At 40.6% G+C, this 72,089-nt stretch overlaps 1 long non-coding RNA gene across 1 annotated transcript; it reads right to left on the bottom strand.

Annotated features, from left to right (window-relative positions):
- Nucleotides 1-30,949: 30,949 nt before the first annotated feature.
- On the bottom strand, nucleotides 30,950-66,016 carry LOC125094749 (uncharacterized). Its single transcript, XR_007125677.1, has 3 exons — nucleotides 65,790-66,016; nucleotides 51,895-52,093; nucleotides 30,950-30,978 (listed from the first exon to the last, which is right to left on the bottom strand). It is a non-coding gene; the product is annotated as an uncharacterized LOC125094749 (long non-coding RNA).
- Nucleotides 66,017-72,089: the final 6,073 nt, after the last annotated feature.

Below are 72,089 nucleotides of genomic sequence, written 5' to 3'. Positions count from 1 at the left end.
CCCTAAAAATCCTCTGTGTTCTATCTATTCATTCATCATATTCCCCTTAAACCCTTGGCAACCATTGCTCTTTTTTTTTTTTTTTTTTGACTCCATGATTTTTCCTTTTCCAAGATATATAGTTGAAATTATATAGTATGTTGTCTTTTTTTTTTTTTAATTTTTTTATTTTTTTTCAGCATAACAGTATTCATTATTTTTGCACCACACCCAGTGCTCCATGCAATCCGTGCCCTCTACAATACCCACCACCTGGTGCCCCCAACCTCCCACCCCCCACCCCTTCAAAATTCTCAGATCGTTTTTCAGAGTCCATAGTCTCTCATGGTTCACCTCCCCTTCCAATTTCCCTCAACTCCCTTCTCCTCTCCATCTCCCCTTGTCCTCCATGCTATTTGTTATGCTCCACAAATAAGTGAAACCATATGATAATTGACTCTCTCTGCTTGACTTATTTCACTCAGCATAATCTCTTCCAGTCCCGTCCATGTTGCTACAAAACTTGGGGATTCATCCTTTCTTTCTTTTTTTTTTTTTTTTTTTTTTACAGCTTTATAAACATATATTTTTATCCCCAGGGGTACAGGTCTGCGAATCGCCAGGTTTACACACTTCACAACACTCACCATAGCACATACCCTCCCCAATATCCATAACCCCACCCCCTCTCACAACCCCCTCCCCCCATCAAACCTCAGTTTGTTTTGTGAGATTAAGAGTCACTTATGGTTTGTCTCCCTCCCAATCCCATCTTGTTTCATTTACTCTTCTCCTACCCCCTCGACCCCCCATGTTGCATCTCCTCTCCCTCATATCAGGGAGATCATATGATAGTTGTCTTTCTCCGATTGACTTATTTCGCTAAGCATGATACCCTCTAGTTCCATCCACGTCGTCGCAAATGGCAAGATTTCATTTCTTTTGATGGCTGCATAGTATTCCATTGTGTATATATACCACATCTTCTTTATCCATTCGTCTGTAGATGGACATCTAGGTTCTTTCCATAGTTTGGCTATTGTAGACATTGCTGCTATAAACATTCGGGTGCACGTGCCCCTTCGGATCACTATGTTTGTATCTTTAGGGTAAATACCCAGCAGTGCAATTGCAGGGTCATAGGGTAGTTCTATTTTCAACATTTTGAGGAACCTCCATGCTGTTTTCCAGAGTGGTTGCACCAGCTTGCATTCCCACCAACAGTGTAGGAGGGTTCCCCTTTCTCCGCATCCTCGCCAGCATCTGTCATTTCCTGACTTGTTAATTTTAGCCATTCTGACTGGTGTGAGGTGATATCTCATTGTGGTTTTGATTTGTATTTCCCTAATGCCGAGTGATATGGAGCACTTTTTCATGTGTCTGTTGGCCATCTGGATGTCTTCTTTGCAGAAATGTCTGTTCATGTCCTCTGCCCATTTCTTGATTGGATTATTTGTTCTTTGGGTGTTGAGTTTGCTAAGTTCTTTATAGATTTTGGACACTAGCCCTTTATCTGATATGTCATTTGCAAATATCTTCTCCCATTCTGTCAGTTGTCTTTTGGTTTTGTTAACTGTTTCCTTTGCTGTGCAAAAGCTTTTGATCTTGATAAAATCCCAAAAGTTCATTTTTGCCCTTGCTTCCCTTGCCTTTGGTGATGTTCCTAGGAAGATGTTGCTGCGGCTGACGTCGAAGAGGTTGCTGCCTGTGTTCTCCTCGAGGATTTTGATGGATTCCTTTCTCACATTGAGATCCTTCATCCATTTTGAATCTATTTTCGTGTGTGGTGTAAGGAAATGATCCAATTTCATTTTTCTGCATGTGGCTGTCCAATTTTCCCAACACCATTTATTGAAGAGGCTGTCTTTGTTCCATTGGACATTCTTTCCTGCTTTGTCGAAGATGAGTTGACCATAGAGTTGAGGGTCCATTTCTGGGCTCTCTATTCTGTTCCATTGATCTATGTGTCTGTTTTTGTGCCAGTACCATGCTGTCTTGATGATGACAGCTTTGTAATAGAGCTTGAAGTCCGGAATTGTGATGCCACCAACTTTGGCTTTCTTTTTCAATATTCCTTTGGCTATTCGAGGTCTTTTCTGGTTCCATATAAATTTTAGGATTATTTGTTCCATTTCTTTGAAAAAAATGGATGGTACTTTGATAGGAATTGCATTAAATGTGTAGATTGCTTTAGGTAGCATAGACATTTTCACAATGTTTATTCTTCCAATCCAGGAGCATGGAACATTTTTCCATTTCTTTGTGTCTTCCTCAATTTCTTTCATGAGTACTTTATAGTTTTCTGAGTATAGATTCTTAGTCTCTTTGGTTAGGTTTATTCCTAGGTATCTTATAGTTTTGGGTGCAATTGTAAATGGGATGGACTCCTTAATTTCTCTTTCTTCTGTCTTGTTGTTGGTGTAGAGAAATGCAACTGATTTCTGTGCATTGATTTTATATCCTGACACTTGACTGAATTCCTGTACAAGTTCTAGCAGTTTTGGAGTGGAGTCTTTTGGGTTTTCCACATAGAGAATCATATCATCTGCGAAGAGTGATAGTTTGACTTCTTCTTTGCCGATTTGGATGCCTTTAATTTCCTTTTGTTGTCTGATTGCTGAGGCTAGGACTTCTAGTACTATGTTGAATAGCAGTGGTGATAACGGACATCCCTGCCGTGTTCCTGACCTTAGCGGAAAAGCTTTCAGTTTTTCTCCATTGAGAATGATATTTGCGGTGGGTTTTTCATAGATGGCTTTGATAATATTGAGGTATGTGCCCTCTATCCCTACACTTTGAAGAGTTTTGATCAGGAAGGGATGCTGTACTTTGTCAAATGCTTTTTCAGCATCTATGGAGAGTATCATATGGTTCTTGTTCTTTCTTTTATTAATGTGTTGTATCACATTGATTGATTTCCGGATGTTGAACCAACCTTGCAGCCCTGGAATAAATCCCACTTGGTCATGGTGAATAATCCCTTTAACGTACTGTTGAATCCTATTGGCTAGTATTTTGGTGAGAATTTTTGCATCTGTGTTCATCAAGGATATTGGTCTGTAGTTCTCTTTTTTGTTGGGATCCTTGTCTGGTTTTGGGATCAAGGTGATGCTGGCCTCATAAAATGAGTTTGGAAGTTTTCCTTCTATTGCTATTTTTTGGAACAGTTTCAGGAGAATAGGAATTAGTTCTTCTTTAAATGTTTGGTAGAATTCCCCCGGGAAGCCGTCTGGCCCTGGGCTTTTGTTTGTTTGGAGATTTTTGATGACTGTTTCAATCTCCTTACTGGTTATGGGTCTGTTCAGGCTTTCTATTTCTTCCTGGTTCAGTTGTGGTAGTTTATATGTCTCTAGGAATGCATCCATTTCTTCCAGATTGTCAAATTTGTTGGCGTAGAGTTGCTCATAGTATGTTCTTATAATTGTCTGTATTTCTTTGGTGTTCGTTGTGATCTCTCCTCTTTCATTCATGATTTTATTTATTTGGGTCCTCTCTCTTTTCTTTTTGATAAGTCTGGCCAGGGATTTATCAATCTTATTAATTCTTTCAAAGAACCACCTCCTAGTTTCGTTGATTTGTTCTATTGTTTTTTTTGGTTTCTATTTCATTGATTTCTGCTCTGATCTTTTTGATTTCTCTTCTCCTGCTGGGTTTAGGGTTTCTTTCTTGTTCTTTCTCCAGCTCCTTTAGGTGTAGGGTTAGGTTGTGTACCTGAGACCTTTCTTGTTTCTTGAGAAAGGCTTGTACCGCTATATATTTTCCTCTCAGGACTGCCTTTGTTGTGTCCCACAGATTCTGAACTGTTGTGTTTTCATTATCATTTGTTTCCATAAATTTTTTCAATTCTTCTTTGATTTCCTGGTTGACCCATTCATTCTTTAGAAGGATGCTGTTTAGTCTCCATGTATTTGGGTTCTTTCCAAATTTCCTCTTGTTATTGAGTTCTAGCTTTAGAGCATTGTGGTCTGAAAATATGCAGGGAATGATCCCAATCTTTTGATACCGGTTGAGACTTGATTTAGGACCAAGAATGTGATCTATTCTGGAGAATGTTCCATGTGCACTAGAGAAGAATGTGTATTCTGTTGCTTTGGGATGAAATGTTCTGAATATATCTGTGATGTCCATCTGGTCCAGTGTGTCATTTAAGGCCTTGATTTCCTTGTTGATCTTTTGCTTGGATGATCTGTCCATTTCAGTGAGGGGAGTATTAAAATCCCCTACTATTATTGTATTCTTGTCGATGTGTTTCTTTGATTTTGTTATTAATTGGTTTATATAGTTGGCTGCTCCCACGTTAGGGGCATAGATATTTAAAATTGTTAGATCTTCTTGTTGGACAGTTCCTTTGAGTATGATATAGTGTCCTTCCTCATCTCTTATTATAATCTTTGGCTTAAAATCTAATTGATCTGATATAAGGATTGCCACTCCTGCTTTCTTCTGATGTCCATTAGCATGGTAAATTCTTTTCCACCCCCTCACTTTAAACCTGGAGGTGTCTTCGGGTGTAAGATGAGTTTCTTGTAGGCAACATATAGATGGTTTTTGTTTTTTTATCCATTCTGATACCCTGTGTCTTTTGATTGGGGCATTTAGCCCATTAACATTCAGGGTAAGTATTGAGAGATATGAATTTAGTGCCATTGTATTGCCTGTAAGGTGACTGTTATTGTATATTGTCTCTGTTTCTTTCTGATCTACTACTTTGAGGGTCTCTCTTTGCTTAGAGGACCCCTTTCAATATTTCCTGTAGAGCTGGTTTGGTATTTGCAAATTCTTTCAGTTTTTGTTTGTCCTGGAAGCTTTTAATCTCTCCGTCTATTTTCAATGATAGCCTAGCTGGATATAGTATTCTTGGCTGCATGTTTTTCTCATTTAGTACTCTGAATATATCATGCCAGTTCTTTCTGGCCTGCCAGGTCTCTGTGGATAAGTCTGCTGCCAATCTAATATTTTTACCATTGTACGTTACAGACTTCTTTTCCCGGGCTGCTTTCAGGATCTTTTCTTTGTCACTAAGACTTGTAAATTTTACTATTAGGTGACGGGGTGTGGACCTATTCTTATTGATTTTGAGGGGGGTTCTCTGAACCTCCTGGATTTTGATGCTTGTTCCCTTTGCCATATTGGGGAAATTCTCTCCAATAATTCTCTCCAATATACCTTCTGCTCCCCTCTCTGTTTCCTCTTCTTCTGGAATCCCAATTATTCTAATGTTGTTTCATCTTATGGTGTCACTTATCTCTCGAATTCTCCCCTCGTGGTCCAGTAGCTGTTTGTCCCTCTTTTGCTCAGCTCCTTTATTCTCTGTCATTTGGTCTTCTATATCGCTAATTCTTTCTTCTGCCTCATTTATCCTAGCAGTGAGAGCTTCCATTTTTGATTGCACCTCATTAATAGCTTTTTTGATTTCAACTTGGTTAGATTTTAGTTCTTTTATTTCTCCAGAAAGGGCTTTTATATCTCCCGAGAGGGTTGCTTTAATATCTTCCATGCCTTTTTCAAGCCCGGCTAGAACCTTGAGAATCATCATCCTGAACTCTATATCTGACATATTACCAATGTCTGTATTGATTAGGTCCCTAGCCTTTGGTATTTCCTCTTGTTCTTTTTTTTGTTGTGAATTTTTCCGCCTTGTCATTTTGTCCAGATAAGAGTTTATGAAGGAGCAAGTAAAATACTAAAAGGGTGGCAACAACCCCAGGAAAATATGCTTTAGCCAAATCAGAAGAGATCCTGAATTGTGAGGGGGGAGAAAGGGGATTAAAAAGGGGTTCAGAAAGAAAGAAAAAAAAAATTTTAAAAAAAGAAAGCCGATAAAGAAAAAATATAAAAAGAGGAAAAAATATATATATATTAGATAAACTATTTAAAAAACGTTAAAAAAAGAAAACGGTAAAAGTTAAAAAAAAATTAGCAGAAGAAGAGAAAAAGAAAAAAAAATTGAAAAAGAAAGAAAAAAAAATTAAATTAACTGCAAGGCTAAAATATCATGGGGAGAAAGCCATGAGTTCCGTGCTTTGCTTTCTTCTCCTCTGGAATTCCGCCGCTCTCCTTGGTAGGTGAACTTGGTCCTGGCTGGGTTTCCCGTTGATCTTCTGGGGGAGGGGCCTGTTGTAGTGATTCTCAAGAGTCTTTGCCCCAGGCGGAGTTGCACCGCCCTTACCCGGGGCCGCGCTGAGTCATCCGCTCGGGTTCGCTTTCGGGAGCTTTTGTTCCCTGAGCGCTTTCCTTAGAGTCCGGAGGACGGGAATAAAGATGGCGGCCTCCCGGTCTCCGGCCCGGAGGAGCCGAGAGCCCGGGGCCCCACTCCTCAGTGCGCCCTCAGAGAACAGCGCCAAATGACTCCCGTCACCCTGGCCTCCGGCCGCGCTCCGAGCTGACCGAGCCTGCGACCGGTTCAAGGCAACCCCGAGCTGAGAGTCACTCCTCGGCTCTGTCTCTGCAGCCGGCTTCCCCGTTCTAATACCGGTAAGCTCTGCGACACTGAGACACCCCCGATCCTTCTGCGACCCTGCGGGAGCTGAGGCCGCGCTGACCCCGCCTGGGCTTCACCCCAGTTAAGCCTCTGGAGCGATGTCCCTCAGCGGAACAGACTTTTAAAAGTCCTGATTTTGCTCCGTTGCTCTTCCGCTCGCCGGGAGCCGGCCCCTCCCCCCGCGGTCTATCCTCCCGTCACTTTGGATTCACTTCTCCGCCAGTCCTACCTTGCAGAAAGTGGTTGATTTTCTGTTTCTGGAATTGCTGTTCTTCTTCTCTTCAATCTCCCGTTGGATTTGTAGGTGTTTGCAATCTTTAGATAAGCTATTTAGCTGATCTCCCGCTACCCGAAGTAGTCTCAGCCTGCTACTTCTCCGCCATCTTGGCTCAGGCCTAGTATGTTGTCTTTTCAGGCTAACTTCCTTCACTTAATATATGCATTGAATGTTTTTCCATGTGTTTTTATAGCTTAAGAATTCATTTCTTATTAGTACTGAATAATATTCCATTGTCTGGATGTCCCACAGGTTATGTATCCATTCACATACTGAGAACACCTTAGTGGCATATAAGTTTTGGCAATAATGAAGAAAAATGGTATAATCATCCAGAGATTTTTATAGGTACATAAGTTTTCCACTAATTTGGGTGAATACCAAGAAACAATTCCTGTATCGTATGGTAAGAGTATGTTTAGTTTTGTAAGAAACCACCAATGTGTCTTCCAAAGTGCCTGTACCTTTTGCTTTAACATCAGTAATGAATGAGTGTTCCTGTTGTTTCACATTTTCATCGGCATTTGGTGTTGTCAGTGTTTTGGATTTTCGTTCTGATTTTTGTGAAGAGAGCAATATCTTTGTCTAGGTTCATTTTTTTTTTTTTTTACATGTCCATGTCCAGTTGCTCTAGCATCATGTGTTGAAAAGAAGTGTAGGCATTGAGTGATAGATTGGGTAGTTTGGGCTTCTTTGTAGACAACACTCCATCCCTTGTAATTTCCAGACCCAGGGTTTTTTTTTTTTTTTTTTTTTTTTTTGTATTGTTTTCATTTTTAGCCTTGAAGTTCCCCTAGCTGCAAGGTGAAAATTTTATGCAGCTTTTGCCCAAAGAGGCTCTTTCACCTACTGGCCTCTCCTTTCCTCCTTATTGGTAATTAACCCTTAGGGTCCCATTGCCTAGAAATAAAGCAGCACCAAGATCATTATGTGCAGGGTTCAGGACAGCCAGCACATACCTGGTAGAAATTGTTGGCATAAATTAAAGGAGAAAATAAGATGGTTTTATGATTAGCAAATTAAAAAATTGAAGCCCCTCCCAGGTACCCCTGCCACAAAGATGATGGGGGCTAAATGTGAATAATCATCATAGAAAACAATGAGCAAGGGAAATATAGGATCCAAAACCAAACCAAACCAAAACAAAACAAAACAACAAAAACAAAAACATTATCCCTCCTAGATTTTTCATAAATTTACTTGGGATAGTTGTTCACAGGGGACCTCAGAAGGGGTTCGCATACTTCCTAGTCATGGTGTGAGCCTCACACCCCTCTTATGAATGACATGTAAGAAGATCCAGATCTCTAGTGAGTAGAGATGGCAGAGTAGAGGGGGAGGGGGTGGGAGAGGCGAGAGAGTAGGTGGTAAATGGACTCTTGGACTGCCTGTGTCTGAACACTGATTCTACTGCATACTAGGACAAATCTTTAAATTCTCTGTGCCTGAGTTTTTTCATGTAGTCACTGAGGATATAATAGTATATCAGAATATAGTATGGGTTACATGAAATAGCTGGTATGAATAGCCCAGCACAAAGAGTTCAGTTAATGTCAGATGATGGTGAAGTTATTATTTTCCTTCATATGCCAACATTCCAATCACTGAGTTGGCTCAAAATAAAATAAAATAAAATAAAAAACTGGTTGGGATTTGGATGTACCTACTTTAGATCTCAGGAGTGAATAGCTTATTCTGTCTCAGATATTAATTCCTCCCACACTATGCAAGTCAATTCTTTTCTACTCGCTCTCAGTTCCATCTATATGGAAGGGGGACTAACCTCTGAGGCTGGTGCCCCAGGATCCCATGTCTGCTAACTTATTTTTCATTTAGTGAGAATCACTGGAAAAAGATTGGAGGGTGGGAGGAAGGCAAGCCAGGGTATTTCCCACTCCCTATCAGCCTCAGAGAGTGTCTCCAGCAATTGCTCACTCTCTTCTTTGGCTTCAGTTCCTGTTGTACAAGTCATCATGGTTCCAACTTCCCTTGAGCTCTGATAAGTCTCCCTTCGCCATCACCCTTCTACTTCTAATGGCTTCCTATTCTGGCTCCGCTCTGGTTTGTCTTACTGTCTCCTGTTTGATTTTTAGTTCTTTCATCACCTGAGTAACCAATCACTTCTACTAAATGCCCTCTTTTTTACAAAATAAACAGTGGTTTCTCTTTTCTGGTCTTGATTCTGACCAATAACCTCCACATTCCTTTTTTTTTTTTTTTTAAGATTTTATTTATTTATTTGTCAGAGAGAGAGAGGGAGAGAGAGCAAGCACAGGCAGACAGAATGGCAGGCAGAGGCAGAGGGAGAAGCAGGCTCCCTGATGAGCAAGGAGCCCGATGTGGGACTCGATCCCAGGACGCTGGGATCATGACCTGAGCCGAAGGCAGCTGCTTAACCAACTGAGCCACCCAGGCGTCCCAACCTCCACATTCCTATCTCAGTCTTCCTACCACTGTCTGTGGGCTGTTTGAAGTTAAGAGACATTGCCTGTAGCTGTGGCTTTAAGAGATGGACACTGACTGACCCCACCTCCCACCACCTCTGAAAATCCTCGGAAAGTTCTCAGGGACAGGAAGTCCCTCAGCTATGCACAAAGGCTGTTAGGCAGCAATATTCCCCAACCCTAGCTGTGTGGGATGATTCCCCAACAGTCCCAAACACTGCTGCTCTCTATATGACAGCAAAGAAATGTTTTGGCAGAAGCCAGTCTGGGCATCAAAATGCTGAGGCCCATATGTTCCTGCTAACTTCCTGCCAAAATGTTGTTGTTTGAATTATGAAGAGTATAACTTTTTAATCTGGAACAAAAAGGGAACTCTAACCCATGGATACATTTTAAGCTGAAAAATAAGAGAATTAGAGTACAAAAATGACTTAAAATATTTATCAATGGGAATAATTTAGACTGGGGGATTAGAGAGGCAAAATCTAGGAAATGTATAAAAGTCTAGAGGTTCCTACTGTCTGCCTCATCTTGCACTTGAAAAGTTAAGGGCTCACCCATACACAGAGATCCCACTGATTTCTAAAATGAAATTGAAAACAATGAAGCATTTCCGTGTAATGGTCTCTTCCCACTTATATCCAAGCAATCCTTATTTACTTTCTGGTTTCCCCGATGTTTGAATTCTAGACTCTACCTCAGAGTAGATGCTGGCTTCCGCCCCCTCTCGCTTTTGTGATTTACCAATCCCCCTTCCTCTCTTTCTCTCAGGTTTAACACTCTGTTTCCAGTCTTGCTTGGTGCTTTGGTTGTAGCCACCTCTTCAGCTTCAATAAAATTCCCTTCACTCCTCAAGAATTCTCCCAGCTTGGCAGGCCTGAGCCCTCCAGCATCTTCCTGCCAAAGAAGGGAATCTGGCACTATATACAACAAGAAGATTGACAAAATCTAGTGCAGAGAGATAAGACATCATGGACTGGAAAATAAGCACATTTTCCAATGTATAACCTTTTCAGTCCTTGTCAGAAATCATAATTTGCAGGTTTTATAATACATTTAAGAGTTAGCAATAATAAAGGGGGTAAGGAGAGAGAGAGAGAGAGAGAGACAGAAATGGAAAGAGAGAGAGAAGGGAGGGAGGTGCTGGGAAGGAATTGTGGCTACCTGGTCCAGTGATTCAGAAATTCCAAGGAAAGCTATTTTAAACATAGGCTCCATGACATTTGTGCCCCACCCATATGTAAAGGCCCACTCTAGAAGTCACCTGCAGAAAGTTCCCAGATATGCCAAGGGTGTTTTGCCTCTCTCTGCCTGTGGCAGTTCTGTCATGGAGGTGCATGCTTATTTGTGCCTAAAGCAGGCTGGAAGCGCTAGAGAGTAACACCCCAGGAAGGAAATTCAATCACTGACAGATAGGAGTTGATGGATAAACATCCAGGTTCTTCAAGCCTTGATGAGACAGTTATAGATTATATTCTACAGAATGTCCTAAAAGTCCTCAGACAACTCCCAATTGCCCACTGTGGTAACCCAGTCATTAACACATACTTGATTGCCTTTATTTCCTTCTGTCTCAATTCCCCACTCCCCATGCTTTGCTTCTTGGGATAACCTCTTAAATCAAGTACTTGCTCTGAAATTCTTTCTCCAAGTACTTCTTTAGGGGAACCCAATCCAGAGATAATAACATCCTCTCTAGCCCATGGGACCATCCCCCCATCATAACCTTCAGTAGTGCTCCAACTTACACTTGAACTGGGGATTTTGAAAACAATACCAATAAAGAATGCCAAGATCACAAGAGAAAACTAAAATCTTCATGTTAAAGATGCAACCAACAGACTTCTGAAAGGGAACTTGGATGACTGTCAATGGTCAAAACTTTTCTGTAAACATTTTATAAAGAATACTAAGCCCTAGTTAAGAATATGATATCTCTATATGTAAAACCAGAGCAAATTAGAAATACTCTATTGAGTTTTTATAAACTTTTTTTTTTTAAGATTTTATTTATTTATTTGACAGACAGAGATCACAAGTAGGCAGAGAGGCAGGCAGAGAGAGAGGAAGGGAAGCAGGCTCCCTGCTGAGCAGAGAGCCCAATACGGGACTCGATCCCAGGACCCTGAGATCATGACCTGAGCCAAAGGCAGCGGCTTAACCCACTGAGCCATCCAGGCGCCCGAGTTTTTATAAGCTTTTTTAGGAGAGACTATTCTACATCAAGTATTATGCTAGAACTTTTTACACCGTAGTATTAAATCCTCATAATCACTCTTTTAATAAAATTAAGGTTAAATAAAATCAAGCTCATTTTGTAATGAAAACAAAGAATTCATGGTAAAGTAACTTGCTCAAACTTTAGATTTCTTTTGTGAGTATTTTTGGATTTGGTATCATGGAGATATATGTGACAGAGACAGAATGCTCCATCTCCAAATCCATATGCTCCACAATGCTTCCTAGCTTACCCTTCAGTTAGGCTGGTGTTTTTTAATGGGGTTCTGACAAATAAAGGATGAGTTGAAGTAATGTAAGCCACTTTTAGACTATTCCCTAAAGTTTTCCAGTGTGTTTATCCAGCCCCTTTACTCCCAAGATCCAGAGACCTTAGAAGGCAGGTATTTAAGATGAGAGCTATAAGTTGGGAGAGGACCACCTGCCATAAATTACACATTGTGTGAGCTGGGAATGATATTTATTTTGTTAAATCACTGAAAGTTGGGAGCTCACCTGTTCTGGAACCTAGGGATTTTTTTTATTTTTTTAATAGTCGTGGAATTTAAGGTACCAGTACGTGGCATTGGATTAGTGGATGGCCATTAGATGGTAAAGAAACTAATATTGGAGGCTGGAAAATCCTTTATTCATATCATGCACAGGCAAAACATTTGGAAACTTTGCCACCTACAATAATTCGAGACAGATCATGTAGTTACTGTGCTGGCATGTCTAAGGGAAAGGTTTAGAAAACAGTATGTTAATATTGTATTTTGCAGGGGAACATGGCTGGCTCAGTTGGTAGAGCATGTGACTCCTGATCTTGGGATGGTGAATTCGAGCCCCACATTTGGTGTAGAAATTACCTAAATATATCTTTAAAAAAATATTTTGTATTGCATACTATTAACTGTTTTTGGAAAGACATAAAGAAGAAATGAGCTCAGAAGAGAGCTGACCTCTTTACAAACAGAAATTAAGACCTAAAATTTGAGGCATTGTAAGACTGTAGAAGCCAACTACTTCTAGATTCCAAAAGGTAAGAGGTGGAGTTATAAAAGATTTTGAGTAGCAAACACCTAATAAAAAGTAAAGTGACTCTGACACAAATTATATTAAGGGAGTGACCTTCCTCTCCAAACTTGAAAGGTAGCCACCATTAAGTCTAAAGAGATAGGAATGAAGGTAAGGACAAGGAAATACAGTAGATTTGAGGATCGTGTCTAAAAAGTAAATTTGGGGACACCTGGGTGGCTCTGTCAGTTAAGCATATGCCTTTGGCTCAGGCCATGGTCCCAGGATCCTGGGATTTAGTCCTGCATCAGGCTCCCTGCTCAGTGGGGGGGTCTGCCTCTCCCATTCCCTCTGTTCCCCCCTTATCAAATAAACAACAACAAAAAAAATCTTTAAAAAAATAAAAGGTATGTATTTATTACCACATGGAGCTAATTGGAGTCAAACAGATCAAAAGTCTACTGGATTTTTGAAGGAATGAAATTTCCCCCCAAAACCGATGACCCTGGGGTGTAAAAAGCCTTTGATGGTTTGAGATTAGGAGCTCTGGTTCCTAATCTTCCATGAGCACGTGTGTTGAAGGCTACAGTCTGGAGAAGAGATGATTCTTTGTACCCACTTCAAGTGTGGTCAAAGAAGATGATAAACAAGAAAAGTCCCTCCTAGAGGACAGAATCAGGGCTAATAAAGGAACCTCCCTCACCCAGGGTAGTGGTCAGGAGAATTTCACAACTCCAGCTGTGTGATTGCTTTGTATCTTCCTTTCTTCTTTTTTTCTGTGAAGGAGCATTTATTGTGATGATTCTGTCTTCATTCCACCATCGTACATTGGACAGGACAGATAATTAACCTTTCTGAAGTTCACTATTTCCCAGACCAGGAGAAGCCTCATCCAGATTTGATAGAGACTGTTGTGTATCATCCAAAGATTTGGGTGTTAAGCTGAATGCAGTGGATTTAGGGCTGACTTTGGGGGGATTTGGGAGAGCGGTAACTGGTTTCTATGTCTGGAAGGAAGGAACAAAGGGGTATTTGGAAGCATGAAGCAAACTGAAGCAGAATTGTTGGTACTCAGTCTGCTATGTACCAGCTCCTGTGTATTTTCTTTCCAATTTCCCTACTAGATTGAAGAGATGTGACTGGGTTCTGGCCATCACTCATAGGTAGAATCATTCCACATGATTTTTCAGCTCTCTTTTTCCCTGCCATGGTGATCATGGAGAGCTCATGTTCCTGATGGTGTATTGACAAGATGAAGGAGGACTGCCTCACACACATTAGATATTGTGTGAACTAGAAATAAACAGTTATGAAATGAAGCCACTGAGATTTTAGGTTTTATTGTAACTGTATCATAACTTAGTCTATTCTGATTAATATCCTTTCCTATTCTCTCAGAGAATATTAGGAATGTGGGGAATTTTGAGATACTTCTTAAGTCTAGGGAAAAGGATAGTTTTGGAACATTGCCTAAGCTAATTTGGGATGAAGGCAGGCAGAGTTATTTTTTTTTTTAATTTCACAGAAGAAATTATATATAAGATGAAATAAAATTTTAGAATTTCATGAGATGACATTTTATATACACTGAAAATTAAATCCAGTGATCTGAGTATTTCCAAACAAGTTTTGGAGAAAATCTATTTTGAGAAAAGTTGCACTCTGCCATTACTTTAAGTATTGGTTTCACCACTATATTTGATCTTTCTTGCCTTCTCAATAGAAGGTTTTCTTGACACTTAAAGTCCTCTTTCTTCTGAGCACAAATTCATCAGTTTTCCCAAGAAAAATCTTTGTGGTGTTCTTTCATCTCCTGGGTCAGAAAAGAGATATACTAAATATATATATATATATATATATATATATATATATATATATATGGAATTGTTTTGAGCAAAAAAGAACAACATAAGTGTCTTTAAACTACAAACATCTTTGAAATCTTTGACAATGCCGTAGACTGACTGACACTCCCACCTAAAATTCTGGATTTTATTATTAAATGATATAAAGCCATTATACCATAGTAGAATTAACATCAGGCATCTGGGCATAATAGATATAATATTAGATATTATATTTGTTTCTTTATCAATCTTTTTGTCATTTCTTGGTTGAAAACTAGAAGGAAGACTAATCATTGGTACTATAGTCCTTGCCCTACAAAGATATCTGGAACAATGATTGTGTATCCTTTGCTGCAATCCATATCACCCACACATTTTGCCTTTGGCCTTTCCCCGATGAATAAAAACTGTATCCTTGTCCCTGTTAACCAATTTGCTGATATAAGCCTCAACACATTCAAAACGGACTCCAAGTCCACTACTCATACTATGATCTTATAGCCAATGTCACTTGGACAAGGAATAGCTCTGCTAACCTTTGGAATAATTAATGATTTTCTTATTATGAAATTGAAGTGCAGATCAGAAATTGTTTGATCTAGCTCCAGCTGTTGGCTTGACACCTGCTTTCTGATCCCAGTAAGAATAAAAAAATGAGAAGAGAGCCTTGTTTTCCTCAAACTCAGATACTTGTTTTGTAATCCTTCTGCTTTCTCTATCAGTGCTCTTACCTTCATATGGATACCACCTATTCTGGGAATTTAACCCATCTCACATTATAACTCAAAAACAAGTTCCTAATGCAGACCCTATTGGCTGTCTACCAAACCTTCTTTCTTCCTCTCAGAGCCCTTATTTATTTATTTATTTATTTATTTATTTATTTTCAGATTTTCTACCCATCCAAAGCACAGGGTTTCCCCTTTTGTTATCAATATTGCTATCTTTATTGCTGATGTTGTCAGGCATTGATTTGCACCCTACACTTACACAAAACCCTCTGCTCTGACAGAGAAGTGGCTGTTTTTCATAACCCCTCCCTGGTACAACAGTTGTTCACCTTCTGACACCTGCTGATCCCTCTGCATGGGATGATTTCCTTACAGATAGTTCCATTACTTGCTTCCTCATTCTTCTAGGTCTTTGCTGAATTGTCACTTGCTCAATGAGGCCTTCCCTGGCCACCTTATTCATTTCCTAGCTCCAACCATGGAATCCCTGATTCTGACACTGTGCATTATTTTCCTCATTTCTTTTTTTATGGTCTGTTTCCTCCACTTAGATGCAAGCCCCACGGAGGCAATGGTTTTGTCTGGTTATTCGCTGTGATATCTCCAGCATCTAGAATAGTGCCTGGCATATAGTAATATGATTTGTGGAGTAAATTACTAAATTGAGCTGATTTTTGTGATTTTGTAATCACATGAGAAACTCCAAAGGGATAACACAACTTTGATGTGTGCTCTGAGAAGTGCGAAGGATCCAGGAAGGCAAGTCCAGTGCCAGGCCAAGCCATTGGGGTCTGAAGCAAAAGGAAAAAATCAGGAATGCCAATCCTGTCTTTACTTAACATTTTGATATTTTATTTACTATGGACTTTTTGCAGAGGTTTTTAAAAATATGATATTAAGGGGCGCCTGGGTGGCTCAGTGGGTTAAAGCCGCTGCCTTCGGCTCAGGTCATGGTCCCAGGGTCCTGGGATCGAGCCCCACATCGGGCTCTCTGCTCAGCGGGGAGCCTGCTTCCCTTCCTTTCTCTCTGCTTGCCTCTCTGCCTACTTGTGATCTGTCTGTCAAATGAATAAATAAAATCTTTAAAAAAAAATATGATATTAAGATATTTTTAATCTGGCTACTGAGTTTGTCATGCTCCCCTAAACTTTGTGCCGGATGCAAGTGCCTCAATGACGTCCTAGTCCTGGCCATGTAAAGGGTACACAGGACACTTCAATTAATTACTGAGTATGTGTTAATTGACAGAGGGCCTGGAAGACCAACTGCATTTCTCTCCAAGATGTTCTGATCATACATTGTGTGAAGAAGGGAGACTCTAAATGTACTCTTCTGAGGAGAACTCCAAGCACAGTGCTAGAGGAAGGGATTTCCTTACTAACAACAGGGATTTGTGATAGGCCATTAGTGATGATGATGATGACCACCATGATGATGGTATTTAAAGTGCCAGTGTATCTAATGAAGGAATTAGAATATTAAGTCAGAGCCTGAAGCAAAAATGACATCCCATCACAATTTTCCTTGATACCTTAAAGTTATGCTGGAGACTGAAAACCTACAATTCTGAGCCTACTGCATCTAGTTGTTCTGTCAACATTAGAGCAGATTGGTGTTTCCTTGTGTGTGCACCAGAGGAAGTAACTGGCTTACATTTAAAGGACATGGTGTATAACACACACAGACCTCGAAGCTCTCCTCGGGGCACGATAATGCAGTCATGAGGGAGCTGAGACTGACAGAGGGACCCACAGACTCATAGCTCCCTTCTCAGGCTGGCTCCAGGGTATATACTCAGTGACAGTGCAAATTAAATTGATATTTTCTCTCTTTTCCTTGGTCTGTGGAAGACATATGCTGAGGTGAATCAACTCAAGTTAAATACAAGATATAATTCTGCTATCTTGAGTTACTTCCTATGTGCAAACATTGTGCTAATATGATTTAGTTTCCACGACAGCTGTCTGATGCAGGTACCCTTATTATGCTCCTTTTATAGATTAAAAATACTGAAGATCAGAACCATTTTTCCTAAAGTCACATAACTATGAAATCTTGGAACTGAAAATCCAAATAGGAATTCAAAATCCTTTCTCTTTACCACTCTATAATATTGTCAACCTTTGCTTTCCAGTCTCTTCAGTCTAAGATATCAGAAGAACTTGACCTTGGCCTCATTTGCTGTCATGCCATGTATCGCTTAATCTTATGTGACTTTTTTCTACATAGAGGATAGAAAGGACACCTGACCTGGAATATGCGTGACTGAAATTCTTCTTTTGGTTCTGCCATTTATAGTTTTAGGCAAGTCCCTTGGTTTCTCAAAGACTGAATTAAGTCAGTTGTAAAATGAAGGTTTTATATTTGATTAACTTTCATGTCACCTATTTAACTTGAACTTTCCATGATTCCATTTCATCGTCTAATGTACCCACATTAGATGATGAAATAATCTAACAATTATTATATTATTATAATCTAATAATTAGATTAGCTATCACAGAACACCTGACTGGAGAGCACTCATGACAACATTTTAGTGAGCAGTTACTGCTTTAAACCATTGTTCTAAAGCCAAGGTAAGAGTTAGAAGTGAGATGGGAAATAATTATAGAAGAAAAAGAATTTCAATGAAAATATTCAGTAAAGATACTCCTTGTGGGCCTATGTGCTCCCAAAGCTGGGAAGACAACATATAAACAAATCATTGCAACAGAGTGCAATCGAGGACAGTAATGGAAATATTTATAAAGTATTGAAGTAGTTTGAGGAAAGGAGGGATTAACTCTCTCCTGGGGCAGAGAAAGCCCACGGAAAGTTTTTCAGGGTAGCATGTTGAAGAGATTTTGCAGCTGAATAAGACTTTTCTAAACCAAGGGAGTGAGGAGCTAGGATGGAGTCAGGAGAGGTAGATGTGAAGGTTATTCCAAGTGAGGGGAACCATATGTGCATGGAGGTATGGGGAAGAGGACGTTAGTAGTTTTGTGTTTCTGGATCACAAAATATGAGGCTGTCTGAAGTGCAAGCCGAGAGTGAAGATGAAAATAAGGTGCGCTCCTGTGTGCCTGCTCTGAGTTTGGATTTAGGGAGCACCTGGGTGGCTCAGTTGGTTAAGCAACTGCCTTTGGCTCAGGTTTTAATCCCAGGGTCCTGGGATCGAGTCCCATAGGGGGAATCCTTGCTCATCAGGGAGACTGCTTCTCCTTCTCTCTCAAATAAACAAATAAAATCTTTAAAAAAACGTTTGGATTTTTTCTCTTTGTCTGGACACTGAGGGGACTGCTACTGAGCTAGCCGAATACAGGAGAATGACAATGTGATACTTGCTTTTTCGGGTTTCTTTGGGACTGTGTCAGGCAAGCACCATTCATAGCACAGTGCCAACCACACTCAAAGTTGTCCTTTTACCACCAACAGGGGGCCATGGTCCAGATACCTCCATTCTCTCGTACCTCAGAGGGAGCTCCTGTTCCCCACCCAGGCAGTCTCTGGAAAGCTACAGCTAGAAGATGGCTCAGACCTCATGGCACAGGACCTGACTCTTTGTTGCATTTCCACTTCTCTCAGAGAACCAGTTGGGTCCTTTTGAAAAGAACTTTGGTTCCTGAGAAAGGTTGGCTGATTCTGTCCTCTTCTGGGGGCATATCCTGAAAGGTATGATCTGTTGGGTTGAAGGAAATGAATCAATTCAGTTTAACTTAATAAATAAAAATAAACACTTAAAATACATCACTGAAAGATGGAGTGGTGGCTCAGGGAACTTAAGTGTATTCAGGGGTAAAGAAGGACTCTAAAAGGGAACTGGAGACTTTGGACTCATGAGCAGTGTTCTCTCTGTTAATCTCGCTTTATGTCTTTTTCATTCTTCTGATTACTTTTTCTTTCTCTACAAACCAACCTTCTTGGCTGTCCAGTCCGTGTGGAGCACTTTAGTTCCAGACCCCATAGCTCGTAGATCAGCCACATTGAAGACTGCCTTAAGGACCAATTGCAAATTCCCATTAGAGAGGATTTGATTGAGCTACCTTGGCTCAGGTGTTACTGCTGACCCAATTCACTGTCTCCAGGGCAGGCGTGACCCTCCTAGCATAGCTGTCAGGGTTCCATACCTGTGACTTCAAGAATCAGATGTGGAGTGTGGGAGGACTATCCCAAAGTAAGGAAAATTAATTGAGAGCTGGACAGATACCCTGAAAGTATATTCTATAAATACACAATCACACTGACCACACACACACATACACACACACTCATGAACAGCATCCACATGTTCACAGTATTTAAGAACTAGTTAAATAAAATTCTAATTACTTACACTTCTTTAATCAGAGAAAAGCCACATTATTTTAAGTAAAATTTCATTATTATGGCCTGTTTATTTCTGTTGAGGAAGGAGTTGGATTCCATAACCCCCAGGTTTCTTCCAATGTTCCAATTCTTTGATTAAAGGCATGGGGGACTGTCAGGCACAAGGAATGTGAATTTTCATATATCTTGCACTTTCCAGCAGGAATTTAACTAAGCTCAACAGACATTTTTCCACAGCTACCCTTACAGAAGATCTTACCTAAATTGACATTCAACTTCTCATTCACTAGTTATCCTAGATCCAGATAACATTTATTATTTGCAAAGACAAAACCCACCCTGAAATGACAGAAATATTTCTCCACTGACAATATTCAATAGAAAATGCTGTAGGCTTGAGTCGCAAGTCTCACTGTGGTATTAAAACAAAAACCACTATTAAACAATAAAGGTTAAAATGACAAAAAATTCAGTCTGTCAAGATAACTGTTTTTAAAGTGGCAATACGTGAAAGTCTGGGTCACATACAGGCTTTGACATGTGTGTTAAAAAATCAATATTACTTATACACTTCAAATACTTGGGCATTAACTAGGTAGAGAAGGAACTGTTAAAGGATTCAGATATCTGTCCGTGCCATCCTTCTTATACTCTTAAATAATCTCATCCTTCAGTTACCTTCTTGCTAAAAGAAGACAAGGTGTTAATATACCCACAGGTCCCAAGGTATATATGAATTCCCATGAAAACAGAAAAGAAAGGGAATAGACGATGTGCATTAATGCCATTTCAACCTCCTGCATAATTTAGGGCTCTCTGCAGGCCGATTTAGTTTAGATCAGTGGTCCTTTATACGACTAAATTCACATATTCTTATCTTATAAATCTGCTTATTAATTTTCTTGCCAGAAAGCATTCTGTAGGTGATTTCTAGTCTGAGTTCTTCACATCGATGATAATGGTAGACATGTCATCGAAAATTCTTCTGATTTCCTTAAGTCTAACAAACCATTTCTTCCCATTGCCTATTTAGAAGCCCTCTAGCACAAGGGGCAAAGCAGTATTTTTAAATGGACAGAACAAAATCTCCATCCTATATTTATTTCCATTAGTAAGAAAAAAATATGCAAATCTTCTGCCGGAGTGCAGCTGAGGGATGCATAGGCAGTTGATGAAAAGACATTCATTTGAAACACAATTTCTCTGCAGTTGTTGGATCCTCCTCCCCATCCTCTTCCCTAACTGTCTGGACTAGGTGGGGGAGAGGTTACTGAGCTATGAACGCATTCCCCATATTGGATAGCAGCTAATGTACTGTGTATTCAAATGAGACTGTTTAAAGCAGAGCTGACTTGAACACAGATGCAAATCACGGTGGCAGGAGCACTTTCTGCTGCCCTTTGTCCCTTCTGTCTGTGTCCTTAAGCACACAGTCAAGGACTCCTGGCTGAGATGCTTAGCCTTCTGAGAAAGTAAACAATCTTGCCCTCCCCCGCTTAATACAGACTCGGTCACGATGTGCCCTGCCTACTGAAAATGTGGTGGCAGGAACGTTCTCATCCGACTCAGGCTGTGGTTGGGGGATGGTCCTGCAGGTCTGACCAGACACAGAAAAGGAAAGGAAGCAAGCACTCTGCTATGGAGTAGAGAAGCACTGGAAAGAAAGGAAAGAAAGGTGGTAAGGAGAGCGATCTGAAAGTCATTAGACATCAAGGAAAAAAGAAAAAATGGGAAGAAAGAAGACTCCCTTGAACACGAATAAAATGTTGCATGTTACCTACAACTAGCCATAATTCATTACTCTGTTCCTTACCACCCACTGCGGGACTGAAAGGCAAGGCCCACACCCCAGTGAAAAGGACTCTTTCCCACTTGGGATGCTCTGAGACACGAATCAAACAAGATAATTTGCCCTGCCCTCTTCCTCTTCACAAAAGGTGGTTTATTTTTATTTCGGTGATATATTGGGCTTCAGTGTGGCTCCTGAGGGGAAAATGCTGTGTCCACTTAGCTCACTCTCCACTAATTCCTTCATTTCTGAAAAAAATCCTGCGTAGCAAGTCTTCTCCATCATATGTGGTATCCCCATTTGACAAGGAAGAGACGAGCCTGGGCACACTCACCAGAAACCACACACCAGCAATCAGGGTGAAGCCAAATGAAAGTGTCTGATTCCAAATGCTCCCTTGGTCCCTTGTCTTTTCTGCCCCCTCCTCCGCTCATCCCCTCTCTCACATAGGTCAAAAATTCACTGGCAGAATGATGCATGGCACTGAGAAAAAATTATCCCGGTCATTTGGCTGGAAACTGAGCCCTAAACATCTATTTCAGGGGGCAGTGGGAATCGTCTCTGTGTACTCTATTAGTAACTGAACCAATGTCAGAATAAAAAACCATGCGATCTCCTTAAAAAATTGCTGAAAATAATTCAGTGGGCTAATTTAAATATATGAGCTAATTATCTGTTGCATGTGAGTTAAAAATATGGAAAGTTTCACAAAGCATATTGACTAAAGAAAAAAAATAACCTTCCTTCCACTAATGAAATGTCAACACCAATGGCAGGATCCCATCATATTCTTTTCAGTTTTCACAATTCTGTTTATTATTCATAAGAGAGCTTCCTATTTCATAATTCTGAAATGAGAAATGTCCTCCTCTGGGTGGACATGAAAAGCAAAATTTTGGAAGGGTGGGCCCCTCCCCCCTCCAGGGCTTCAACTGTTGTGCTCAGTGTGTTGCCATGTGGAATGAACATGCAGTGTGATATGGGCTCACTGGGCATGCGTATAGAGTCAGTGTATACTGAGCGTGCAAGACACATGGTCATCATGCGATTTAGCAAGATCCCTGTTTCTTATCCAGCGAGGAGTTTTGGTCGTGTTGTCAGGTCCATCTCAGAAAGGGAAACTGCTGTCATGATAGCATAGAGTCTTGGAAGGAGCGCCAGGCTGGCCCCAGCTTCCTTATTTTGCCATTGCTGGTGGCCACTGACCATATTTCCTTCTCTGGGCAGAACTGGACTTCACTGAAAAAGAAGTCACTTCTTATGACTTGTGGTGAGTTAGAGAGTGTATTTTTTATGCCTGTGAAGGAAATGATCCGCCGTCCTCCATGTGGCATCGATGCCACTGCAATTATTTTATCCAGTAGAAAACCAGAAGAGCAATACCCACCAACACACTGCATCAAAAGAAATCAAAAGAATGTGTATTTCTAGTCTGGGTGGCAGACACGAGGGAAGGCAACGTGATTTAAAAGACAAGTCGTGGGGCACCTAGGTGGCTCAGTGGGTTAAGCCTCTGCCTTCTGCTCACGTCATGATCGCAGGATCCTGGGATTGAGTCCCGCATCGGGCTCTCTGCTCAGCGGGGAGCCTGCTTCCCACCCCCACCCCACCTGCCTCTCTGCCTACTTGTGATCTCTGTCAAATAAATAAATAAAATCTTTAAAAAAAATAAAAATAAAAGACAAGTCGCCGACCACCAACTGAAGGGAGCAGATGCACCGCATCTCCTTCAGAGAGCCCTGGTTGCAGCTAATTTCTGGTGTCAGTAATGGGTAGGAATCCTCACCAGCCCCCTCAGCCAAAGTGATGCCCGTCAGGTGGGACCAGGCCTTTGTTTTTGGAACCCAAGAGGAAAAAGTGGTGAGAGAGAGGTGGATTTTCACGGGCAACATGTAGGGGTAAACAGATTTGCTGGCTGCCTTTACCCAAATGAGGCCTTCTACTGGGCCAGAAGATGTAGCAGGTTCCCAGGGGGCGTACATACATGGAAGGGAAACAGCAGTGGGTTCAAGAACATGGGTCTGAACGATTTGGATAGGCGCTGTGTGTCTCCAGACAATGTAGTTTTTTTTCCACTTTGCAATTAATCACCTCTTCCCAGAATCTTTCTTGGGTGAACAAAGAATGCAACAAGATATTTTGTAGGGTGGCCAGGAGATCACAGGTCAGGTACAGAAATAATGTTGAAAAGTAATTAATTAGCTGACATGCTTCAGAAAACTCTCTTTGGGAAAAGTCTCCTGCTACACTCTGAAAAGGATAGGCTGAAGGGAAAGAGAAAAAGAGGAAAGAACACATAAGGAAATAGGGTGAAGATTTACAAAAGGAAGAAAAAAATCAGACTCCTTTTATTTCCCCTTTCAGAAGCATTTTAAATAACATTTTCTTTCAACCTGCCCCACAATACTCCTCTTCTGTCAGTGTTATCAGGCTGGTTTTTCTCCCCCCACTGAATAAACAGCAAACTGTTTCTTCAGGAGTAAATTGTATTGACTGCATACACAATTAGCCATAGTCTTACATGTCTTTGCAGTTGTTTTCATTCACAGTCTGCTTGTGTGGAGGAACTTGGGGATACACAAATGATCAAAACTCAGCAAAAGTTTCCCTATCCTCTACTCAAGAAATTCAGTCTGCTTCCAAGGTATCAAAGAGGTCTTACCCCCTCCATGAACAATGAAATCCAAAAGCCAAAGAACAGATTATCTGACTGACTAAGACTTTCCTTTCATTCTGGGGTCTACTATTTCGTGATCATCAAGGAAAAGGATGTATATGTCGGTGTGTGATCTTTCCACGGCTTCTCCTGTTTGTGTGCCTTGAAGGTGGCCACGTGGCTAGGGAATGGAGTGAGGTTAGGGGAGTCAGGTGCTGTAGTCTTTCACTTAATGTTAATTCTTAAACAATGAAATGGCAGTTATGGAGGTATCCTGTGGCATTTCTGCTATGTGACTTCTGGCCCATGCAGAAGACAGGATATTTAGCGAAATCATTGCTGACAAAACCTCAAAAATGAGAAGATGGTTACTCATGTTTAGAAATGGATTAATATTGGGGCACCTGGGTGGCTCAGTGGGTTAAAGCCTCTGCCTTCGGCTCGGGTCATGATCCCAGGGTCTTGGGATCGAGCCCCGCATCAGACTCTCTGCTCAGCCTCTCTCTCTCTGCCTGACTCTCTGCCTACTTGTGATCTCTGTCTTTCAAATAAATAGATAAAATCTTTAAAAAAGAGAGAGAGAGAAATGGATTAATATATTTGACTGATACCTTGGTTGATAGAATGAAAATAATTAAGGGTGGTATAAGGATTTCACAGCTGGAAGAAACAGAGATCTAGGGTTAAGCTTGAAGAATAAGTCAAATCTAAGTGATTCTCAGATGTAAGAAATCAAATATTTAAAGAGGGCATAATATTTCAGCTCTAGTATGGGGTCCTGGATTTAGGTTCAAGTAACAGTAATAACAGCAACACTAACATAGTATTTAGTATGACCCACATGCTATATGTATGTATATATTTACACATACTTTATGTATATTTAATTACCTATTCCCTACAATAACCCTATGAAGGAAGTAACAGAGTTGTTCCCATTTTACAAATGAGGTAACTGTGGCCCAGATAGTTTAAGTAAGTTGAGTTTTACAGCTAGGGAGTAGGAGAGACAGACTTGAACCCAGGCAGGCTGGTTCCAGAGCCCATTACTGAGCTGCCACATAGAACCAACCCAGATAGTCATATCAAGGGGATTTCCCCCATATCTTCAATTACGTTTAGCGCTTATCATTTGCTGCATTGGGAACATAGTTGTGACACATTCACTGCCAAATTTTGAATATTCAATGACAGGAACATGTTATCAAATACAACGTTAAAAGATGATCTTTTAAAATCCTCAGTGGAACTTCTAGTTCTCTGGGTACCAACTCCCAAGTCTCTTGTTATTCAAAGTCGGCTTATAGTGATGGCAAGCTTGTACATTTCAGACTGCTCTCAGAGGAAAGACAGTCTGTAGTTGACACTCACAATGCCCCATTCCTCTTCTTTAGAGCAGTTATCACAACTGCAGTGAACGAATGATTTGTTTTGCCATTTTTCAACGTTTACCTCCCTCTCTAAGCTTACCACTGTATTTCCCACTCACAGCCTGGTGCCTGGCGCACCTGCTCAAGAAATATCTGTTGAACAAATGAGTGAGTAAATGAACAAATGACTACAGCTCAGCAGCATCTTCCTGGGTTCACCAGAGTCAATTTTTTTCTCTCTAGTGGTTATTACCCTACAGAAATGGGGGCAACATATGGAATTTTTACCCTGTGCTCTTACTTGGCAATTCATCAAGGAATTTTCCTGTTCACCAGTGGATTCACATGCTTACTTTGTTTAAGAGGGATTTCTGTGTATTACACAGGGGATTTTTTTTTCCTAAGGATGTGATTATTCCTGGCTTGATCCTGCTGCTGTGATACGGCCACGTTTGGCACGGAGCTCACGTGGCATGGGATTAGGCTGTCCTCATTGTGTGAAGTGACTTGGACACGTTGCTGCGCTTATTAGCGTGGGGTATTGTGGATCACTTTACAAAGGCAACAGCTGCAGCCATTACTCCAACAGTGATGTCATAATTTGCTATGTGCCACACCTCTGCACAACGCACGCAGCAAAAACATTTATTCTTCTCATCTGTCAATATATTTGTGCCTCTCATCTCTCTCTTTCTTTTTCTTCCTTTCTCTCTCTCTCTCTCCCCCCCTTTTTTTTTTTGCTTCTTTTCACAAGTGGCAGAATGCCTCCCATATCCCAAACAATTGGCTTCTCCACAGAAATATTCTTAAGACAGCTGCTTTCTTACGGCACATTTTTGAATGATTATATATAAAATATATACATTTGCTTGATAAGAAACAGGCTTTTTGAAATGCAGGGCCAGTTTCAAAACATATAATGATATTCAATTAACCAAATATGGTTTATACCTTCATTGTGTGGGCTAGGACACACATTCTGTTTGACTCTTGAGGAAGCCAAGACTTTCATGGGATTAACCAGGCTAAAAGATCTTGGATCTTTAAAACAGTCTAGAGGAGGGCACTTTTCATAATGTGTCCTCCCAACCCTTCCCCCAAATGATACGGGATCTGAGATGGTGCTAGATAATCCCCCAATTATGTTCCAGAGGAAACTGAGCTGAAATGGTTTATCTTAAGTCACATAGTTAATCACCAGTAGAGCAGGATTAAGCTCAGGGTTCCTGGATCACAGCCATGTGCATATTATATTTCTTTCAAGCCATTAGTATATGAGTGAACTTGACAATCATTGGTGTGACCAGGGTTGAAACATTAGGCTTAGGTGCCCCAAGTCAGGCGTGACATGAGTATATGGCTGGTGGACAGTGGCAAGTTTTCCTGAAAACTCCATTTCTTCCCTGAGAAGTGTGATGCTCTGGCCCTGTGGGCTGGGTGCCTCCCCCTACTTACACAGCCAGAAAGCATTCAAGACTTACTTTGAACATGGCCAGCAAGCTTTTCCTCATCTGAGCCCTTCCAGCTGCCAGAAGGTGGGCAACCTCAGGTAGGACCAGCCATTGTGATAAAAGTGGGATCTAATGAGTGCCCAGGGGGAGGAGACCATGGCTCAAAGAGGCCTGCCGAAGCAGTGGGGAGGTGGCAGAAGGTGAAACAAATGAGAAACGATATTTAGTGAGGCGCCTGGGTGGCTCTGTCAGTTAAGCATCTGACTCTCGCTTTCAGCTCAGGTCATCATCTTGGGGTGATGAGAGGGTCCCCTGCATCTGGCTGTGTGCTGTGTGGGGAGTCTGCTGGAGATTCTTTCCCTCTGCCTCTCCCTCTCTCTCTCGTACTCTCTCTCAAATAAATAAATAACTAAATCTTTAAAAAAACAAGACATAACAACCCCCACCCCAGCAGTATTTACTGAGTTCCAGCAATGTGCCATGAATAATGTCAGGTGTTATTTTCTTTTCACTATTGAGGCAAGGAGACTTTGAGAGGTTGCATGATATGCCCACTTCCTGGTAAAAGCAAAACAGCTTTGAACCTCAGTTTGTCTAGTGCCAGTGTTCTTGACCAGGGCATCACTTAGGGCTGTGCCCTCTGTGTCCTGGTGTAGAGATGCCAGGCAGAGGGAGAGAATGGGAGACGAAATCCAGCTAAAGACCCTCCCTGCCACAGTAACCATCTGGAGGCAGAGGCACCTTTTGCTAGCAGCAGCTCCTCCGTGACTTCCATTTTACTCTATTAGCCACACGGACTGGGTATCTGAAGAGTGCGGGACAAGGATCCAAAAGCTGACTGTGACAACGAAGGCCCCAGATAAATAAGAGGTTGCCTTGATACTCTGGGGAGGTTTTAACTTGCTGCCTCTATCGTTGCTTGTTTTATCCTGGGTGTGGGTGGCCCAGGGACAGCGAGGGGGTTGATCATAGTGGAAGAAGGTCCAGATCTTTCACATTAATCCCAGTCCTAATGGAAACAAGATCTCACATACCTGAAGTTGCTGGAGAATGTTTTTGCTGAGTTCTGTTTGTCCTTTGTTTTTAACACAAAACGTTAGGTGAAGCTTGGGGCTGACAGAAGTAGGTAGAGAGGCCTCGATCAAAATTGGTTTCAGCCACCAAGTAAGACCATCTGGACTTCTGGTCCTGAATAGAAGCAGCGTCCTACATCTGAAAAAGAAATGGAACCTTTGCCCCAGGGTGACCAGGTTAAGGCATCTTTAAAAAGTGAGAATGATTTGTATGCAAGGTCCAGAGCAGACTCCAGAGCTACTTGGAGATTATGACAATTCCATCCAGACAGGCTTAAAAAACAGGGAAATTTATTATCTCATGTAAAAGGAAGTTCAGAAAGAGGGAAGACTTTATTGATTCCATAGCTCAAAGATACATTCAGACCTAGGTTTTATTGGGTTTTCTCTTTGCTATCAATCGTATCAGCTTTATTCTAAAGCTGGTTCCCCACATGGTCACATGATGGATGCCAACAGCAACTGTTACAGCATACTCTTGTGTTTATTTCCAGTTGGATGAGATAGATTGAATTTTTACTTCCAGAAACCCCAAGCAAGCTTCTCCTTGCATCCTGCCAGCTTAAATTGACTTAGTTCTCCCATCTCTGAACGTGGGACCACCTGGTTTGGCTTAGACTAATTATCTGGGGTAGGATGAGTGTTGGAAAGTCTTCCAGTTCTCCTCCAAAATGTCACTATACCCTGAAATCCTCCACTTACAAGAATATCAGTCAGGCTTCAATCAGAGAAACAAAACTGCCATGAGTGGCACAGAATAAAGGATTTACTATAGAGATTAGATCCAATTCAGTTGTGGGTGCTGGTGAGGCAGTCTGTGTAGGTTGTTGCCTCTGTGTCTCATGTTGACCCAAAGTCACCATAGGTCAGATAGATTAGCAGTTGGGAAGAAAAGCTGGTGCCCTTCAACATAAGACTCAGGGAAGGGAACAGAGGACATCTGACAGGTGCTAGAGGGGCTGCAGGTCTGGGGGCCACCCGTGCCAACATGGTGAGCCGGCAGATCAGTGACAATGTACATGGGTGGCCACTGAGCCCGGTGCTCTCCATCAACTGCAGAATATAACCAAACATATGAGGCTTCAGTCCACCTCCCAAATCTTATACAAAATGTCTCTTGTAATCAATGCTAACCTTCAACCATACAACAGGGGGAATTCTGGAGGGAATTTGCTCCAGCTTAATAGCACAAAGCAACCACAGTAAGAATAATCGAGTGCAGTGATTTTCAATCAGGGGTTATTTTGCCTCCCAAGGGACATTTGGGAATGTCTGGAGACATTTTTTTGGTTGTTTCAACTGGGAGGAAGCTACTGGCATCTAGTGGGTAAAAGTCAGAGATGCTGCTAAATGTCCTACAAGGCACAGGGCAGCCCCATCACAGCAAAGATTTGTCTGGTTCAAAACGACAGTAGTGCCAAGGTTGAAAAACCCTGATTTGGGTGACCACCACTTGTAAACAAGTTATGATCAAACTCTCTCCATTTCAAGCTCATAGGGCAGGATTAGAAGACACTACTTAGGTTTATTTGGGGGTGGAAATTACTGGCACAGGCCTACATTTGAGAATGAAGTACACGCCCAGGACATTTGGCACCTGCCACAGATAGCTATTATTAGAAGGCCTTTACCTTAAAAATTAAAAAAAAAAAAAAAAAAAAGTAACAATTTTATCTCCAACTTGGTTGCAAGCCCATTAAGAATATGAGTCATCCCTTACATCTCTTTGAGCCCTCCCTTTCCCCTATACTGACTTGTACCTAAGTTTCTTGACTCATTTTGCTAGAGTGTAAGAGCTACAGCCTTTATATGCAACCGCATTTATGCCTAAGAGCTGCCTGTAGATAGAAATTATATACTGTGTTGCAGATGGGCTCTCAGGCCTCTTGGGACATGGCTTACTGGTACAACATGGTTGCTTATTGTAGGAGGAATTTTATTGTGTTGAAAAGGGTTAGAAGGCCAGGATTGGTATTTCCAATTAAATTCTCAGGAAAAGTTTTTTCTGATGATTTAGTGGCACCATTCATGTCAGATATCACTTGACTGATGGGATGGAAGTTGTTGGAAAGAAATCTAAGCCAAGAAGGGTAGTGTGTCCTTTCAAAGCTTCCATTTTCTCTTAGATTGTTGGTACTTCCATGAATTCTGTGGTATGGATTCTGTCAGCCCAGGAGGCAATAGGAAATAGACACTGGTTGAAGGCAAGCTGCTTATGGATCTGATGCTGTAACTCACTGGCACTTTCACAATGTAAGTGGAAAGGATCAACTAAATGGTCACCAATCCTCACCAGACTACCATGGTTGCTGATTTCATCCTAAGGATGTAGGGTTCTGGTGAGCCTCAGGAGTGTAAGGAAGAAAACCAATGAGAAAACTTGAATATATCCTCTGCCTTGCCAACACCAGGTGAAATGTGGAGATCCATTCTAGAACATTTTAAAACTAAGAAAATGTAAATATATATGCATAATATAAAGGATGCATGTGGAATTGACAGGTGAGTGAGGCACTGATTCACTGTGTCTATACGAGCTATATATTTTTTAGTGAGGTATAATTGACATGCAACATTATCTTATCTTAGTTGCAGGTATACCATGTGACTCAGTATTTGTATACATTGAAAAATGATCACCACAAAAGTCCTTAACGTCCAACACCATATATATTGCGAGAGAGAATAAAAACTGTTTTCTCAACTTATTTTTACCATGAAACTCTTGCTTCAAAGAATTCCTATTACGTATTTCAAAACATGGTGTGGGAAATGCTGTACCCTGTTGCTTCCTTTGATTTAAAGTAATGTCTCTTAAGGTTTTTGGGCTAATAATGTTGGTTTTATTTTTTTGTTGTTGTTGTTGTTCTGAATGCCAAGAGTTTTAATTTATTATAAACTTTATGTGTATAATTTTCATAAGTTTTTTTTCACATCTTAATTTTTTTGTTTTCAGTGTTCTAAGATTCACTGTTTATGCACCACACCCAGTACTCCATGCAATACATGTCCTCCTTAATACCCACCACCAGGCTCACCTAACCCTCCACCCCCTCCCCTCCAAAACCCTGTTTGTTTCTCAGAGTCCACAATCTATCATGCTTCATCTCGCCCTCCAGTTTACTCCAGTTCACTTTTCCATTCCTTCTTCTAATGTCCTCCATGTTATTTCTTATGCTACACAAGTAAGTGAAATCATATAATTGACTCTCTCTGCTTGACTTATTTCACTCAGCATAATCTCCTCCAGTCCTGTCCATGGTGATACAAAAGTTGGGTATTCATCCTTTCTGATGGCTTTAATAATCTTTTCTGATTATAAAGATAATGCACATTCACTTAAAAAATGAAAAAAAAAAGAGAAAGGAATGAAGAACAATACAAAAATCGGTAATAATATTTCTACGCAGAAATAACCACTATGAATATTTTGGTATATGTCCTTTGTCTTCCTTTCTCATTTTTTTTCTCTCGTACTCTCCATTTCCATATACCTAAACATTAAGCGCAAGCCTGGAATAATATTTTATATACTGTTCTAAACTTGGTTTGTTTAACCATACATGGTAAAAGTTTTTCTGTGTCAATAGACAGAAATCTAATTTTCCATTATTAATGGTTAGATGACATGTAATTAATAAAATGAACCATACTTGATTGGACTAATTTTCCACAAATGAAATTTAGGGTTTCTTTAAAAAAATATAATCTCCACTGAATACTCTTTTTCCTACTGAATATTCTTAATATACAAATCCTTGCATCATTGAACACTTGAATATTTCTTTCCTTAGGAAAAATTTCTATAAGTAGACTTATTGGCTCAAAGGGCATTCATATTTGAAGGCTTTAGATATTCATTTTGGAGCTAATATTTTCTTAGCAATATTATATGCTTAATTCTGGGGGAGGGGTTGTACATGAATTGCAATCATGAGTTTTATTGGATACAAGTGGCCCTGCTCGGTGCTTTTTTTCCAAAGAGCAAACGTGCCTGCTAGCAGTAAATATGAAACAAAACCTCAGTTCTGCAATCTGGCACGCAATTGTTCATTTCTTCAACAGAGCAAGGGGAAAAAAAGTGGTTTTGATAGTGTAACAAACACATTGATCTATTGAAGTACTACCACAGATATATTTAATTTCTGTGAAAATAATTGGGTCTGTGGGAATAATTATAGCTATCAAATTGTTTCTTCCAAAAAAGAAAGGAAAGGGGGTTTAAACCATTAACAATCAGAGTCATAGCTCTTTTGATCCTCAGGAAAAGAAGCATGAAAGTTGCCCTCAAGTGGGAGGGTAGGCAGGGAGAAAGAAAGGAAAGCGGTAGTCCTTATGGTTCCACCTTCCCCCAGCACACAAAGGGTTGGCAGTATCTCAAGTTCCATTTATCTGTCAGCTGCCATAGCTCTTGGCCTTGGATGAGGGGCTATGGGGGCATAGGTGGGGGTAGCTGCTGAGAGAAGAGGCAGCTTATGGTTTTGTACCTTCTACATTGCAAGGGCAAAAGCCACGTGACCCTTGGTTATAAGCCGGTTAAGGCATTTTCACATGTTCTCTTAATCATCACAGCTATAGAGTGAAGTTTGTACCATTATATCCATTTTACAGAAGAAAAATGAGGATCAAAGAACTTAGAGGTGGAAGTGGTTTGCTGTTGTAAGAGAGTGGGAAATGGAGTTGGAACTCTGACACTGCAACTCCAAGCACATAATTTCCTAGTAACTTACTGTTCCATATTATTTTCCTCTTACTCACTAATGATTCCCATGTACCAAGTACTTTCACATAAATAATCACATATATTTAATCCTCAGAAAAGTCCTCTGAAATAGGTTTTATAATCTGTATGAGTTTGCTAAAGCTGCTATAACAAGGTACCACATGCCGAGTAGCTTAACAACAGAAATATTTTATAGTTCTGAAGGCTAAAAGTCCTAGATCATGGTGTGGGCAAGGCCATGCTCCCTCTGAAGGTCCTAGGGAAGGTAGTTCTGGGCCTCTCACCTATTACCTATTTGGTAAAACTTCCAGGTAGTTTCTTGACTTGTGGTAGCCTGTCCCCTGTCTTCTCATGGTATTCTGCTTATGTGTGTGCATCTCCAACTTTCTCTTTTTTATAAGGACACCAGTCATGTTGGACTAGGGGCCCACCCTACTCCAGTATGACCTCATCTTAACTACTTAAATCTGCAACAACCTTATTTCCAAAGAAGATCATATTCTGAGGTACTGGAGGTTAGATCTTCAACATATGAATTTGGTGGGGGACACAATTCAACCCGTAACAGCATCTCCATTTTTCATGTGACTAAACTGGTTGATCTAAATTTGCTGAGCATGGAAATGTCAGGGCCAGGATTTGGAGTCAGCTTTTCTGAAGAGGAGCCCACAGCATTTTGCTATTATAGTTCTCTTCCTCACAGATAAATATGGATTAGATCAGAGCCAATGTGACTGAGACATAAACAATTGTCATGCAAATCGTACATTAGAAATGCAAATAAAATGTAATTACAAAGATGATTTAATCCCAGGCCAGCCTACTTGATGGACTTAAAAGGGCAAAAGTCTCAGAAGATTCTTGATTTGGAGAATATAGGGCTTGCAGACCCACAAGTCTGCTGAGCAGGAAGATTAGATGATTCAAAGCTGGGAAGAGTATAAACTGATTGTCTGGCCAAGAGATAGGTGAAGAGGAGAAAACTGGGGACAGGGTACTAAATTGGGTCCAGAGAATGCACTTGTGAGGCCAAGTATCCCAAGGTGGATGACACCCCAAGACTCAGTAATCCTAAGAAAGGCACTGTTACTGTAGGCCAGTTACTAGATTACTAGAGGGTAGAATGACCAGTGCCTTACTGGCCGGGGACTGAGAGGTTACCCAGGATGGGATTTTTAGTCCTAAAACCTAGACAGTCCCAGGCAAAAGGTATGGTTGTCACTTATTAAGGAGGGAAACCTGGCAGTCTGTCACAAACCTGACTAATTAGTAAGTGGGGCCTCCTGGTTTAAGTACCACACTAGGGAGTCAAAAATTTGCCATAAGAAGTGTTCAACTTCTAGTAGAAATAATAATGTTGTTCGGTATCACACCTCATCAGTAACATGGTTTCTCCACCGCCACACACACAGAGTGTACTTACATCGCTTTCCCATTAGCGGAGGAGGCTACATTAGGAGATGGGGGATTCCACTGAAAGTGAAAATCATAGACAGACTTTGGTCCTTTGTTGGTAACTGAAATATCAAAGGCGAAGACTACTCTCACCAAAGGACCTTTCTGTTTCACCCTCTTTTCTCCAGTCCCTGCTCTGGTCCCTTACGTGAACAGGCAATGAGAGAAGAGAATTTCTTAAATTTTTCTGATTGAAAAATAACTAAGGCCCTTATTAACAGCACAGATTCTGTGGGGCCCCTGGGTGGCTCAGTCAGTTAAGCGCCTGACTCTTGATTTTGGCTTAGGTTATGATCTCAGGGTTAAGATCAAGCCCTGGGTCTGCTTCTGGCTGGGTGTGGAGCCTGCTTAAGATTCTCTGTCTCCCTCTCCGTCTGCCCCTTCCCACCGCCCAGCTAAAGAAGAAGAAGGAGGAGGAGGAGGAAGTGGAGGAGGAGGAGGAGGAAGAAAAGAAAGAAAAACAGTACAGATTCAGAAACAAATTTATTCAGAAGCTCCAGGGAAGAGCCTGAGAAGCTATGTGTGTATGTATTTTTTTTTTTTTTTTTTAAAGAATTTTATTAAATTTTTTATTTTTTTTCAGCATAACAGTATTCATTATTTTTGCACCACACCCAGTGCTCCATGCAATCCGTGCCCTCTACAATACCCACCACCTGGTGCCCCCCAACCTCCCACCCCCCACCCCTTCAAAATTCTCAGATCGTTTTTCAGAGTCCATAGTCTCTCATGGTTCACCTCCCCTTCCAATTTCCCTCAACTCCCTTCTCCTCTCCATCTCCCTTTGTCCTCCATGCTATTTGTTATGCTCCACAAATAAGTGAAACCATATGATAATTGACTCTCTCTGCTTGACTTATTTCACTCAGCATAATCTCTTCCAGTCCCATCCATGTTGCTACAAAACTTGGGGATTCATCCTTTCTTTCTTTTTTTTTTTTTTTTTTTTTTGCAGCTTTATAAACATATATTTTTATCCCCAGGGGTACAGGTCTGCAAATCGCCAGGTTTACACACTTCACAACACTCACCATAGCACATACCCTCCCCGATATCCATAACCCCACCCCCTCTCCCAACCCCCTCCCCCCATCAACCCTCAGTTTGTTTTGTGAGATTAAGAGTCACTTATGGTTTGTCTCCCTCCCAATCCCATCTTGTTTCATTTACTCTTCTCCTACCCCCTTAACCCTCCATGTTGCATCTCCTCTCCCTCATATCAGGGAGATCATATGATAGTTGTCTTTCTCCGATTGACTTATTTTGCTAAGCATGATACCCTCTAGTTCCATCCACGTCGTCGCAAATGGCAAGATTTCATTTCTTTTGATGGCTGCATAGTATTCCATTGTGTATATATACCACATCTTCTTTATCCATTCGTCTGTAGATGGACATCTAGGTTCTTTCCATAGTTTGGCTATTGTAGACATTGCTGCTATAAACATTCGGGTGCATGTGCCCCTTCGAATCACTATGTTTGTATCTTTAGGGTAAATACCCAGCAGTGCAATTGCAGGGTCATAGGGTAGTTCTATTTTCAACATTTTGAGGAACCTCCATGCTGTTTTCCAGAGTGGTTGCACCAGCTTGCATTCCCACCAACAGTGTAGGAGGGTTCCCCTTTCTCCGCATCCTCGCCAGCATCTGTCATTTCCTGACTTGTTAATTTTAGCCATTCTGACTGGTGTGAGGTGATATCTCATGGTGGTTTTGATTTGTATTTCCCTGATGCCGAGTGATACGGAGCACTTTTTCATGTGTCTGTTGGCCATCTGGATGTCTTCTTTGCAGAAATGTCTGTTCATGTCCTCTGCCCATTTCTTGATTGGATTATTTGTTCTTTGGGTGTTGAGTTTGCTAAGTTCTTTATAGATTTTGGACACTAGCCCTTTATCTGATATGTCATTTGCAAATATCTTCTCCCATTCTGTCAGTTGTCTTTTGGTTTTGTTAACTGTTTCCTTTGCTGTGCAAAAGCTTTTGATCTTGATAAAATCCCAAAAGTTCATTTTTGCCCTTGCTTCCCTTGCCTTTGGTGATGTTCCTAGGAAGATGTTGCTGCGGCTGACGTCGAAGAGGTTGCTGCCTGTGTTCTCCTCGAGGATTTTGATGGATTCCTTTCTCACATTGAGATCCTTCATCCATTTTGAGTCTATTTTCGTGTGTGGTGTAAGGAAATGATCCAATTTCATTTTTCTGCATGTGGCTGTCCAATTTTCCCAACACCATTTATTGAAGAGGCTGTCTTTGTTCCATTGGACATTCTTTCCTGCTTTGTCGAAGATGAGTTGACCATAGAGTTGAGGGTCCATTTCTGGGCTCTCTATTCTGTTCCATTGATCTATGTGTCTGTTTTTGTGCCAGTACCATGCTGTCTTGATGATGACAGCTTTGTAATAGAGCTTGAAGTCCGGAATTGTGATGCCACCAACTTTGGCTTTCTTTTTCAATATTCCTTTGGCTATTCGAGGTCTTTTCTGGTTCCATATAAATTTTAGGATTATTTGTTCCATTTCTTTGAAAAAAATGGATGGTACTTTGATAGGAATTGCATTAAATGTGTAGATTGCTTTAGGTAGCATAGACATTTTCACAATATTTATTCTTCCAATCCAGGAGCATGGAACATTTTTCCATTTCTTTGTGTCTTCCTCAATTTCTTTCATGAGTACTTTATAGTTTTCTGAGTATAGATTCTTAGTCTCTTTGGTTAGGTTTATTCCTAGGTATCTTATAGTTTTGGGTGCAATTGTAAATGGGATGGACTCCTTAATTTCTCTTTCTTCTGTCTTGTTGTTGGTGTAGAGAAATGCAACTGATTTCTGTGCATTGATTTATATCCTGACACTTGACTGAATTCCTGTACAAGTTCTAGCAGTTTTGGAGTGGAGTCTTTTGGGTTTTCCACATAGAGTATCATATCATCTGCGAAGAGTGATAGTTTGACTGCTTCTTTGCCGATTTGGATGCCTTTAATTTCCTTTTGTTGTCTGATTGCTGAGGCTAGGACTTCTAGTACTATGTTGAATAGCAGTGGTGATAACGGACATCCCTGCCGTGTTCCTGACCTTAGCGGAAAAGCTTTCAGTTTTTCTCCATTGAGAATGATATTTGCGGTGGGTTTTTCATAGATGGCTTTGATAATATTGAGGTATGTGCCCTCTATCCCTACACTTTGAAGAGTTTTGATCAGGAAGGGATGCTGTACTTTGTCAAATGCTTTTTCAGCATCTATGGAGAGTATCATATGGTTCTTGTTCTTTCTTTTATTAATGTGTTGTATCACATTGATTGATTTGCGGATGTTGAACCAGCCTTGCAGCCCTGGAATAAATCCCACTTGGTCGTGGTGAATAATCCTTTTAACGTACTGTTGAATCCTATTGGCTAGTATTTTGGCGAGAATTTTTGCATCTGTGTTCATCAAGGATATTGGTCTGTAGTTCTCTTTTTTGTTGGGATCCTTGTCTGGTTTGGGGATCAAGGTGATGCTGGCCTCATAAAATGAGTTTGGAAGTTTTCCTTCTATTGCTATTTTTTGGAACAGTTTCAGGAGAATAGGAATTAGTTCTTCTTTAAATGTTTGGTAGAATTCCCCCGGGAAGCCGTCTGGCCCTGGGCTTTTGTTTGTTTGGAGATTTTTGATGACTGTTTCAATCTCCTTACTGGTTATGGGTCTGTTCAGGCTTTCTATTTCTTCCTGGTTCAGTTGTGGTAGTTTATATGTCTCTAGGAATGCATCCATTTCTTCCAGATTGTCAAATTTGTTGGCGTAGAGTTGCTCATAGTATGTTCTTATAATTGTCTGTATTTCTTGGTGTTCGTTGTGATCTCTCCTCTTTCATTCATGATTTTATTTATTTGGGTCCTCTCTCTTTTCTTTTTGATAAGTCTGGCCAGGGGTTTATCAATCTTATTAATTCTTTCAAAGAACCAGCTCCTAGTTTCGTTGATTTGTTCTATTGTTTTTTTGGTTTCTATTTCATTGATTTCTGCTCTGATCTTTATGATTTCTCTCTCCTGCTGGGTTTAGGGTTTCTTTCTTGTTCTTTCTCCAGCTCCTTTAGGTGTAGGGTTAGGTTGTGTACCTGAGACCTTTCTTGTTTCTTGAGAAAGGCTTGTACCGCTATATATTTTCCTCTCAGGACTGCCTTTGTTGTGTCCCACAGATTCTGAACTGTTGTGTTTTCATTATCATTTGTTTCCATAAATTTTTTCAATTCTTCTTTGATTTCCTGGTTGACCCATTCATTCTTTAGAAGGATGCTGTTTAGTCTCCATGTATTTGGGTTCTTTCCAAATTTCCTCTTGTTATTGAGTTCTAGCTTTAGAGCATTGTGGTCTGAAAATATGCAGGGAATGATTCCAATCTTTTGATACCGGTTGAGACTTGATTTAGGACCAAGAATGTGATCTATTCTGGAGAATGTTCCATGTGCACTAGAGAAGAATGTGTATTCTGTTGCTTTGGGATGAAATGTTCTGAATATATCTGTGATGTCCATCTGGTCCAGTGTGTCATTTAAGGCCTTGATTTCCTTGTTGATCTTTTGCTTGGATGATCTGTCCATTTCAGTGAGGGGAGTGTTAAAATCCCCTACTATTATTGTATTCTTGTCGATGTGTTTCTTTGATTTTGTTATTAATTGGTTTATATAGTTGGCTGCTCCCACGTTAGGGGCATAGATATTTAAAATTGTTAGATCTTCTTGTTGGACAGTTCCTTTGAGTATGATATAGTGTCCTTCCTCATCTCTTATTATAGTCTTTGGCTTAAAATCTAATTGATCTGATATAAGGATTGCCACTCCTGCTTTCTTCTGATGTCCATTAGCATGGTAAATTCTTTTCCACCCCCTCACTTTAAACCTGGAGGTGTCTTCGGGTGTAAGATGAGTTTCTTGTAGGCAACATATAGATGGTTTTTGTTTTTTTATCCATTCTGATACCCTGTGTCTTTGATTGGGGCATTTAGCCCATTAACATTCAGGGTAAGTATTGAGAGATATGAATTTAGTGCCATTGTATTGCCTGTAAGGTGACTGTTATTGTATATTGTCTCTGTTTCTTTCTGATCTACTACTTTGAGGGTCTCTCTTTGCTTAGAGGACCCCTTTCAATATTTCCTGTAGAGCTGGTTTGGTATTTGCAAATTCTTTCAGTTTTTGTTTGTCCTGGAAGCTTTTAATCTCTCCTTCTATTTTCAATGATAGCCTAGCTGGATATAGTATTCTTGGCTGCATGTTTTTCTCATTTAGTACTCTGAATATATCATGCCAGCTCTTTCTGGCCTGCCAGGTCTCTGTGGATAAGTCTGCTGCCAATCTAATATTTTTACCATTGTACGTTACAGACTTCTTTTCCCGGGCTGCTTTCAGGATCTTTTCTTTGTCACTAAGACTTGTCAATTTTACTATTAGGTGACGTGGTGTAGACCTATTCTTATTGATTTTGAGGGGGGTTCTCTGAACCTCCTGGATTTTGATGCTTGTTCCCTTTGCCATATTGGGGAAATTCTCTCCAATAATTCTCTCCAATATACCTTCTGCTCCCCTCTCTGTTTCCTCTTCTTCTGGAATCCCAATTATTCTAATGTTGTTTCGTCTTATGGTGTCACTTATCTCTCGAATTCTCCCCTCGTGGTCCAGTAGCTGTTTGTCCCTCTTTTGCTCAGCTTCTTTATTCTCTGTCATTTGGTCTTCTATATCGCTAATTCTTTCTTCTGCCTCATTTATCCTAGCAGTGAGAGCCTCCATTTTTGATTGCACCTCATTAATAGCTTTTTTGATTTCAACTTGGTTAGATTTTAGTTCTTTTATTTCTCCAGAAAGGGCTTTTATATCTCCCGAGAGGGTTGCTTTAATATCTTCCATGCCGTTTTCAAGCCCGGCTAGAACCTTGAGAATCATCATTCTGAACTCTATATCTGACATATTACCAATGTCTGTATTGATTAGGTCCCTAGCCTTTGGTATTGCCTCTTGTTCTTTTTTTTGTTGTGAATTTTTCCGCCTTGTCATTTTGTCCAGATAAGAGTATATGAAGGAGCAAGTAAAATACTAAAAGGGTGGCAACAACCCCAGGAAAATATGCTTTAGCCAAATCAGAAGAGATCCTGAATTGTGAGGGGGGAAAAAGGGGATAAAAAGGGGTTCAGAAAGAAAGAAAAAAAAAAAGCTATTAAAAAAAAGAAAGCCGATAAAGAAAAAATATAAAAAGAGGAAAAAATATATATATATTAGATAAACTATTTAAAAAACGTTAAAAAAAGAAAACGGTAAAAGTTAAAAAAAAATTTAGCGGAAGAAGAGAAAAGAAAAAAAAATTGAAAAAGAAAAAAAAATTAAATTAACTGCAAGGCTAAAAAATCATGGGGAGAAAGCCATGAGTTCCGTGCTTTGCTTTCTTCTCCTCTGTAATTCCGCCGTTCTCCTTGGTAGGTGAACTTGGTCCTGGCTGGGTTTCCCGTTGATCTTCTGGGGGAGGGGCCCGTTGTAGTGATTCTCAAGCGTCTTTGCCCCAGGCGGAGTTGCACCGCCCTTACCCGGGGCCGGGCTGAGTAATCTGCTCGGGTTTGCTGGGTTTGCTTTCGGGAGCTTTTGTTCCCTGAGCGCTTTCCGTAGAGTCCGGAGGACGGGAATAAAGATGGCGGCCTCCCGGTCTCCGGCCCGGAGGAGCCGAGAGCCCGGGGCCCCACTCCTCAGTGCGCCCTCAGAGAACAGCACCGAATGACTCCCGTCACCCTGGCCTCTGGCCGCGCTCCGAGCTGACCGAGCCTGCGACCGGTTCAAGGCAACCCTGAGCTGAGAGTCACTCCTCGGCTCTGTCTCTTCAGCCGGCTTCCCCGTTCGAATACCGATAAGCTCTGCGACACTGAGACACCCCCGATCCTTCTGCGACCCTGCGGGACCTGAGGCCTCGCTTACCCCGCCTGGGCTTCACCCCAGTTAAGCCTCTGGAGCGATGTCCCTCAGCGGAACAGACTTTTAAAAGTCCTGATTTTGCTCCGTTGCTCTGCTGCTCGCCGGGAGCCGGCCCCTCCCCCCGCGGTCTATCTTCCCGTCGCTTTGGATTCACTTCTCCGCCAGTCCTACCTTGCAGAAAGTGGTTGATTTTCTGTTTCTGGAATTGCTGTTCTTCTTCTCTTCAATCTCCCGTTGGATTTGTAGGTGTTTGCAATCTTTAGATAAGCTATTTAGCTGATCTCCCGCTACCCGAAGTAGTCTCAGCCTGCTACTTCTCCGCCATCTTGACTCCTCCCTGTGTGTATGTATTTTAAATCATATATATACTTAAACTAGCTCCCAGGTGATTATTAAAAGTAGGGAAGAGTTAGGAACTCTTGACTGGGAACCACACCAGTAGGAGACCACATGCCCATCCTCTTCTCAAAACAAAGTGAGAGATACCCCCTCCCAAATCCATAGTCAGGATACACAGAGGGGATAGGAACTGGAAAATACTAGTTTCTGTTCAGTTTGCCTGTGCCTATTTCCAGAGGCATGTTTTTTGTTTCCCAACAAGCACACCTAGGAAAGAGGGTGGATAGGATTTTTTTTTTTTTCAATAGTCTGGCTCTGTAGATTTTTCCGACAGCAATGTTTCTGGCAGCCAAAGAGAGCTGGGGAAGGAAATGGGTGGTGTGATGTAGGGGTGAGAACAGAACCTCAGCACACGGCAGGTTAGAGAGGCCTCATCTCTCTGCGACGTGCTCTTGTCTGTGTGGAGGACGAGGAGGGTTCCAGATTGTTAACCAGCAGCAGCTGGCAGCTTTATTGTTTTTTAATTAAATAACCCCCAGCCACATGAGCATGCACGAATCCCCCACCCCCTCCTCCTCATGAAACCTCATTAAGCAAGAGGACTATAATTAAACCCGGAATCCACAGTTGACACTCCTACCATCAGTCTATTGCTACTGCCGTCAGGATGTGGGTAAAAAGACAGCTCTCTCCTCCGCATTTTATGGGCAGAGGGCAAATAACAGGGAGAGGCCATCTTTATCTGTCACATAATGGGCAACTCGGCCCTTCCTTGAGGGCAACCAGATGTGCCTTTTGACCTTAACTACCTCCATGGTGGATGGGTGCCCATCAAATAAAGAAAGACATCTGCCTGGGAGGGCCAATTTACCTCAAACAGGTGAGGGACTTTGATTCCAAGAGCAAAGGAATTTTCCTGATGTTACTTAGTGGTGCATTTGGGCCCAATATGTCAGGACAATCTCCGTATAATTGGAAGTGATATGGAAAGTGGTAGCCATCAGCTCTTTAAACGTAGGCCTATTTATGTCTTACCAGGGGCTGTATGGCTACACATGCGGTTGTTTTTCCTACCTTGCCCCTCCTTCTCTTCTGCCCCCCTTACTTGGTTGGCCACCTTAACTGTACCTTAACCCTTCCCCAGCAGTCTCTTTCCTCTCTGCCTGCCATTCCTTTGTCTCTGAACTCCTTTGTACCTAATGTCTAATTGCAGAGCCTCTCAGTATGTAGTAGATACGCGGAATACTGCTTCTTTTTTTAAAAATATTTTATTTATTTATTTGACAGAGATCACAAGTAGGCAGAGAGGCAGGCAGAGAAAGAGGAGAAAGCAGGCTCCCCACGGAGCAGAGAGTCAGATATGGGGCTGGATCTCAGAATCCTGGGATCATGACTTAAGCCAAAGGCAGAGGCTTTAACCCACTGAGCCACCCAGGCGCCCCCGGAATACTGCTTCTCAACATAGGAGCAGACTCCTTTAAAAAATCTCCTGCAGGGGTGCCTGGGTGGCTCAGTGGGTTAAGCCTCTGCCTTCTGCTCAGGTCATGATCTCAGGGTCTTGGGATCGAGCCCCACCACCCCCACCGCCTGCCTCTCTGCCTACTTGTGATCTCTGTCAAATAAATAAATAAATTCTTACAAAAAAAAAAAAAATCTCCAGCATGGGCAGAGGAGTGAGGGAGCAGATGAGCACAGAAAGGCAGAGCTCTTTTCAGATGTAATCAATCCTGAAAAGCCAAATTCCTCTCCCCACCCCCAGCTTGGGCAAAGCCCTGGTAATATTGTTTCCTGTAAAGTCCCAAAACCCAGTGAAAACGAATTTATCATTTACATCATTTCTCTTTGTAGCTCTGACAATTCATATTACCCCAGAACCTGACATCTCCACTTTCCTCCAATTGATAAATAATCTCTTTTTGATTTCTGTAACTGAGACACATCATAAGCCCAACATACAAAGGAAGATTCATTGGTCGTTTATTTCACATGTGAGCTCCTTGAAAAATTGAGTCTGCGTCACCATTTGGGCATTAATTCCTGACATGCCACTTATCATATTTTGATTGTTTCCAGGAGAACACCATACTTTAACTCTTTGGGAATAATTTAACTGATCAAATACACGCATCTGGTTGTTATGGTAACTAAAGTTCTAAAAATAATATAAAGAAAAGACTACCTTTAATTGAAATCACAAGAAGTTGTTATGGTAACTGGAATTTTAAAAGTAACTAGGTTAAACTACATTTCATTTTATCCAGCTCTTTACACAAACAAATTCTGATTAAAATATCAGGTTTAATTTAATCAGTTAATTAATGTCACTAAATGTCATTTATCTTATAACTCTCATTTACATTCACTGCTGAATTATCCCACTTGCTAATTTATAACCATTCTGCCTTCAATTTAACATTCTGGAACCTGGGGCAAAGTGTGTAGTGAGAGAGTGGAGCTAGGATTAGATATCAACCTAAATTCTGCCTCTGCCTCTTATTAGCCTCCTGAACCATCCATTTCTCTATCTGTAAGGTGGGGATGATATTACCAGCTCTGCTTTTGACATATTCTCTGTATGGCTCAAATAAAATTATGTATATGAACATGTTTGATATTCGAGAACATACCACAATGGAACACATTATTATACCATGTTATTTTGTCCACACATTTGGTTACCCAGTTTTTAAAAAAGAAAACCATATGAAAATAAACTAGAAATGTTTACACATAACACTGAGTACAGAATTTTAAGTTGAGATAATTAATTAAAGAATGATACTTATCGGGATGCCTGGGTGGCTCAGTTGGTTGAGCAGCTGCCTTCGGTTCAGGTCATGATCCCAGCGTCCTGGGATCGAGTCCCACATCGGGCTCCTTGCTCAGCAGGGAGCCTGCTTCTCCCTCTGCCTCTGCCTATCACTCTGTCTGCCTGTGCTCGGGTGCTCTCTAACAAATAAATAAATAAAATCTTAAAAAAAAAAAAAAGAATGCTACTTATCATTCTCATCTCCAGATCAAAACTCTTAAGAATGGAGGTATCTGGATAATGGTAAGGATGGTATTAAAACCTTCACTGATATCCCCTATATTGTCTTTCATATAGGAGGTACCTGAAAAGTACTTAATAAGTTTATATTCATTCACCATGTTTTAGTAGTGGATTCCACATATTTAAGGATCTATGATAAACTGTTACACCAAATTATTCCTATTTTGAGAAGGGATGCAGACATGGAAGCAAATGTTCTCAATCAAACTTTAGTTTCCATGAGACGAGAGGAATAGATCCAGTCTGTAGGAAGATGGGTGGTGTGAGTGGGTTTAACAAAAACCTGTTTAGAAGATAAACCTTGAAGAGTGTCTACCAGGCCTGGGAGTGTTTGGGAATAATGGAGGTCATCCCATTCGTTGGGACAATGTGTAAAGGCTCACACCCGTTCCAGGAACTAAGCTTGGTGAGAGAGAGAGAGAGAGCAGGATCTAAGAATGAAATGTGCAGTGTTCTGGACCATATTTGCCAATGAGTACTACAGAGGCACAGAACTTAGTGTTTGAGACCTGAAGAAAAAAAATGTATTCACCTCAAAAATAAAACTGCAAAATTGAGTTTAATTCATGTTAAGCATCTACAAAATGTAATGTTGGGCCAACTTCATTAATTATCATATTTACTACTCCTAAATATTTCATTACAGTTAAAACAATTTGAAAGTTAAATTTTTCTGACTTTGCAAGAATTTCCAACAATGCAGAGTAATTGCCAAGAAATCATAGCCAATCTCAAATTAAATTTGCTATCTGTAGCCAAATTATTTCCTCAAGCAAAATTATATTTTTTTACCCCCAAAATAAGTGTGTGTTAATGAGTTAGATATGTGTAGAGTAGAAGATCCAGAAGCAAGAGTTCTGAGGGTCTATATGGTTTTTAATAGAACAGACAGGTTTTTTTGTTGTTTTGTTTGGTTTTGGTTTTCGGTTTGGGGGGGTTCTTGTTTGTTTTTTTGTGACTTAAGGACTTAAAAATAAGAGGAAACAACTAGCAAAACAATGATAAAGACATGGGTGAGTATGTATTGTCAGAACAATGATAGTACATGTTTAATGAAGAGAAATAAAAAAGTGTAGAAAGACTGGTGAACTGAAAGGAAGATTTTGAAAAGAAGATTTGAGTTCTTTTCTTGGCTCCATTGCCTGGAACTCAGCTTCCCATGTGCATCAGTGTGGCAGACAGCTATTATCTGTGCCAGCATTTTAAGTTCTTGCAACTTCTTCAGTCTGAAGCTAGCTGAGGACCTGTGGTGGCTTTCCCTTGTCTTCTCTCCTCCAGCCTGTGCAACAGTTTTATAATTACCCAATCTCCTCCATTAAATCCCTTCCTACTCGAAATACCTGGAGTTGACTTTATTTTTCTGACTGAGACCTGATTGGTACACTACGATCATTACAGTTTTTATTATTGCTAGAATTATTCCCCCCAAGGTCTTAGGAACAGGACCTTGTCTTATGCACTGTAATAGCCCTTGAACCAAGTATGTACCTTCCTTCTGCTTTCTCCTCTTTCTCAGTTCAGGGCAGGATTCAATTACAAATCAAACTGGCTGAACCAAGAAAGCATCTTCCTTCTCAGTACAGAGTTCCAATTAGCTACGACCAGTCAATAGGAGATGGTATTAAATATGAAATCTATTTGTCATTCCTGACCTAGATGGGGAAAAAAAGGTTTGTGGAAAGAATAAATTAATGCATAAATGTAGAACAACCTTTAGTTTAACTCTTTGCTCTTTAAGGACAGAATATATATCCCTTAGCCTACTGCTGATAGCTGCGCTGTGGATGCTTTTTTAGAAGTAAGAAAAAGAGTTAAGAGCCTGGGAATCATGGACAAAGTTACTTTCTTTTTCTTCAAGTACAGAAAAGTAGAGAAGAGTTAATGAGATGGGAATTATATAAGTAAGTAAAATGGTATTTATAATAATGATGTGATTTATATAATATCTTGCAAAAGTTATTTCCAATCCAATTTGAATTTATATCTCTTGATTTGTACATGTCCCAAATATATAAAGGTACCCTCAGAATGAAGAAAAGACTTTGCCTTTGCCTTTTCTTAAAAACTAGAAACAGGATGTCTATAAGGTGATACTTTAGTTGATGGTTTATAAATGAGGCCTATTAATGTAATGGCTTTTATAGTTTTTGTTTTTAATCATAGAATCCTTAAACCAGAAAAGTTCCCAAGGGGTCTGAGGCTCTATCCTCTGCCTATACCTAAATGTTCTCAGACTAATGATCATCATTTCCTCCCCTCAGTGACTTGCTTCAAAGTAGCCAATTTTTGTTTTACTTTTATCTTTTAAAAAAAGAAAATACTTTTTTTCACTGTTTTCCTACAATTAGCATATATGTTTTTAATTGGCTTATGTTCTCTCTCCATATTAGATTTTTCTTTTCACTGAGTTTAGAGGCTAGTTACCCAGTCTTGAGTGGAACTTTTCTCATCAAGCCATCATCTCACCTACGCCATTTTTATAGCTAGGCCTCAAATATCTGGGCAAAGGTAATTAACTTTTATGATTTTTTATTACCTCTGTTACAAAAGAGTCTGAATTATTGATATTATATAGTTCTTCTTGAACCATCACATTACCTACTTTTGTGGTAAGATTACCTACTTGTATATTAGCACTGGTAGAATAACTATGTTTTCAAAAGTAACTATCTTGTAAAAATAAAATAAAAGTATCTTGTGATTTTCATTTTTAGCAAGATTATAGTTACTGGTATCAGGCTTGCCTCCCACACTAAACAACTAGAAATCAAGACATATTTTTCAGTTATTTTCAGACACTTGCAGCACGGGACTGTAATCCATTAGACAAGGCAAACAAAGCGAGCCCAAGAATCACACTGGCCTTCTGTCTTAGGCACTTCTTGGACTGTGGCTCAGGGAAAGGAAATACAAGCAGAGCAGAGTGATCTTGCTAAGGTAAAAAAGCAGAGATTGGAGTTTGAACAGGCAGAGGCAGCTGGGATTTATAAGACAGAGTACTAAAGAAAAAAAGGATATGAAGAGAAACAGCTCCAAAATTAGCTGCATCTCCGCTATGTCCTATTCTCTAAGCCTCTTTTTTCTACATGTTTTAGTGGTTGCTCTAAGGTTTATAATATGCATCCTTGACTTATTCTTAACATAAGACAAAAGTAATATATACAAAGTATAATATATAATGTCCAGATAGGGATTATTCCAAGATATATGGTTTGTTTAATGTTTGAAAATCTGTTAATGCAATTCACCATTAACAAAATAAAAGGGGAGAAAAGCAAAGAGCCTCTCAATAGAAGCAGAAAAAAATACACTTTGATAAAGTTCAATACCACTTCATGATAAAACCTTTTAGCAAATTGAGAATAGAAGAGAACTAGCTCAATTTGACAAAAGCACCTAAAAAAAAAGGAGGAAGTATCATTCTCAGTGACGATAACAAAATGTCCCCTAGGTCAGTGAAGTGAATAAAAGAAGGTTTTCTGCTATCACCACTTCTATTTAAGATTATACTGGAAGGCCTAGCCAATGCAATAAGACAATAAAAATTTGAAAAAAGACAATGTCCACCTGCTTTCCAAAATGACTATGTTACAGGATTTTTTCTCCTTTGGTACCCAGGTTCCTGGTAGGGTTAATCAAATTAAAACAGCTCGCCAACAAGTCCATAAAAACCCTAGCCTTAGAAATTCTGGCGGCAACTCTCTCAGGTCCCCTCCCTCTTCAGGAACTTTGTACTATCACTCAAACTTTGTATTATCGCTCAATAAACTTTCCTTGCTGCCTACCCCTCTGTCTGGTCTACGTCATCATTCTTCCAGTAGCGTTACCAGGAACCACGGCACCAAAGGAGAAAAAGTCCTGTAACACAGTCATTTCAGAAGGCAGGTGGGAAGTTTCTATGCATTTACCATAGAACCCAGAAATTCTGCTTTTAGGTATTTACCTGACGGGGGGAAAATATGTTCATATAAAGACTTATAAACATATATTTATAGTCACTTTAAAAAATACAATAACCACCACTGGAACAACACAAATGTCCATCAACAGATGAGAGAGGATAAATAAATTGTGATATGGCCATACAATGGTATAATACCCAACAATATGAAGGAATAAATTACTGGCACATACAGAAATCTGGCCAAATTTCATAAGTGGTATACTAAGAAAAAGAATCCTGACACAAAACAGTATACAATATGTGACTGCATTTATATAAAATTTTGGAAAAGTCAAAAGTAATCTATAGAGACAGAAAATAAATCAGTGGTTGCCTGGGGCCAGGGTAAGATGTGGGACACAAATTTTAGGGGGCAATGGTAATGTTTTGTCTGGTTTGTATTGGTTATTAAATGGATGTATGAAATGGGTGTATTTCTCCATATGCATTTAATAATGCACTTAAATTAAGGGTTTATTTTGTTGTATGTAAATTTTATCTCACTAAAACTAACTTATTGAAAAGAAATATTCTTTTTTTTTTTTTTAAAGATTTTACTTATTTATTTAACAGAAGGGATCACAAGTAGGCAGAGAGGCAGGCAGGGTGTGGGGGAGGAGGCTCCCTGCTGAGCAGAGAGCCAGATGCTGGGCTTGATCCCAGGACCCTGAGATCACGACCTGAGCTGAAGGCAGAGGCTTAACCCACTGAGCCCGCCAGGTGCCCCTCAGAAAGGAAATATTCTAATCCTGTTATCCTCCCAAACTCATTCTTTCTCTGCTTCGATTTCTATATGAAATCAATTATTTCATATATAGCTAATATACCTATTTGAGGTATGAAAAGTCAGATCCGTTATATATATGTTACACATGGATATACATTATATATGAGCATTTCTTTTGGGGGAAAACTTCAAATCATTACTTTCTGTACTGCTGTATTCTCTTATAATTTTTTAAAAGAAGTTACTGTATTGATCTTGCCACATACAACTGAATACCTTTTACCAAAATTAATAAGATCATGTAGGTCTTTTCCCCTCCTTAAACATTTGAACAGGGGTGCCTGGGTGTCTCAGTCAGTTAAGGGTCATACTCTTGATTTCAGCTCAGGTCATAATCTCAGGATAGTGAGATGGAGCCCTGTGTCAGTGCAGCCTGGAGCCTGCTTAAGATTCTCTATTTCCCTCGCTCTATGCCCCTCCCCACTCTAAAAAAAAGGCATGAGCCTCCAGCTGCATTTTTATCACATGACTTTTCCCTTTTGGCCATATCTGATGGGCTTGACTTAGGTCTTTTTATTTTTATTTTTATTTTTTTAAGATTTTATTTATTTGTTTGACAGAGAGAAGATCACAAGTAGGCAGAGAGAGAGGGAAGCAGGCTTCCTGCTGAGCAGAGAGCCCGATGCGGGGCTCGATCCCAGGACCCTGGGATCATGACCTGAGCCGAAGGCAGAGGCTTCAACCCACTGAGCCACCCAGGTGTCCCAACTTAGGGATTTTTAATCAGTTATAGCTTAAAGGACAGAATCACAGAGTAGAGCCATGACTGATGAAGAGCCCTACTCCCTTAAAAGAGATAGACCTTTAACAGGTGTATTTTCTAAAATTTCACATATATCCAGAAAGGAACACCCAAAATTTCTGCTATTTCATCCCTTGATTGTCTGGAGCACATACACAATTCTAAGACGCTTCTCCAGATAACTGTACTTCCCAACAAGAAGTAACCCAAGGTCATATCAAAAGTAACATAAGTACAGGACATTTAAATAGGTCACTGCCTTCAAAAGCATTACCTCCCTGAGAAATGCTTTTCTCCTGTACTTTTGTTATCATTCCATCACTTTTCTCTTCAACTAGTGAATCAAAAAATTATCTCAACCTACTTTATATACAATAGTATGTAGAAAAGGAGAAAAAAGATACAAAGAAAAATGACAACTCCTAATCAAAGGAGGAAAGAGAAAAGGGAAAGTGGGTGGAAAAATTAAATCTTTGGACTTGACTAACAAGACACACAAGTAGAAACTATAGTTCCTGATGCTACGAATGACCTCCCTTCTCTCTTACCCATCCTGTCACCCTCTGAGCTTTAGTCAAAACCTTATTTTACTTAGTTTCCATCCTTGGAAGACTTCTGAGCCTTGAAAGACCCTGTTGGTGGGTTTTTGCCCCTGGGTATGATTGTAAAATTCCAATAAAATCTCGAAATTCCATCGACATTGTATGTAGTAGAAACCTTTTTCTTTTTTCTTTTTCTTTTTTTTTTTTTAAGATTTATTTATTTATTTTAGAGAGAGAGAGTGGGGAGGGGCAGAGGGAGAAAGAGAGAGAGAAATCTCAAGGCGACTCCTCACTGAGGTCATGATCTCAGGGTTATGAGATCGATCCCTGAGATCATGACCTGAACCAAAAGCAAGAGTCAGACTTAACTGACTGACCCACTAAGGCGCCCTGTAGAAACAGTTTTCTTAAGATAATTTCAGCTAACAGTATATACCTTACATTTAAAAAATTTAATTAATTTGTGACATTGTACAAATTAGTACTATGAAAGGACTACAAATTACAAATGCTTATCATTAAAAATTGGGGCAGGATAGAATTATGTCAAAATAATACTTAAAGATAGAAATAAAAAGCAAGTCAGTTAAGTGTCTGCCTTCAGCTCAGGTCATGATCCCAGGGCCCTGGGATCAAGCCCCACATTGGGCTCCCTGCTCGGCAGAGAGCCTGCTTCTCCCTCTCTCTCTCTGACACTCTGCCTACTTGTGTGCTCTCTCTCTCTCTCTCTCTCCCCTTCTATCAAATAAATAAATAAAATCCTAAAAAAAAAAAGAATGTAGCAAAACTCTCTTCAATCCCATCCCTGTCTTCCTCCTATAAGTAGATGGTAACTACTATCAACAGTGTAAAAAAAATTTCTTATGGGCTTTTTTTGATGCATATACAAGTGTGTGTGTGTGTGTGTGTGTGTGTGTGTGTGTGTATTTATGTCCCTTGGTATATGATAACATATCAAAGGCTCAGGGCTGGTTGCTATTGCTGCCTATGATGTATGTTTATAAGCACTAAAATAGCCAAAGAGTAAATAGTGGGAAGTAAATGTGCAGAGCCAAACACTTGGTTAATTTGGTTAATCAACCCTATCATAAGTAGCCTGGTCCAGGCTACAGAGCTTGCTAGAAGTTCCCAGCAGGGAAGAAGGAGGGGCTAGTGATGGGGGAAATGAACTGATCATCAGGACCTACCGACTGTGATTCATGCTGTTGTCTGTGTCTGATGTGCCTCATTGGAGCAAGTGGGATGAGAACCACTTTACGCCCTTCAGGAAAGTAGCCATTCTTGGTTTTAGCTTGAGTTTATGAAGATTCACCAAGCATGATGCAAGAGACATTAAAAACATTGATGTGGAGTAAGGGTCTCTGTCCATTTGGCTCTGGTTCAGAGTATCATACTTGTTGGCTTGGGCTCTGCATTGGTTCACTCTGCCCAGTGGCTAGGTGACCTTGGAGAAGGCAAGTCCTACCAAAGTAATAGCAATAAAATGGAATCTAGAGATGTTGTACTACAGAGGTTTCAATTTAAATTCTTAAGGACTTTTTAATAAAATTTTACTTTTAGAGCAGATTCTAAATGTTGATTTACAGAAAGCTTTTGAAAATAAGATTTTTCCTGTATCCCATGCCCGATTTTCCCTATTATTAACATCTTATATTAGAATGATGCATTGTCATGATAAATAAATCAATATGAAACATTATTAATAACTAAAGCCCATATTTTAGTCTCATTTCCTTAGTTTTTACCTGAAGTCCTTTTCCAGGATCCCATTCAGGATATCGCATTATAGATAGTCATCATGTCTCCTTAGGCTCCTCTGGGCTGTGACAGTTTCTCAGAAATTCTTTGTTTTTGATGACCCTGACAGTCGTAAGGAATGGCTGGTCAGGTATTTCATAGAATGTCCTTCAAGTGGGATTGTCTGATGTTTTACTTCTCATTACGCTAGGGTTATGGGTTAAGGGGAGAGAGACCACAGAGGTAGGTTACCATTCTCATCATACTTAACCACGGTTGATGTTAACCCTGATTACCCTAGCTGGGGTGACATTTGTCAGGTTTCTCCACTATAAAGTTTCTCTTGCCTCCCTTTCCATAATGTGCCCTTTGTTGGCAAGTCACTCTTCACGGACCACCCTTAAAGAGTGGGACTTGTAATTCATGTCCTCGTTAGCAGATAGATACATACATTGTTTGAAGTTCTCTTGGGAGCATTTCTTTTCTCCCATTAGTTATAATCCAATACTGTTTTGTTTACTTCATTGCTCTAAAACTGTTACAGTTTTGGCCATTAAGAACCCTTTTGGGCTCCTATATCTCTTTGACATTGCACCATCACTGTGTTTTTGAGCACTTCCTTACCCCTGGCATTAAAAGATCCTCCAGGCCCATCCTGTATGTTTCCTTCTTCAGGCCTAGAATTAACCATTTTTCCAAGGAGCTAGTGGTTTTCATTGGAGAGTGGTGTTAGAAATGGACTCTGGGTGCTAGATATGCTTATTACTACTGAGGAATCATAGTTTTTAGGCCCTGCCAGCTGACAGAGCAAATAAATATATGTATGTATACTAACCCATTTATATGCACATAGCTATAAATACTTCTCTCTCAAGCTATGTGTGAATTCATGTTGATATCTCCAACTCTAATGGCTTCCCACACGGATCATTTTACCCTTCTCCCTTTGTTCATCTGTAATATCACACTCCAACAGTGGGAAACCTGGCTCCCATCATCTGCCATCCACTGACTTAATCATTCAGTTCCCGTGTACATGGACATTGTTGCATACATCCATGGGCAACAACTTTATCAACCAGCATACAGTGCCTTTGTACAGTTCCATTTGCTTTAGAAGAGTCCACTAATTTTCAGAGTTACTTATGTCCACATTTTTTTCCCCTCTCCCACTTCAGTAAAATTGTTTCATCCACTTGTAAAACAGATTCTTTTGTCATTAAATCCTGGGATGTCCCAACCACTTAAATGTTTTATAAAATTCTCATACATTTAGATTCACTCTTCCTGCTTTAAAGATCTGTTGGTTTTGATAAAAGTGTCACATATCCACATTTACAGCACCATACAGAATGGTTTCACCAAGCAAAAAATTCCCCTGTGATTCTCCTATTCAGCTCTCCCCCACCAACACCCCCAATCCTGCTATCCACTGATCTATCATCTTCTCTATAGTTCTTCTCTTTCAAAATATCTATAAATGGAACCGACACAGTATACTGTTTTTTTCAGACTGCCTTCTTTCACTTACAACATGCATTAAGCTTCCTCCACATCTTTGCATGGTTTGATAGCTCATTCCTTTTTATCACTGAAAGTAGTATTTTTTTTTGTATGGATATACCACAGTTTGTTTATCACATGACCTATTGGAGAACATCTAAATTACTTCTAGTTTTGGACAATTATGAATAAAGCTTCTATAAACATTTTCATGCAGATTTCTGTGTAGCCAGGTATTTAAATCCATTGGTAAATATCTAGGAGCATGAATGCTATATTTCATAGTAATAGTACATTTAGCTTTGAAGAAACAGTCAAATTGTCTTCTGAAGTGGCTATACATTTTTTTTAATTCCTATTGGCAATGGATGAGAGTTTGTTGCTATGCATTTTTTGCCAGCAATTTGTGCATTTATTTTCCTTAGATTGTTGCCATTTTATCATAAGAATGTACTGGTATTGTTCTGTTGTTTTAATTTAAATTTCTCTAATGACAAATGATGTTTGACTTTTTTAAAAGGCTTATTTGAGAGAAAAAGAGCAAGCACACGTGATTAGCAGGGAAGGACAGAGGGAGAAGGAGAAGCAGACTTCCTGCTGAGCAGGGAGCCTGATGCAGAGCTTGATCTCAGGACCCTGGGATGATGACCTGAGCCAAAGGTGGAAGTTTAACCAATTTAGCCACCTAGGCATCCCCACATCTTTCTATATGCTCATTGACCATCTGTATGTCATTTGTAGTCAGGTGTCTGCTCAGACTTTTGCCCATTTTTTTAATTGGCTGTTTTCTTACTGTTTAATTTTAAGATGTTTTAGTATATTTTAGATAGACACCCTTTATCAGATATATGTTTTGCAAATATTTTTCTCTGAGTTTTGTGGCTTTTTTTTTTCATTCTATCAACATTGTCTTTTTCTATAAATTAGAAAATTCTGCTCTATGCAGAATTTTTAAATTTAATTTGATTTTTTAATTTTAATAAAAATTTAATAAATAAAATCAAAATTGTTAAAAAATCCAATTTTTGTAAAGTACAAAGTAAAGTTTTTCTTTTGTGAATTATACCTTTGGTATTGTATTTGAAAACTTATTATCAAACCCAAGGTCATGTATATTTTCTTCTATGTTTTCTTTTAGAAGTTGTAGTTTTATGTTTTACATTTAGCCTTATTCAAGTTTTAACTTTCTCATTAATTAATTTTTTAGGCAATTGGGCCTGTGGGAAACATTAATTTATTTGACACAGGGCACACTTTTCTTTCTGTGCCTGTTTTTTCCCCCCTCAAAAAAAAAAAAAATGGAGTAGAGCAGAAAAGACATGATTTAGTCCATATGAAGACTGGTGAGTTCAAAAAGAAGCTATTTTCTTATGTATTTACAAATGGTAGTACAATAATTTCTCATTACTTTCTTGCATTTCTCATATACTAATTAAGCTTGATTTAAACACAAGATAAAAAGTATATACAAACCCCAAACTTTTCACTAATGCCAGGAATGACAGAAGAATGGTGAGAAATATCACTCCAGCCAGCTCTAAGTTTGGAATTTAAAATGACTTTTTTTTTTTTTTTGAAGAGGAACAGAAGAGGCCGAGACAGATCTCATTTAATGAAATCATTATGACCCTCAGCATCAACCTAACCTGCCTTCAGATTAGGACATTGCTCTCATAGCGACTTCAGTTGTTTGTAGAGCATTTATTTTGCTTTTTCCTCCTTAGCAAAAAACAAAAAAACAAACAAAAAAGAAACCAAAAAGAAAAAAAAAACACAACACACACACACACACACACAATAATAAAACACATTTAAATCTATGACTTTTCTCCTGAATACTGCTTTGGCACATCCCATAAATTTTTCAGGTACCATTATTATTGTTAATTTCTAAATTTTCTGCAGCATTAATTTTCTCCTTACCTTATAATGACCTTTCTTTTTTATATAATGACTTTACTTTCTAATCACTATATCTAATCTATACACCTTCAAAAATTTTTATTGCTGCATAATCCTTTATTTTGGTAGTTTTTTTAGTATTGGAAATAAAGTTACATTCTATACTTGTGTGCTATAAAGTTTGATTTACATTTTTGTCAGCCATCAAAATGAGAAAGAGTTATTATTAAAGCTTCCCATTAGTACTGCACTTCTGTCTTTTTTCTAATTTATAGCAGATTTCAGTTTTCTATTTTGATATGTTATGTGATGCATAAAATTTCATGACAGTTTTATATTCATTGTGAAATATACTTTCTGACAGGATATCTTCATTTCATTTAATATTTCTGCTTTAGTTTCTATCATATTTGTTATTGGTATTGTGACTATTTTTTTATTGTACTTGCCTGATATATTTGCCTCCTTTTTCATCATTTAGTCTATTCTTATTTAGCAACGTTGTATCAGATGGGGCTTTAGAAAATGTCACATAGATGGATTTCTCTTTTATTCTCATACAATCTAAAGATAATATTTTTAAATGAAGGACACTTTCACAATTACATTTGTAGGCTTAATAAACTATTTAATTATATATTTCCAATTTATTTTGTGATGTCTCCCATTATGTTTTCTTTCCTCCCCCTTCTTCCTCTTCTCCCTCCTCTTCCTCCTCCTTCTGTTCCTCTCTCCATCCTCTCCCTTCTTTTTTTTTTTTAACTGACTTTTACATAACTATATTTTCTTTGTTTTCATCATCTCTGATATTTTGGAAGACATCCATGCTGTTTTTTAAGCCACTAATAGTTACTTTAGTTTCAAAATCTCTTTGAGTCCAGGAATGACAAATGTGCGATGTCCTTCTCTTCCCTTCCAGTGAAGATAGTGTAAATGGATTAGAGCACTTTCCCAGTGAGCCTGGATAGGACCTCAACAAAGCCCTCAGGCAGTCATTACCAATTAACAAGAGTTGGAACAGTAAGCTGAAATCTTCTTGCCATCCTTGCTTTCTCCATTTAATGAAGCCAGTGGTTCCCAAACGTTGCTGCACATTGGAAGTAGCGGAGGAGCTTTAAGTTGGACTCCAAACCAATTAAATGAAAATGCCCGAGGGTGGAAGTCAGGCATCACTGTTTCATAAAAATTCCTAGCTGATTCCAATGCACAGCAAAATTTGACAACTAATGAGGTTTAGGGCTTAATTTTATGTCCTACTCCTCTTTTCTTCCCATTTCTGTTATTATCACTGTAATTAAAGCTCTCTCCCTCTTTCTCTCATCCTCCCTTCTCTGTCCCTTCCCTTCTTCCTTCAAACCATTACATATTTTCTAACTTGAAAACACATTTGGAAATTGACAACCACTTTTATAACCACACTTATAAGAACCAATTCGAGTATCTCTCAGTTCTAAAGTGTTCAATGTTGCAATCAGTCATTTTATTACAATTACATTTTTATACAATTCATATTTTGAGAATTTTATAGTTTGTTTTCTCTCTCAAGCAGTACAAATACACCTTCAAATTTTTTTCCCAAATAATTTTTGTGAAGGATACATGTATTGCATATTTGAGAGTATTTTCACACACAAAATTTTGGCTGGGTACAAAATTATTAGATGACATAGTTTCTCTTAAAAATTCTGTAGATATTAACCTATTGTCTTCTGATATTTTATCTCATTTTTAAAAAGATTTTATTTATTTATTTGCCAGAGAGAGCACAAGCACCAGGAGCAGCAGAGGGAGAAGGAAAAGCAGGCTCTCCGCTGGGCAAGGATCCCCATATGGGACTTTTATCTCAGGACCCTGTGATCATGATCTGAGCTGAAGGCAGACACTTTAGCGTCACGTCTTATTTTTTTCCTTTGTAATTAACTTTTTTCTTTCTTATTTTTTTCTTTTGTTTTTGCCTAAGGCCTTGCAAATTTTCCTCTTTATTCCTTTAATCCCAAAGCTAGCTAGAAGGTGCAATTCATTTGCTTGGATGCAGTTGGTGCTTTCAACCTGTGGATACAAATATCTTTTCAGCTCAGAAAAGCCATTATCTCATACTTTGGTTATTTTTTTTTCTCTTCTATTTAACTGATTTCCCCTTTAAGAGCACTGATGCTCTGAGTTTGCTTTCCATTATGTGCCTTCTGTAACTATGTTATATCTGTCATTTTAATCTCTCTGATTTTGCTTCTGGAAGCCAGGGGAACTTTCAAGTTCATCTTTCATGAAACGGATTTTAAGTTTCATAATATGATTGAGATTTCTACTACTAGTCATATGAATTCCATTTTTAACAATTGCATTTATCCAAAGGATCTTTTACTGTTTCTGTGTTCGATTTTTAGAGTATCCTGTTCTTGTTTTATGCATGCAACTTATTTTATCTTTTTGGTGAGATGAGTAGCATTTTAATTTTTAATGATCTTTTCTTCCTGCACCATGTCTTTTTCTTTCAGTTTCCTTCTTTTCTCTTGTTTTCTCCTTTGCCTTTTAAACTAGGTACTCGCAGTTGGGGGGGCTATGGAAAACTTTGATTATTTGCTCATATTTAAGAGTGGGGGTTCTAATGGGCTGATGGGGAGCTCTCCAAGTGCCTTGTGCTATTTGTCCTCTGTGAATCACTGAAAAGCTTTTACTATACCCATTGTCAGGATTGGGAGGGGGATTTTAGTACCATAGGATGGTCCTATCCCCTAGAGTAGGCTCATCCATTTCTTTCCTGGAAAATAAAGACCTGCATTCTGGGAGCCAATGGAAGAAGGGACTAACCCTAGTATTTCAAGATGCAAACATGTATTTAACCCTTTGCTTTGGTACAGAACCTGGGGGGGTCTCTATTTTTGTCCCCCAACCTAGAAATTCTTCATTTTACTCCATCATATAAAATGCAGGCTCCTGCTGGGCTGAAGAAATAGCACTCAGTGACAGCATGTCAGGAGAGAGCAGTAGATATTGGTATCTCTTAACTTTCCCAGACCTCCTAATTTTCTGTAATCTTTCCTCCTCTTCATCCTGTCTTCTAGAAATGCTGATGCTGCTAATTCCTGACTCTCCTGAGGCAGTCTGTGGTTGGTTTGGGTTGATTATCAGTTTATCCTACCTACAGTATAGAATTCGGCTTTCTCAAAACTGTTAAGTCAGTTTCCACATGTCTGTCTGTTTTCCAGTGTCAAAATTTTACTCTTTTCTTTTCTATTTTTTCTACCTACATGGAGATATATGTAAATATATGTCTCTATTGTATAATAGTTTTATAAGGGCTTTGGGAGGGAGCAAAATGGGATGTTAGTTCAAAGTTCCAACTTTACCTGGAAGTCTCATTACCTTTTTAGATCTTTTGGAATCCCTGTCAATTCTGAATTTTAATCTCATTGTTAATCCCAGCTTCTGTCTCCTTAAGCTCCTGAATTATAGTGGCCTGTTTTCTTGCATCGTTTTCAAGGATTCCCAGTGGTTTCCTGATGTTATCTTCTGACTCTTATAGTAGATCATTTTCAGGGATAACCTCCTTCTTTGAGTCAAATGTTAGCATTTCTTTACACTTTGTATTTTTTTTCCATGAGTCTCACTTAGGTTTATAGTATTTTCACTCCTTCTAGAAGAAGGGTAAAATATATCCAGAGCTGGTGTTTATGACAGACAGGGAGCTTCCCAGCATCCTACTGTTTGGATCCCATTGGCCACTATTGGGTCACATGTCCAAGGGAGTCCTGAGACAAGCCAGTTAATATCTACGATTTTCAGCCCCAGTGTGTGTGCATGCGATAATAGAAGGGGGTGTTTGAAGCAAGGAAGAAGGTGACAGGGAATGACAAGTCATAAGCAACAAATTGTCCTTGCTCCCAGCTAGTGATAATCATGATTGTATTTTCTGTAAGTAAGCTATGGATACTGACTAGCATACATGAATGTCCTCTTTATGTGAGAAAGATGTGTGTAGTTTCCATCCCCGGTAGAGCCCTTCTTTTCTGGAGCGAGATCAATATAGACATTGTCGATCATACAGTAAACCAATTTTGCTTCTGCTTTTGTGCTGGCTTCCAGAAAGCCCAAGATAATTTCTGTCCTACCATTGGTAAGCATTATTTCTTGTGGTAGCTATTCTCCAAAATTACTTCACTCCCAGCTTCATTCGAACTTGCTCTACCCTTAGTTTTTCCCCAACCCCTTCTCACGTAATCCTATTTTATTTCATTTTAACCTACTGCATGTATTTTTTTGCAAGTACTCTCCTATCTTAGATCCTTTTGGAATGAGGCCAAGTCTAAATAATAATTAATTACCTATTGATGTTTTTATAGCTGATATTAAATTATACTTGAGAATTGGGACTATGTTGTACTGATCTTTATATCTCCTTCTATGTTTCCTCATACACAGCAGCACCCAATCATTGTTTGTGGAATTGGATTGATGCGGCCCTAGGGCCGTCTGAGTCCATCAGTTCTCTAAATGTGGCCTGCCTTTTCTTTTCTAAGAGATCTTAGGATTACAAGTATCAACCAGTTGATGTACTCATGGACAGATAACTGGAGACAAGGCTTCCCTACCCATGTAGTTCAAAGTGTGAATTCCCAGACTATTTTGAGATGGTTATATCAGACAAATGCTTAAAGGTATTGATCTGATTTGACTAAGTAACAGCTCAGCCAAGCCAGCACACAGATGCCAGAGTCACACTGGGCCACAACAGCTGGAGACAAGCATAGGAAACTAGAAATTATTCAGTTGCTGCCCCTCCAAACCATGTTTGACATGCTATTTATCTTCTCCCACTGAAACTCTCTCTTTCCAAATAAATGGGGGTGGGTGATAGCTTCGGGGTTGTTTACCTTCTACTGAACAAACAAGTCTGAATTAGGAATTAGAAGCAGTGAGTCTAAAATGATGAACGCGCTTACCCTGGCATTACTTAGAAAATGGGAAAAATAAATTAGATTACTACTTGGAAAAACTCATTGGTTTGGAGAGCAGCAGGGACTTAATTGCAGGTCTAAAGCGGCACAGCCTCGGTTCTCTTCAACGAAGCGAAGATCTTGCTTGGAGCAACAGGCAGAAAGGGGACCCCTCAGCGGGTTCTGTGATGTGTGCAAGCCAGCAGAGACGCAAAGAGCAGGACAGAACACGAGATCTTCCCTCTAAACGACATGGTGATGCTCCATTTTCATGTGGCCGGGGTTATTACCTGGTATCTTATGCAACACATTTCACGGGCGAGGAGCCTCAGGGCACATCTTTTTGTCCCACAAGGCTGCGTGAGGAGTGGCAGGGTAAGAGAGCCTGAGAATGAGTGAAGGATTTTTATTTTCTTCGGCAGAATAAAAAGATGTTTTACTCTGTCACGCGATACCTTGATGTGGTATAGTCTTTTGGAATAACACACAACAACATAATGCAGTTTGCTGGAAATTCTAATTAAAATGAGGTACTTGTCTCCTGCTTCAGCCAAATGAAATTATGGAACAAGACTTGCAAGCAGCAAAGACTCATTTCAACGGTGCAACTAGCCTGAAAAATAGGCGTCCCTAACCGATAAAGTCAGGTTTCAGAAGCATGGGACGTGAGGTGACTAGTGGTCCCAGCCAGAAGCATGCGCGTGCACGTGTGTGTGTGTGTGTGTGTGTGTGTGTGTGTGTGTGTGTGTGACTGTGCACACAGAACGGAAAGCTAAGGACTCTAAAATTCAAATAGCAGTAATAGAACGTGTGTTAATATTGACATGCAATATAATACACTAGAAGCTTCCCACAAGGCCAGCCTCTAGTTATATGGCGCAGGTTGACCTTTTAGGTAAAACCACCCTATAATGAGGTCCATTTGTTACTTCAGAAATGACTGCTCTGGCTGAGGCCCAAGGTCTGCTGGTTGCATGTTGCCTCATCAATAAAATCCCAACATATTAATAAGGAATGGCATGCCATGTCTCCAGAGACTTCTCTGTGGACCTAGGTATATTTGTAAACCAGACTGTGTAAGAAGCTAAAAGAGAGGGTGCAGGAATCCATCGTCACTCACACCAGAATGCATTTTTATGGATGTGGCACAAATATCTTGCAATTTAGTTTACCACAAGTAACATGAACGGATATTGCCTTGACAAGTACTTTCTAAATGCCCAACTGTGTATTATCCACTGCTTCGCTGAAGAATCCCCTGACATCCAGTCATCGTTCCCACTGAAAAACGATTGAAGCACATTCAGAAAGGATAAGAAACCTGCTTAAGGTCACCCAGGTAATGAGTGGTGGACCAGGATTTGAAATTCAGGTAGCCGTTCCAGACTCTGGGTTCTCGGATACAAATACCACTAAGCAACATTTTACTGGTGAAATGAAGGAAGTGTACAGAGGCAACAGGTCGAGGTCACCCACCTGGCAAATGGCAAGGCGGAGGGGGCCAGAGGCTATTTTCGCTGTGATGCCCTTCTCCTCTTTCCACTGTGCCATTCCCAGCGCCGAGCAAGGCTTCGAGACACCTCTGCCAAAGGTTGGCTGTGACTGCGCCATCTTGTTGGTTTTGAATTACACCTTTCTTCTTAAAGCCATAAAAAATGATTTTTTAAGTAAAAGGGCTTCCCAGAAGCATCCTTTTATATTTGCCCCCACTTTTCTTTTGTGGATGGCAGCTGGGCGCTCAGAGGAAAAAGTAGGTGAGGGAAGGCAAAGAGTGATGGGGATATTACTTGACGTGGAGATTTGGAAATCGTTCCTCATTTATAAGCCCCAATGATTTCTGGGCAATAAATGAAGGATCCTGCCTTGTCTATGACTTAGGCTGATAGTGGCAGATATTCCGTCTAAATCTCAGTGATCAGGTACATGGACAGGTTTACTATAAGAGCTGAATGTTAGGACTCCATGAGGTCCATTAATTAAAAATAACTATCTCTTTGCAGACCCCCCCCCCACCCAATATGAAGGTGCCAGCAATCACAGTGTCATACAAAGCCGAGAAGCTGGGGAAGAGGCAACCGTATAGATGAACTTGGCCGCAGAGGCAGTGGGAGAGGATACCGGGAAAGACGACTTTCTTAGTGAAGCAGGAGTGATCAATTAGGTTGGACATCTACATCAGTGTGTGTTCAGGAAATGCCAGTTAATATTCATATTCACTTGGGAACATGTAATTAACGCAGCATAACTCCTTGCATAAACCTCCACGTCATATAAAATATCCAGACGTAAACTAGTGGTCCTGTCTGTGCTGAATTTACTTCTTGAGACTGAAAGGCAGATGGAGATCAAAGATTGAGGAAGCAAATTGCGGCTTTTTGTGGTTTTGATAAGAATGAGATACAAGTATTGACAAAATTCAAAACCAATAAAATGTGGCTTCTATGGTATAGATTCATCTGAATTTCTTTCTTAAGATTTTATTTTTTTATCTGAGAGAGAGAAAGAGTGAGCAGGAGGAAAGGGGAGGGAAAATCTGAGGAAGCCAGCTCTGGGGTGAGCTCAGGGCTTCATCCTACCATGGTGAGATCATGGCCTGAGCTGAAACCAAGAACCAGGCGTTTCATCGACCAAGCCACTCAAGCGCCCCAGAATTTTTTTCTTTCTTCTTCTTCTTTTTTTTTTTAAAATCTCAGGACATCTCTTCTATTTCTGGAAACTGTTGGTCACTGTACTTCTCCTCTCAAGGTATGCAATTCAGCTTATATCTGAACTCATTAACAACCATGGCTCACAGTACACCTACTATGTACTAAGTGCTTTTTACATGTTATAACACTTATCTTCCTAACAGCTCTCAAGAATCCATAATATTAGCTTCATTTCCTGTGCAGGGAGACTGAAACTTAGCAAGTTTAAGTAACGTGCCAGAAGGGACTGAGACGAAAACTCAGCTCTGTTTATTTCCAAAGTGCTGAGCCTACTGTCTCTAGGAGAATATATCTGGAGAGTAGTACCCTGACTATGAAACTACAAAAATCCTGATATAATTGGGGAGCCATTGGGGAAAGCAAGTGGCTACAGTCATTAAAATTGTAAAACTATTTGTACTCTACAAACACATTCAAGAATATACTTGCACATGGGTTCCAGAATGTTCAGGGTTTGAAATTGGAAAAATAAAGTAAAATCATAAATAATGGTCGGTAGGAAACAGGTAAATAAGTGATGATTCATCTTTAATATAGAATATTAGGGCAGCTGTTAAAGGGAAAGGATACCTGCTATACGTACTGATGTAGGAAAATCTTCAGATCATATTAAATAAATCAAGTTATAAAACAGGTTGTATGGAATGATCCTATTGCTTAAAAAATTATTTATTTATTTACTTGAGAGAGAGAGAGAGAGAGAGAGAGAGTATGAGTGGGGGAGGGGCAGAGGAGAGGGAAAGGATCTTAAGCAGACTCCCCACTGAGCATGAAGTCCAATGTGGGGCTGGGTGTGGGGCTCGAACCCATGAGATCACCTGAGCCAAAACCAAGAGTTGGATGCTTAACTGACTGAGAAGCCCAGGTGCCCTGGAATGGTCCTATTTTCTTAAAGCTATGTACATACATGCATGGGTCTTATAAAATCATAGGAAAAAACCTAGAAGGAAGCCTCTGCTTTCCTGGAAAGGAGGTGAGAGTTTAGAAAGAATGGAGGGGACACAAAGGGAAACTTTCAGATTTTTCTTTATAAATGCACATAAATGTTTGACTCTTATAGGAGCGATGACTCATTATTTAGTTACATAATTAAAAAAAGAAATGGATATTTTAGGAACTAAAGTCATCTGGTAGAAATGTGTTTGTATTTTCCTAAACTTTTAAGATCTGTTAGGGTACAAGACGTTTTCTCTTTAGGATTTTGTCTGTTACATCCTTTCCACCCCTCCTCCCCAGTCTTCAGCCAATTTCTGTAATTTAAGCATATTTCAACAATAGATAATGAAAAAATGTTTCAGTTAAGAGTCTGGGTGTTGTTCTGTGATATGTTACAATGTAGGATCAACAAACATAACAGAAATCAGAAAGCTTTGGTCCCCTATTCAATAATTCCACAAACTGAATGCACCATTCTGGAACATTATATTGAAGTCTCTAGCGGTCCCCAGCCTAGGCAAGAGCAAGCAGACACACGCTGACCTATGTTTTGAGACATCAGTGGATAAGTGCTGGAAATTCACTACAGACCCTGAAGGTATCCATCTGATCTCTGAGAGCCCCCAACAGAGGTGAAGTAGAGAGCAGGATGGCTTTTCCTGCCCTGGGCATTCACAGAATCCATACCCATGGGCCTCGAGTACTTCGGGAAAGATTTACCTGACAGTTTTACCTTCAAGCCAAGGCAAAAGTACCACGTGGGCGGGTCCCAGCACCACAGTCAGCATGGAGGGCCGGTGTCAGAGGTACACTCTACCTTACTTAGATTGGAAGGTCGTGGGACTCAAAGAAGTTCCTACCATTGTTTTCACCAAAAAGATGAAAATGTGACATTTTCTATCGATCTAACCAGCTGATCCCAGATCTGTCTACAGTGTTGCCCAAGTGACAATCCAAATTGACTAAAACATAGTTGAAATTATGAGGCAGCCTGGGCCACGGTCTCATTATTTTGATAGCACAAACGTGGCCTTTAATAATATGCTGTGTCATTGTCACGTTTGTCTCAGGAACATCAGACGATGATGGCTATTCGTTTGCATTTTTAAAAATATGTCTGGCTATCTAACAAGGTTTATATTCAAGTTAAAATAATAACAAGAATTCAGGCTAGTGCCTTGTCCTGCAATTGTCCAGGGCAACAGTAAAACCTAGGATGACTTTCCTCCCTCTGTGAGCTCCTAAAGCTATGGTAAAAAAGAAGATCTACAGTAAGAGTTCCTTTTGCTTTTGAAATGTGAAATCTTTAAACAAACCAATAGAATGTGGCATCTCAGATACGCTTGCACAACACATAAGAGACGGCTAAGGCTCTTTCCTCAGGGATAAAGACTTGTATATGAAAATATGTCACTCTTCGACATTCTAACACATCTTGCTTATGACCCCTAGATTTGGCTTTTCTTTGGTTTGCTAATAATATTTCCTCCTAATCTGCAATTATCAATTTGCCCATCCTGTTTTACTTTATCCTATTATCCGTGTAAGTATCATCTATTTAAGGTTATTATCTCCTGTAGAGCCACCATGGGCAATGGTTTTACACTGCACGCCAAAGGAAGAGCGCTTGAGTAGGCCCCGGGGGGTGGGGAGAGCAAGTGGTGGTGGCGGGGGGAGGGCAGGTGGTAAAACCATGCAGGGACCAGGCAGCATCATAAACCCGCGTGCAGGACAGGACATCCTCTGTACTGCCCCGAACGCCGTCGCCGCCTTCTGCCAACGAGGCCAGGGCCTTGTCTTTCTTATCTGTTTTGTGCAGTGCTCAACGGCGTGCCATGCACCGGAGGTTGGGTAGAATATATAGGATGATGGTAAATACAGATTAAATAAAGTGCTGAGAAGCCAGGCCTATTAACTCACCTTGAGGTCCTGCCCTGATGGAGAAGCCAGGCAGAACAAAGAGGCCTGTAATGCTCCGAGCCAAAAGCCCCCAGTGGGAAGACTCTGGGAGCAGCGTGAGCGGAGGAATTAGCGACACACTCTCTTTAATGTTCATCGGGATTGAACGCTGCTAATTTACAGCACTTCGGCATTTCGGGGCCCCTTAGCGTCTTTCCAATTATGCTACTGGGGAGGTGACTGGCCCATCCAAGGTCCCCAGGTGAGACTGTGGAAGCAGAACTTAGCAACAGAGTCCTGGGGCTCCCGGACGCCCATCCTAATGAAGCCGCATTGTTCCTGCGGCTCTTAGCCCCCGACCCCGCCGCCCCGGCTCAGGGTTCCTTCGCTCCGCCCTGGTCTCCCGCGCGCGTCCTGGACTGGAGAAGCAGGGCCATCCCACAGCCGGCTCCGGGAGCAGAGTGTGGCTCGCCTTATATCTGTAGTTAAAAAGCAATAAATCTGAGGTCAGGTAATGAATTCCATTTTGAGTAATCTCATTATGGACATCTATTCGAAGCGTCTATACAGCGCAAGCAGAATGACTGGAAAACCCGGTACAATGGGCTGGCTTTTTTCCCTGTGCCAAATTAACAGTGAAGGCCTCTAAAAGGATGCTTCATTTAGGCTCTCTTGTTATCAGAAATATTATACAAGCTGGAACTGGGGCCTGAGTGGAACGGTACTGCTGAGATAACTCCCGCTGTCGGATCAATGGCTGGCAGGGCTCCAGCAGGAGAGCGGCTCTGAGCGAGGCCACCTGCTACCGAGGCCCCGCACACGGCTCTCCGCCCGAGCCCAGAAGAAGGCAGGATGAACGGGGGAACGAAGTCCAGGGAGATGTAAGTGGCAAGCACATTTCCTATGACTGTCTTGCAGGATCTGTTTCACGTAATTAATCTTAAATACGATGATCGACTTTTTCTTCCGAAAGCCCTGAGTTAGGTCACTGCCCTCTAGCCTTCAGCTGTTCCCCATACTATCTTAAAAGAGTTCAGCTTTGTCATCCTGAAATTTAAAGCGATCCCCAAACTTTACACACCCATCACCTGAGGATCTTGTTAAAGAGCAGTTCTGAATCATAGATAGGCCTTGGGTGAGGGCGAAGATGGGACATCCGTCATTAGGTTCCAGATGATAACCATATAGCTCGTCTATGCACCACACTTGGAACAGCAAGGTTCTGGAGTATGGGTTCTCAAACTTCGACTTACATTCGAATCACCAGAAGGGTTTGTTACACTAGAGATTCTGAGCTCCTCCCCCAGAGTCTCTGATGCAGTGGGTCTCGGGGAACACTTGAGAATTTGCATTTCTCACGAGTTTCCAGGTGATGCTGATGCTGCTGGTCCCGGGCCTCACTTTGAGAACCACTGCTGGAGTGTAGCTCCTTAAATGATTCTTTTTTTTTTTTTTTTTAAGATTTGTTTATTTGACACAGAGAGAATACAGTAGGCAGAGTGGAAGGCAGAGGGAGAGGGAGAAGCAGGCTCTCCATTGAGCAGAGAGCCCCACATGGGGCTCAATCCCAAGATCCTGGGATGACCTGAGTTGAAGAAGCCGCTTTAACCTTTAATGGACTGAGCCACCCAGGTGCTCCTCAAGTGATTCTTAAAAGAATTGAGACTCACTGCCTTAAAACATGGTTTCCAGCCTAACTTTCCTCACACCGTCCAGAAGGAAAACAGGACGATGTGCTCATCCCCGAATTAGCTTTTTGTACTATTATATTTCAGAATTTAGGCTTACATCGTTTTTTCTTCCTGAAATAACCTCCTATATCCACTGTCAAAACTCCATCTGTCTTTCATGGTTTATCTTGAACACCATGAAGGCACGAAGCTTTCCTCTAGGCCCATGGCCAGCTGAGATCTTCTTAATATGCTGCCTCCTAATTCCAGTCACAGACGAGCTTCTCACCCACCTCGCCTCATCCCTCCTTTCCATTGCCACAGCCCTGCTGGGAGGCTCCCCTCTGAAGCCTGGGCCTGGCCTAGGGCTCTCCCTGTGGCCACCTGCCTTTCCCCACCAGCCTACAGGGACAATGTGGGTAGAAGCCACTGTGCCGTGTTCATCCCGCTCATCCCTCCCACGCTTGCAGTGTCCTGTCCTGCTTGAAAGTCCCTCACTGAGTGTCCATTGAGCTGTTCGGCTTCTGTACCTCTGTGGCCTTGACATACACATTCTCTCACGATATTCTTACTTGCCTGTAGATAGAATCTTCCTGAGGGCAGGGATGGCTGGCATCATGCATATCTTTATCCAAACCCCACCCTCACCCCCCAAGCACACACTCTCCTCTAAGTTTCTGCTATTCAAAATGGACCAGCAGCATTGGAAAGCGGTGCTGGAATTGCAGACTCTCAAGCCCCATTCAGAACTGCTGAGTTTTTAAAAAAGATTTTATTTATTTATTTGACACAAAGAGATCACAAATAGGCAGAGAGGCAGGCAGAGAGAGGAGGGAAGCAGCCCCCCCGCTGAGCAGAGGCCTGATGGGGGGCTCAATCCCAGGACCCTGAAATCATGACCTGAGCCGAAGGCAGAGGCTTTAACCCACTGAGCCACCCAGGCGCCCCTAGAATCTGCATTTTAACAAAATCCTCAGGTAATATGCCTACCCCTTAAAGTCTGAGAGGTATTTCTTTGGATGGTAAAATAATGAAAAGAATGGCTTCTGGACTCCACTTTTAGGCTGGGGATACGGAGTGAGTTCCAGAAACTCTCTGCACCCTAGCTTTCCATCAGTAAGGTGAGAATAGTCTTCATCTCACAGAGATGTGGGAGCATTAAATAATGCAATGTAAATAATTAAAAAAATGCCTCCTAAGTCACCAGTCGGTGTGTTACAAGCCCTTAATCATAGTCTGAACTATTACTACTCAATTAAAACTGGTTAACTTTAATTGAATTTCAACGGCCACCCAGACTGGGTAAGAAAGAAAACGAAGCACAATTCTGCACGGATTCCTGAAACAGGAAATGTAAAAGGTAATAAATAAAAATACTAAAAACCCTTTAGCGGACGTTAAGGAGCATGTCACGTCATTCCCGCGTTAAACCTCAGGCAATTCGGTGGTTGGAGCCTTTAAAATTGCCATCCCCCCAATTTCTGCTGCGTCACCAGGTTTTTCTCTACTGCTCAATCCTTTCAGGCCACCTTTATCCTGCTCTACCTAAAGAACAACTTCATAAGTGAATTTTGTTTCTCAGCCTCCTAAATCTGCAGCTGTCAGGATGACCTCAGCGGCCAAAAACTGAGCGCCTTGCTTGGCTGAAACATGTGCGCACACTGCCCCCTAGGGGATCTATTCTGTCATGACCCTCAAACCAAGGGGGAAAAAAAAAAACCCAAATCTGCTGGGGCGTGTGTGTGTAGTTAGCTGGGAGGAAAGGGGGTGAATCCTTGACTGTGACAGTGTGTCCAGCTTTGAGATGATTGCCGGGCCACTCTGAATGTTCAGTAATAAATAGTGCTCTGCACCGGCTGGGGCCTCCTGGGATTTCGTGAAGCCGAATTGATGTGTGTGACCTGGGTTTGAGTCCCTCAGATGTTTGGAATAAAGGCCTTGACCACAGTCTAGAATGACAACCAACATCAAAATGAAACCTTAACTCTACTGTATTTAGGGACAAGGAAATGAGACATCTGTGCCCCAGATAAGATACCTGCATTTTAAGCTGTTAGGAGAACAACAGGACAAAATTAGCAAATAAATATTGAGAGGCTACCGTGTGCTGGCCAGCGTTCCAGGCACTCCTGGTCCCCACTGATGACGACAGGCGAAGATCCCTGCTCTCATAGAGCTGAGATTCTAATTAAGACCAGTGAGCATGGCTCTGTCTCCCTGCTGTGTCCTTCAGCTCCTGTCAGCTTCCCTTGGTTCCCGGGAGGCAGGTGCTTGCCTTGGAATGAAAGACAAAGGCCATGTGCCCTCCCTCCCTCCCTCCAGAGGCATCTCACAGACAACCCTGTCTCTCTCCTATGACCTAACAGGGATTTTTTTTTTCTTTCTTTTCTCTCTCTCTCTATCTCAGTCTCTCTCTCTCTCCCTTCCTTATTCCCTCCCTTCCTTTCTCCCTCCTTTTCTCCCTCCCTCCCTCCCTTCCCTTTTTCTCTCTCTCCCTTTCTCTTTCTCTTTCCTTCCTTCCTTCCTTCTTCCTTCCCTTCCTTTCCTCTCTCCCTCCCTTCCCTTTCTCTCTCCCCCTTTCTTTCTGTCTCTCTCTCTCTTCTTGTTCCTTGCAGGATTTTGTTGTTTGTTTTGAGAAATAAATATATATATAATATATTTATATAATATTATATAAATATATTTATTAATATATTTAATTATATTTTATATATTATAATATATATATATTATATATAATATATATATTAATTATATATTAAATATATATATTTAATTATATTTTAATTAATATAATTAAATAATTATATTAATTAAAATATAATTAAATATATAAATATATATTAATTAAATATTTAAATATTAATTAAATATATAAATATCTCTAAATATATTTATATATTATATAATATATAGATATCTCCCTATAGTGGGAGACAGAGAAGGTCTGTGAGGCTCCTTAGAACAAGGAAGCTTTTACTCTGAGGCACTCAGGAGACCCAAACTGGCTTCTCATTACAGGAGGCCCCCGAAGGCCAACGGTGGCTTCAATTCAAAAGTTCCATTTGAACCCACAAATTTAGTGAGTACTTTTTCCTCTTAAATGGTTATCACTATTCTCATTCTGTGCTCACCTCCTGGTCTCTAAAACTGCCTCCCCGTAGTTCTTAATTCCTTCCCTACCGCCATTCTGAAGACATACCGGCCAGGGCCCTTTGCTGTTGATGTGTACTGAGTCCCTTTGCCTGCAAGATAGCAGTGACCACTGAACCCTCCCCCGAGGCCGTCACTGAGAGAGCGTGCGAGCAGACAGTGGGGTCCAAAGGGACATCCTGCAGCCCAGCCCGGCCTCAGGCCTTTCCCATCCCACTGCGTGCTCCTGCCCATCTCCCTCCTGTTCCCTCCCCTCTGGCTTTCTGGTGCTGGGACTGAGAACTCGCAGTGAAAGAATGTCTTCTTTCTCAGGGGTCAGTCACTGGATTGACACTCCCTTCCCACCAGCCAGCCACCCTGGATCCGTTCAGTGCACACTGTGTCCTGCTGGGTGTCGGGCTCTGCCAGTCCTGTTCTCTGTGCCACCTGCTGCCCTCGAAGCGCGCCCGCCCCTTGGTAAGCACTCATTAAGAGAACGGGTAGGCGCATCGCCAGAGCACTGACTGTGCGCAGAGCACTGTTTATTTCTTATTTTAATCCTTATTATTATTATTATTATTGTATTATTGTATTATGTATTATATGTATTATTATATTATATATTTATACATTTTATATATTATTATAATATATTATATTATTTATTATTATTATTATTATTCTTTCTCATGTCTCCCATCCTTCCCTCTTGGACTGGGGTTTAGACATTTCTTCCCAACTCCGCCTCTGGAGCAGTACAGCTCACCAGAAGGCTCCCCCCGCACCCCCAGGCAAATGATGACATTAGCAGTGGTTTCTTAGTGTGGGGCAGAATATGCAGCGAGCGGAGCGCCCCAGAAACCAGCCGCTGGAGCAGCGTCTCTACCACACACGTTAAGTGCCTGTCAATGGCTTCCTAACAAATGGCTTCATTGAGACACTCTCTCCTCCAGGTCAGCCGCTGCATGTCCACTCGAGGCTACTAAAGGCCATGCTCCTGCACTCTCTTTCCTGCTCTGGAAAATGACACTGAAACCATAATGAGGCCAGAGGAAGTCAACCAGACAGGAAATAAATCCACTTGGGTGCTGGTGCTTGTGGAGGAGTTTTGGAAGGCCACTCATCCCTCGGGAAGGCGCCTGTTTCATGCCACCGTGGCCAGCAATTCTTTGCTCTCTTTTTGTTAGGAAAGGCAGTGCAGATGGATTTCCAAATGAACTGGAAGCTCAGAGGGCAGGTAGGGTGTGAGAGCGAGAGGCCCCTTTGACAAGGGCTGGCGGTGATGTAAGATGAGCTTTGGTCAGGATTTCCTGAGGCAAGAGCTGTGCTGAGGGGCTTTATTTTTAGACGGTGTTGATATTTTTAGTGAAAGTCCAAGAGCATCTCCATTTTGAGGGGTGAGGGGGTGGGAGGGGGAAGGGATGATTTCCTGAGGTTAGTCATTTCCTCCCTGCTGGTGAAGAGATTTAGCCAAGCTTCTATGTCACAGGAAGTGCCTGGTGATGGTAAACACTGCTGA

Source organism: Lutra lutra, chromosome 3 (assembly GCF_902655055.1).
Source record: "Lutra lutra chromosome 3, mLutLut1.2, whole genome shotgun sequence".
NCBI lineage: Eukaryota > Metazoa > Chordata > Mammalia > Carnivora > Mustelidae > Lutra > Lutra lutra.
Note: the sequence above shows the minus strand (reverse complement) of the source record. Positions and strands in the feature narration are given on the sequence as shown.